This window comes from Panicum virgatum, chromosome 4N (genome assembly GCF_016808335.1).
Source record: "Panicum virgatum strain AP13 chromosome 4N, P.virgatum_v5, whole genome shotgun sequence".
NCBI lineage: Eukaryota > Viridiplantae > Streptophyta > Magnoliopsida > Poales > Poaceae > Panicum > Panicum virgatum.
The window spans coordinates 25,263,925-25,336,013 of record NC_053148.1 but is presented as its reverse complement, the minus strand read 5'-3'; the positions used below and the strand labels follow the sequence as shown (position 1 = coordinate 25,336,013).

Here is a 72,089-nt window from a genome sequence, read left to right as displayed (position 1 = left end):
TGCTTCATAGGCAAATTCAAGTTCTTGATATTTGTGAGCCAACTACCTATGCTCTTGTTTGAGCTTTTTGTGGCTCTCTTCAACTTGCTTAGCAAGTACAAGTGACTCATTGTGCTTTTTGAGCAAGTCATTGTACTTGCCAAGCAAGTCGGAGTGGACAAGCTCTAACTTGGCATGAGTGCTCTCAAGAATCTTGACTTTGCCCTTTTCCCTCTTGATGACGGATGTGTACTCATTAATGAGATTAGTGAATTCATAAGGATCAAGCTCTTCATCACTTTCATCTTCACTATCTACCTCACATACCTTGGTGTTACCTTTTGCCATGAGGCACATAGGAGGCGGAGGTAGTGGTGCTTCTTCATTGGTGAGGGCGATGGTGACGATGTCTTCTTCATCACTTGAATCTTCGCTTGATGAGACATCGGTCACCCATTCTTGTTTTTCCACCAAGAAGCTTCTCTTGGTGTGCCCTTTCTTCTTTGGGAAGAGCTTGGTCTTCTTGTCATGGCTCTTCTTCTTCCCAAGCTTCTTGTTCTTGTTCTTCTTCTCATCTTCTTCATCATCACTTGAATCATGGCGATGTTTGCCTTTGTTGTCCTTCTTTCTTTTGTCCGGCTTGGGGCAATCGGGAGAGATGTGGCCTTTTTCTCCACAATTATAGCAAGTTTTGTTTTTGACATCTCCCCATGGCCGGAACATTCTTCTTTTGGGGTCAAAGTTGAAACCCTTCTTGTTGATCTTGTCATTCAAGCGTATGAACTTTCTCATCATGAGAGCAAGTTCTCCATCATTTTCTTCATCGGATGAGCTCTCATGATGATCCTCTTCTTCATTGCTTGAGCTTGATTCTTGCTTGACCATCTTGAGCTTGCGGTGCTTGTTGGCCTTGGTTTTGAGAGAAATTGACTTGCTTGTTGTTGGCTCTTCGGTCATACCAAGGATACTCATTTCATGAGCGCAAATTTCGCCCACAAGCTCTCCTACTTCCATTGTATCAAGATTCTCCTTTTGAAGCATAGCATTGATAATGTTGTACTTGGGCTTCGGAAGGAGCATGAGAATCTTGCGGTTGATGGAGCCACTGTCAATTTTGGAAACTTCAAGAGCATTAATGTCCTTGACAATGACATTCAAGCGGGAATACATATCATTGCAATTTTCATGAGCAAGCATTTTAAAAGAATCATATTTTGCTCTAAACAAGTGATATTTTTGTTCACGGACTTTTGTGGAGCCTTCATGAATTTCAATTAGCTCTTTCCTTATATCACTTGCTAAGTCCATGCCATTTACTCTAGCAAAGACTTCCTCACTAATAGCTTCGAAAATTGCATTTCTAGCCTTGGCATTCCATTTTAATTGTTCGGTGGTGGGAGTTCCGGTGAACCCGGTCTTAGTGGCCAACCACACTTCGGGGGCAATCGCATCAAGGTATGCGGCCATGCGAACTTTCCAATAAGCAAAGTTCTTGCCCTCGAAGTGAGGCGGCGAACCACCCATCTTGGCCATAGCTCTAGGCGGTGAAGCCTAATGATCCAAATGAGCAACGAGGCTCTGATACCAATTGTAAGGATCGATGGACCAAGAGGGGGGGTGAATTGGGCCTTTTTCAAAATTCTAAGATAGATAAAACAACCTTAACCTATGCAATGCTAGTAAGGCTCAATTCACCAACCGGCTAAACAAAGCAAACTACACAAGCTATCAAAGATATGAAACTAAGCAAGGTAGAGCTAAGCTATGATCTCTAAGGTCAAGCACATGAAAGAATGCATGAAAGTAAGTGCTTGAAATGAAAGAGAGTGCAAGAAACAACCGGTTTTTTTTCCCGTGGTGTCGATGTGTTGGCACACACCCCTAATCCACGTTGTGACACTCACTAAGAGTCTTGTCACCTCCCATGTCACCAAGACTTGGGTGCTCACTAAGAGTCTCCGTTCACCATCCCGGCGTGGTGGAGCTCAAGCCACATACAATCTTCTTCTCCGGGCTCCCACAATCCTTGGCAAGCTCCGCGAGAAACACTTCGATCACCAAGATCGTCTAGGTGCTGCCAAACACCAAGAGTAACAAGCTCCTAAGCCTTCACTTGACCTACACTCAGTTGGCCCTAGCTCAAGCACACTTGCTACACTTGCAAAGGATGAGTTTTTCAAAGTTGAAGCACAAACTAAGCACTAGATCTTCTCTCTTTTGCTCAAAGCTCTTTCTCTTCTTCTCAAGGGTGGCCTCAGGTTTTCAAGGTGTCAAAGGCAACTGAAATGAGCCAGGGGGTACCCTTATATAGAGTGGAGGAGGTCACATAGCCGTTGGAGGTTTTCTGTAGAAAAACCGTGACCACCAGAAGAACCGACGGTATAGAAAATATGGGCATCGGTTCAACCGGTCTCTCTGTGTCAAGGAAGTAGCCGTTGGAGTTCTGACACAGTATCCACGCTTGCGTCATTGCACCGGTGCATGCTCCGTAGGGGCATCGGATCAACCGGTGCTGAAGAGGTTCACTGATCAACTCAAACAAGTGTTCTGGAACAAAGTACATCCAATGCACCGGTGCTTTGATTCTGAAGCGTCGGTTCAACCGGTGCTGAAGAGAAGTTGAAGTCAACCAAAACATGCTCTCTGGAACAAAGAACTTCTGATGCACCGGTGCTTTGATTCCGAAGTGTCGGTTCAACCGGTGCTGAAGAGAGGTTGAAGTCCACCAAAACATGCTCTCTGGAACAAGGAACTTCCATTGCACCGGTGCTTATATTTTGACCATCGGTTCAACCGGTGCTACACTTGATTTCTGCCTTCATCCAGAGAAGATAGACTGACAGGGCATCGGTCCTTCCGTCATGCATCGGATGCTCCGATGCTAGTGCACCGGTTCAACCGGTGCTGCTGATTTTCTTTGTTTTCAGCTGTTTTGACTTGAATTCGAATGTGACTTTGATTGTTTCTTCTTCCAAGAGTTGTGTTGACTTCTATTGACCATCTTTTGCTATTTTTGAGTGAGTGTGCAAGATTTCTAAGGCCAACTCAAGTTTGATCAAGCTACTAACTCATGAACCCCTCTTAATAGTACGATCAAGAACTAGAAACTATAAAACCTAACTAAAACAAGTGTCCTTCAACTCCTTGTGACACTTGAGACTAGAAAGGTCCTTAATCTTTGAAATTTGAGTCCTTGGTACGCATGATTGTTTCGAATGAGGGGTCTCCTTGCATATTTCATATGAGACTAATCCAGTTATTGTGCTTTCCTTTAAAACACACGTTAGTCACATACGGTTGTCATAAATCACCGAAACTTACCATTAGCATCTATCGGCCTAGATGCGCTACAGTAGTCCACAGGTGGTGACAGCCCTGTTGGTCCTTAGTAGCCCTCCACGTTCGGATATAGAGTAGGGTCGTAGGCCGGAGACTCCTGACCATTTCAGGGGTAAGTCGGTGCCCGAAGCGAGTATCTAGCCCGAGAGATCGACCTTAACTCATCTCTAGTACTACCTCAGGAATCCTATCTATCCTCACCACATATCTTGGTGTGTCCTTGGACCGACATAGTAGAAGTTACTGCACACACATTCCCTGTGGATACGTTAATCCTTGAATACTCATGGGTGAAAGATACAATGGTATCCGTGCGCTTGAGGATTTATTCACAGTCGTTAAAATACCCAAGAATCGCGCTTGTGCTGCCGAGCGGTCATGTTCGCCGTCGGCCCTCCGAAAATGAAGAAGACGTTCTCCACCAAGGGGAACTTGCCGTCGCCACCCTTGTCGTCCGCATCCTTCTTCTTGAACTCGTCCCTGTGCGTGACGCGGTTGTAGTACTTGCGAAGCATTTTGCACTGTTCGAGGGTGTGGTTAACTGAGCCCTTGTGATAAGGGAACGACTTCTTGAGCATGTAGTCGAACAGGCTGCCGCCGCCCCAGGGGGTGGCCTCGGGGACCTTTGCGATCGGGGGAAACGGCGAGGGCCTCATCGAAGTCCTCCTCTTGCCCCTGATCGTGCTGGTTCTGCGGGCCTTTCTTCTTTCCATTCTTGCCCCGCTTAAGCTTCTTTGCGGGGGTCTTGGCTTTGCTGCTGCCCTCCGCGGGCGCCTCCTCCTTGCGCTTGCTTGTCTTGCCGTCGAAGATGACCCCAACTGCTTCCTCGCCGGAGGCAAAGTTGGTGGCGACATCAAACAGGCAATTTGCACTTGTGGGAGGGCTTCGTCCAAGCTCGTGCACCAGGCTCCTACACGTCGTGCCTTGGAGAAAGGCATTGATGACCTCAGAGTCGGTGACACTAGGGAGCTCGGTGCATTGATTGGAGAAGCATCGGATGTAGTCGCGCAGGGATTCGTTGGGTTTCTGTTGGCACCATCGGAGATCCCAGGAGTTCTCTAGGCGCACATAAGTGCCCTGGAAGTTGCCCACGAAGATCTTGATCAGGTCGTCCCAGTCGTAGATCTGGTTTGCGGGAAGGTAATCAAGCCATGTCCGCGTAGAGTCTGCGAGGTGCAGGGGAAGGTTGCGGATGATCACGGCGTCATCCGTTGCGCCGCCTAGCTGGCATGCCAGGCAGTAGTCATTGAGCCACAACTCGGGATCGATTTCTCCCGAGTACTTGACGAGGGTGGTGGGCTGATGAAAGCACAGGGGAAAGGGAGCAGTGCGGATCTCCCGGCTGAACACACGGGTGCGAGGAGGCTCCAGTGATACGCCCCTGTCGTGCTCGGGGTCAAACCACCCAACACGTCGAGGGTTGTACTTCTTTTTGTTTATGATGTTGCGGGCGACGCCATCATCGGCGTGCCCACGCATGTCGTGGACGCGCTCCTTCACAGGTGGCTTCTTGATATGGTCATGTATCGAGGGTGCTTTTGCTCCAGCCGCTGGGTCTACTGCGGCTGCCTTGCCCCGTCCTCCTGGTGGAGTGTGCACTGAGGCTTCATGGTCCTGCCGCGCAGTACCACCAACCTTTGCCGAGGCTGCTTTGCACATGTGAGACACAGAGCTCTAAGCTTGCTACACTGCAGCTTGCTCGATGAGCACCTGTGCCTCCTGGCGTAGGTTGCGACCTTCGGGCGTAGATGGTTCGGGCATTGCTCGGAGTAGGTAAGCTGCAGCGGCGAGCTTCTGGCCACTCCTGTTCAGGTCCAATGAGTTGTCAATGTTGTCGTCAGCCAGGATCCACTCCCGGGCGACACACCCTGCCACTCGAGCACTCGCATCGCGCCCGGTGCATTCCTGCTCGAGCGCGGCGCGTAGCTTCTGAGTCTGCCGACGCTCCTCTTCGAGCTTACCCTTAAGCTCTTGAAGTTGCGCCAGCTGCGCCTACCGCACCGCCGAGCTTGCAAAAGCGGCCAGCCTGGGTGCTGAAGGTACCACCACTGGGTTTGCCGGTGGGTTTGTCGCATCGTTGTCATCGTCGTTCGGTGCATCGTCGATCTGCCCATCCGCCAGCTCAACCATGAAGCACTCCTGAGTGGGATTGTAATCCCCCTCGCTGGAGTCGTGGGAGAAGGTGAGGCAGTAGTCCACTGCAGCATGAAACGATAGGAAAGCATCGAGGTTGCGGACTCAGAAGTAGTCCCACTCCGAGGCCGCGTAGTTTTCCATGAAGAAGTATGCCTCGTCCGCAGTGTCGGGGTAGGCGTCGTCGGGTGATGACGCGATGAGGTTGCGGATCGAGATGAGGTGGTGACCCGGCAGTTCCTCATATGGGCTCAGGTTGGTGCTGACCAACGAAGCGTAGGTCGCAGCAGTGGTGCGCATCCCGAAGGGAAAGGGCAACGATGTAGCCGCGCCTTCATTGGTAGCATCGTTGCTGCCTCTGTTGATGGTGAAACGGTGACGTCCTCCGCCACGGCACCAGACTGCGACACGCCAGCCTCGTCCCGCATGGGGGAGCTGACGCGAGCCACCCTGTGCTGCTCCATGCGCGCTTGCCACGAGTGCTAGCCCGAGCGCGTCCTGCGCCGGGGCGGTGGAGTCGGAGTGTCGGGGTTGGCTCTGGGCGGGAGGACGTCCATGTCGTAAACGTTGCCGGTCGCGACAAACTCGAGACTCCCGAACCGGAGCACCGTGCCTACCGGGAGCAAGCGTGGCCCGTCTACCATCTAGGAAACAAGAGGGAACGAAAGACAAAAGTCACGCAGCGCAGCCCCTACCTAGTGCGCCAACTGTCGGTGTCTAGACCCGGCGGCCTAGCACCAACTAGTAATCGATGCTGCGTGTCCCCAATCCTAGATGGTTGATTCAAGAGGTAACATAGTAACACAAGAGTTTATCCTAGTTCTGGCCACGGGGCCGTACGTCCAGCAGGCTTGTGTGAGTGCACTGTATTATCTTGCACTGGAGTGCCTATAGTAGGGTAGTAAAAGCGAGGTGAGAGAGGGAGGGAAGCTCCCAAGTCTCTGCTAGGGGAGAAGATGATTGAGGCAAGTGCCAATATCGCGCTCAGGAGAGCGTGTGTCTGTGTGTGTGTGTGTGTGTGTGCTGCGAGATGAAGAAGATGGACGTGAGTGAGGTGACTTGGGAAGTAGCCCGCCTCCTCCTTTTATAGACACAAGGAGGGGCGGAGTACATGTACGAGAAATCTCCGAAGTCATCGCCTTCTCCCCGAATTGTGGGGTGTAGTGGATTTTCACTATTGAAAGTACACTGTGGGGCACTGGGGAGTATGGTGTTGGGCGTGGCAGTCATCCTGGGCAGCCCGCTGGCCTTGAGGAGATCGTGCCGGTGCCTTTGTGACTTCTGTGGGCGTCGTGGCGATTGCTGTTGAGGGTATCGTCCTCTGTGCCTGAGCTGCCGGGGTGCCAAGGGTCCTACTGGCGGAGGTCTTGCTCTGGTCAAGGTCCGTACCACGTTCGAGGGTTGCGCCCATGCTTGCCGAGGGTTCTGTAGTTGAAGAAGTACAAGGAGTAGGCAGCACCACGGTGAGAGCAGGGCCAGGCACACTCGCACAGGGCGTCGCAGGTTCCCACAGGACCGGAGCAGTGCCGGGAATGGTAGTACAATGGCCGGAGTTGGCGGACGGGACTCCGGTCACACCTTCTATGCGGGCTGGTGGCATACATCAGCTGACTCCGCAACTTGCAGTGGAGTGGTTGGCATTAAATGCCTCTGTCAGTCGGGTGGGTGAGCAGATGGGTTGCTAGTTCCATCTGCTGAGGGGTGGCCTTGAGCAAGGCGGAGTTTCCCCCGAGTCAAGGCCCCGCAGAGGGCTCGGTCGAAGGGGTCTCGAACGAGGTGGAGTTGGCCTACTTTCCGAGGGCAGGTCCACTACCCTTGAGCGGGGCGGAGATGCGGTGCGCCGCTAGAGGCCTTGGCGGGGAGCCCTCGAGCGAGGCGGAGATTGCCCTGCGGGTTTGGGGAGGCCTCGAATGGGCCGTACCGCGGAGCTGGGCCATGGGTCGAGTGTGGATTGGGCCTCTTTGGGACCTGGAGAGGATCTGGGTGCTGTGGAAGAGTTGGAGGAGTTCCATGGTGTAACACCCGGTTTATAAAAGAACATAAACCGAGCAATCATATACGTGCCAGGATCAAGTCACAACAGAATGAACTGTCCTCCCGGTGAAGATACTAACAGGCACCTCTTTAATGTGCTAGTATGAATACCATGATGCTCGACAAAAGACTGAGTAATGAAGGAATGCGTAGCACCAGTATCAAAAAGCACTGTAGCTGGATATGAATTAACCATGAACATACCAATAACCACGTTGGGAGCCTCGGCCGCTGACTCGGCCGTCACGTGGTTCACCCTGCCCTGTGCTGGCGCCCTGGGCTGAGCTGGGCGCCCCTGCTGTCCCGCCTGCGCCTTCCGGGGGCAAGCGTTGGCGTAGTGCCCCGGCTGGCCGCAGTGAAAGCAGGTGCGAGGTGGTCCCTGAGCCTGCTGTCCGGTAGGAGCTGCTGGACGTGGAGCCTGCGGTGCCGGTGGAGCAGCACGAGCCGGAGGTGCCGGTAACCTCTGGCCCTGACCTGCCTGCTGCTGCTGTCGAGGCGGGTACTGCTGCGGTGGCCTATGCTAGTACTGCTGAGGAGGCCGGTACTGAGGCTGGTACTGCTGGGGCTGTTGGAGTCGAGGACGAGTGTTGCTGCCGGAAGCAACGGGGACAACCTTCCTTTTCTTGTCCTCCATCTCCAGGTGCTTACGCTCAGTGTTGAGCGCGCTGTCAACCAGATGGTTGAAGTCGTCGAAGCGGAGGTTGAGCAGCGCGTACTGGAGGTAGTCCTCAAGACCCTCCATGAAGTGCTCCTGCTTCTTGCGGTCATCCGCAACCTCGGCAGGGGCGTAGCGAGCCAGCTGAAGAAAGCGATCACGATACTCCGTGACCGACATAGTCCCCTGAATTCACAAAGACAGATAGATATCGGAAGATTAACTCAAGATTCATAAGGATAGAACAAGGGGGCATTAGCTCAAAAGAAACCGCTGAATGATTATATTTAAGATTACCTGCTTCAGTGCAAGGAACTCCTTCTGTTTCATCTTCATAACGCCCGCGGGGACGTTGTGGCTGCGGAAACGCTCCCTGAACTGGAGCCAAGTGAGAGACTCGCGGTCGTGAACTGGGTGGGACTCCCACCAGTCCAAAGCTGCCCCTCGCAGCTGTCCTGCTGCGTACAAGACGCGCTCATGATCATCGCACTGGGCGATGTCCAGCTGACGCTCCACTGCACGGAGCCAGTCGTCGGCCTGAAGAGGGTCGGACGTGTGAGAGAACGTCGGCGGGTGACCCCTCAGGAACTCAGCACGCCTGTCGCGAGGCTGTGGCGGTGGAGGAGGCGGAGGCTGAGTGTGAGCGTGCTGAAGAGCCTGAACGGTGTTGTTCAGGGTAGCCATCATCTGCATCTGGAGCTGGAAGTACTGCTCCGGAGTCAAGGGCGGAGGCATCGGGATCCCGGTACCCTGGTTGTTCTGACCCTGCTGCTGGCCAGAACCGGAACCGGTGCTCCTGGTGTTCACCATCTGATTTGAACAAAAGATTTGTAACACCCGGTTTATAAAAGAACATAAACCGAGCAATCATATACGTGCCAGGATCAAGTCACACGTATATACAACAGAATGAACAGTATATCATAGCACATATCACGAATAAGACATAATAAATCGAAATACGAATGTTATTTATTACAATAATGACAAAATGTCTGATACAGCGGAAGCGAAGTACAAAAATACGATAAAGCTCTCTGAAGACGAAGCAGGGCGCCACAGGGACGTCGACTGGGAGACGAAGCACCTAGAAGTCCTCGTAGTCCTGGTAGCGCTGGACGAACTCCCTCGTGTCGGCAGGAACTGAGCAGCAGTAGCGTAGCCAAGAGGAAAAAGTAGAGAAGAGGCAAGAGTGAGTACACAACTTGTACTCAACAAGTATAACACAAACTATGAGGCTCTAAGGTTGGCTGACTCAACTGCATTAGCTTTTAAGTGTTGGCAAGATTTTATTAAAACTATTTACTACGAGTTGATGAATTACCATAAACCCAGTTACATAGTAATTAATCAGAATTAATTATACTACTACTGAGAACCAAACCAAGACCAAGCCACCAAGGTAACCCCGAGAAGCACCTCCCTCGTCGGAAGGAGATAACTTCACTAATCAAAAGGAGGATCTGGGCCGCTCATAACCATGAGCACGGCTAGTATACCAGTTTTACACTCTGCAGAGGTTGCACATCTTTACCCACAAGTCGTGAGCTACGCTAGTTGTTCATCACACTTCCTTAGGTGAGATGGCCAGCGACTCACTACGAGGCCTTTAAAAAGAATCTCGTTGGTAAGGCGTAACCGCGAGAGTTAGGTCGGCGACGATGGGGCCCACCTCCGGGGGTACAAGCACAGGAGCGCAATCCAAGCACAGACCAAGCCGGAGGAGCAGGGACCATTGAAGCTTACTACTCTTGCCCCGCAGGTAAGTTACTCCAAACCAAAAAGATCTAATTATTACGCCAAGTCTATCCCATTCTAGCCTTGTGGTAGCGCTGTTGTCCCAGGTTGTCGCTCTATGAACCGGTCCTTATGGAGAGTGGCCAACCAGGCAGTAAGCACCGTGCTGGCCCCCTAAACCATGTTTCTAAAAAAAACATCTTTTAATGAGAAGTGAGCCACTCAAGCCACACAGAGTGCCACTCTCAGAATTAAGTTCAAGTAAACCATTAATCAAATTAATTAAAAAGGACCAGAGTGTGTTATAGCGCAGCAACCTAGCACAACTAACCAAAATGCAACCCAAAGGTATATATAAAGGATATAAAGTGGCTAGGACAGTCCTTATAGGCATACAGTATTAAAATGCAGTATGAAATTGTATTTAAAGGTGATAGGTTGTTCATGTTATACTTGCCTTCCTCGTACTGCTCTGGCTGCTGCTCAAAGTGATCCGAAGACGGCTGCTCCGGGTACTGGTACTGAGGCTCCTCAGATGGATCAACGTCTACTCACGAACACATGGCCAAAACAATGCACAAAAATAAGCATACAAGCAAACTCTAACAAAAAGCTAAAGAACAGTACATCAATACATAAAAACAGCAAGAAAAACTAAGCTAAAACTATTCTACGCGTTACAACGATCGCGTGGATATAAAGAACGCTAAAAACGGAGCTAAAACGCATAATCTAGGCCTAAAACAAGGTTCAGGGGCTTATTTGTAAGAAAACTGATGTTCCAGGGGGTTTTCTGCTAAAACCGAGGACTAAAACGCAATTAACCATTAAATCTAAGGGCTAGCGTGCAAAAAGACCTAACTGGACTGCGGGTACTAATATTAGGAAGGTCAGGGGGTTATTTGAAAATAAAAGGACCTGAACGCTATTATTTTTGAACGCGCCAGGACTGCGGGTTGAATTCTATAAAGCGCAGGGGTTCTTTAGCAAAAAGGTCAGGCCGAACCGTTATGGGTGGCTTGAGGCTGTTGGATCTAGATCTGAGGGCCAGGATTAGACTGGTCCTAGATCTAATCTGGATCGCCCACGCAAGATCGGACGTCTAGGGGTGAGCTGGACCGCGGGCGGCGGCGCTGGGTCGCCGGAGCACGGCCCCGCGGCGGTGAGCTCGCCGGGGAAAGCCAATCCGGTGCTCCCGGGGTCCGCTCGGGGTTTGCTGTGGCCGTGGAGCTCCGCCGTAGCGTGCGTAACGCACTGGAGGCCACAGGGAGGCAGTTCGGGGCTGGGAACGGGCCCCTCGACGGCGAGGGCGGCTCGGCGGCCACGGAGCTCGCCGGCGTGCGATGTGCTGGCCTCGGGAGCGGGCTAAGGGCTAACCAAAATAGCGTAATAGGTTCGGGGGGGATTAACTGGTGCTCACCGAGGCTCAGATTGAGCGGGGAAGCGGCGCAGGGCGGTCGGCGATGAGGATCCGCGGCGGCGCTGGGCGGTGTTCGCAGAGGAGGGCGCTGCAGATCTCCTCCGTGCTCCTGGACTCGACGGATTGACGCGTGGAGTGCCTGCGAGGGATCCACGGCGGTCAGGGAGGCTCTGGGGTCGCCGGCGGCGAGTAATCGCGGCGAAGCCGAGCTCACCTGCGCGGCGGAGCGAGCGGTGGCAGCGGGTTAGAGTGCGGTGGCGGCTGAAGAGCGAGATGGGATGCAGGAGGGGTCGCGGGATGTTAATTTAAGACTCGCGGGGATCATGGGGAGGCGTGCCCCGCGCGGACGCCACGGCGGGGATTGCGGCCGTGTTGCGCGCGCGGACGAAGCGGAGCGCCCAACGGCTCGGCTTGATCTGGTTCGAGGGCGAGGCTTCTAGAAGGTCGGGCGGGCGTGGGGCTAGGCTGGTTGGTGGCCCTGCGGAGATGGGGGGGTCCACGGTACAGAGGAGCGAGGGGCGGTTGAAGCAGAGGAATCTTCGGCGCGGGGAGGAAGGAGAAGCTGACGAGGTGGGGTCGCTTGTCAGCGGCGGGGCGAGCGCGGCCCGAGCGGGGTGACGCGGGGGCGCGCTGACGAGCGGGCCCAGGCGGTGCGGGTGAGAGAGAGGGGAGCGGTTGGGCCGCTCGCGGTGAGCCAGGCCGGGGAGCGGGCTGGGCTGGGGTCTGGCTTGCGGGCCTGCGTGGAGAAGGGCTGAGGCGCGTGGGCTGGACCGCCCGGGAAGGGAGAGGGAAGTGGGCCGGGTTGTTTTGGGTTGGGTTTTCTTTTTTTCTATTTCTATTTCTATTTATAAACCAATCAAAGTTTGAATTCAAAATTTGAATTTGAATTCAAACCACACTCAAATAAAATTATGCACCAGCATGAATGCAACAAAAATTTAAACTTATGATAAATTTTAATTAATTAAGGAACAAAAATTAGATTAAATGCCAACTAATCACAATAAACCTTAGAAAATTTAACTAAAGCCAATTAATTTATTAATAAATTCTGAAATTTAAAATTAGGGTGTTACATACCCTACCCCCTTAAAGAAATCTCGTCCCGAGATTTAGCTGGGCTGGCTAGCAAAGAGATCTGGATATGTCTTCTTCAACTCATCTTCTCGCTCCCATGTAGCCTCAGCTTCACTGTGATGACTCCACTGAACTCTGCACATCTTGATGCGCTTGTTCCGAGTAACCCTCTCTGATGTCTCCAGAATCTTCACCGGATGCTCAGTATAAGTCAGATCCTCCTGGACATCGACTCCATCCAGAGGTGCCTGCTCCTCGGGTACTCGCAAACACCTCTTCAGCTGAGATATATGGAAGACATCATGAACTCCTGAGAGACTGAGAGGTAACTCCAGGCGATAAGCAACTTCGCCTTTCCGCTCTAGCACCTTGAATGGCCCCACATAACGAGGTGCCAACTTCCCTTTGACATTAAATCTGCGGATTCCTCTCATCGGAGACACCTTCAGATACACATAATCACCGACACTGAAAGTCAGGTCTCTCCGTTTGCCATCAGCATAGCTCTTCTGCCTGCTCTGTGCAATCCTCAGATTTTCTCGCACAGCCTGAACCATCTGCTCTGCATCGTCTATGATCTCAGGGCCAAAGAGCTGCTTCTCACCGATCTGATCCCAATAGAGAGGAGTCCTGCACTTTCTGCCATACAATGCCTCAAAGGGAGACTTCTTCAGACTGGCCTGATAGCTGTTGTTATATGAGAACTCAGCAAAAGACAGGCACTTATCCCAACTAGTACCGTACTGAATGGCACAAGCTCTCAGCATATCTTCCAACACTTGGTTGGTTCTCTCTGTCTGCCCATCTGTCTGAGGGTGATAAGCCGTACTGAATCGCAGCTTCGTATCCAACGAGTCATGGAGCTGCTCCCAGAAACGAGAAGTGAACTGAGACCCTCTGTCAGATATGATCTTCTTCGGCACACCATGCAAGCAGACAATCCGAGAGATGTACAACTCTGCAAGTCTAGCACCGGAGTAAGTAGTGTTCACTGGAATGAAGTGAGCAACCTTCGTCAGACGATCCACTACCACCCAAATAGAGTTGTACCCTTTCTGAGTACGAGGCAATCCAACAATGAAGTCCATAGTGATTTCTTCCCATTTCCACTCTGGAATCTTCAAAGGCTGCAATAGACCTGCTGGCCTCTGATGCTCAGCCTTGACACGCTGACAGGTGTCACAAATAGCCACGTACTCTGCCACTGAACGCTTCATCCCATACCACCAGAAACGTTCCTTCAGATCATAATACATCTTCGTGCTGCCCGGATGAATAGAATATGCTGTATCGTGGGCCTCACTCAGAATCAACTTCCGGAGATCCTTCACATCTGGCACACAGATCCGGTTCTTGTACCACAAGGTACCCTGATCATCCTCTCTGAAATGAGGAGCCTTGCCCTTCTTGAGCAACTCACGAATCTCCTGCAGCTTCTCATCATCTTTCTGATGCTGCCTGATCTCTGACTCTAGAGTCGGTACTGCCTCAAATGCTGCACTGGGGGTATGATGCAAGAAGCCCAGACTCAACTGCTCGAACTCCTCGCATAACTCTGGAGGCATCTGGAAAGCCACGGCCATGTTGACATAACTCCTTCTGCTCAGAGCATCTGCTACAACATTGGCCTTGCCCGGATGATAGTGAATCTCCAGATCATAGTCCTTGACCAACTCTAGCCATCTTCTCTGCCGCATGTTCAGCTCATTCTGCGTGAAAATATACTTGAGGCTCTTGTGATCAGTGTAGATATCACACCGCTGCCCATACAAGTAATGCCTCCAAATCTTCAGAGCATGCACAACTGCGGCTAACTCAAGATCATGAGTAGGATAATTCAGCTCATGCCGGCGTAGCTGCCGTGAAGCATAAGCTATCACTCTGCCCTCCTGCATCAGAACACACCCAAGACCATCCTTCGAAGCATCACAATATACCGTGAACCTCTTCGTCTGGTCTGGCAGAGTCAGGACTGGCGCCGTAGTCAACCTTTTCTTCAGCTCATCAAAGGCCATCTGACGCTCATCAGTCCATACAAAAGCCACATTCTTCTCCAGCAAAGAAGTCAAAGGCTTCGCGATCTTGGAGAAATTCTCAATGAACCTCCGATAATATCCAGCTAAGCCCAAGAAAGATCTGACTTCCTTCACTGTCTGCGGTGTCTCCCACTCGAGCACATCCTTCACCTTGCTCGGATCAACAGCAATGCCTCCCTGAGAGATAACATGACCGAGGAATGGAACCTCGTCAATCCAGAACTCGCACTTGCTGAACTTGGCATACAGCTGATGCTCTCTCAATCTCTGCAACACGAGCCTCAAATGTTCCTCATGCTCTTCTTCTGTCTTGGAGAAGATCAGAATATCATCAATGAAAATCACCACGAAGACATCCAGATAATCCATGAAGACCATGTTCATCAGATGCATGAAGAAAGCCGGGGCATTAGTCAAGCCGAAGGACATGACTGTATACTCATATAGCCCGTACTTGCAGGTGAATGCCGTCTTCGGAATATCCCCAGGACGGATCCTCAGCTGAAAATAGCCCGAACGAAGATCAATCTTCGAGAATATACGAGCACCTCGAAGCAAATCGAAGAGATCCTCAATACGGGGCAGTGGATGCTTGTTCTTGATAGTGACTGCATTCAGCTCACGATAATCCACACACATCCTCTTCGAGCCATCCTTCTTATCTACCAGCAACAACGGAAAAGCCCAAGGAGAGAAGCTGCGACGGATATAGCCCTTGGCTAGCAACTCATCAATAGTCTTCTTTACTTCTTCATGCTCTATAGGTGCCATACGGTAGGGCCGCTTTGCAATAGGAGCTGTGCCAGGCAAGAGATCAATACAAAACTCAATGGCGCGTTCAGGCGGCATACCTGGCAAATCATCCGGAAAGACATCCGGGAATTCAGACACCATGCGAATACCGTCCGTGGGTCTAGCCTCCATCTGATGAAGAAATCCAGAAGGCTCTACTGCACTGATAACAACCTCTTGGCCACTGGAAGCTGATAGCAAGACTGTCCTCTGAGCACAATCTATACGAACTCCCCATTTGGCCAGAGTCTCCATCCCCAGAATGACATCAATGCCCTTGGTGTCTAGCACCATCAGATCAGTACAGAACTCTACTCCCCTCAAAGAAACACTGACTCTCGGGCAGTAAGTGTGAGACCTCAACTGTCCTCCCGGAGAAGATACTAACAGGCACCTCTTTAATGTGCTAGTATGAATACCATGATGCTCGACAAAAGACTGAGTAATGAAGGAATGCGTAGCACCAGTATCGAAAAGCACTGTAGCTGGATATGAATTAACCATGAACGTACCAATGACCACGTTGGGAGCCTCGGCCGCTGACTCGGCCGTCACGTGGTTCACCCTGCCCTGTGCTGGCGCCCTGGGCTGAGCTGGGCGCCCCTGCTGTCCCGCCTGCGCCTTCCGGGGGCAAGCGTTGGCGTAGTGCCCCGGCTGGCCGCAGTGAAAGCAGGTGCGAGGAGGTCCCTGAGCCTGCTGTCCGGTAGGAGCTGCCGGACGTGGAGCCTGCGGTGCCGGTGGAGCCGGTGGAACACGAGCCGGAGGTGCCGGTAACCTCGGGCCCTGACCTGCCTGCTGCTGTCGAGGCGGGTACTGCTGGGGTGGCCTCTGCTGGTACTGCTGAGGAGGCCGGTACTGAGGCTGGTACTGCTGGGGCTGCTGGAGTCGAGGACGAGTGTTGCTGCCGGAAGCAACGGGGACAACCTTCCTCTTCTTGTCCTCCATCTCCAGGTGCTTACGCTCAGTGTTGAGCGCACTGTCAACCAGATGGTTGAAGTCGTCGAAGCGGAGGTTGAGCAGCGCGTACTGGAGGTAGTCCTCAAGACCCTCCATGAAGTGCTCCTGCTTCTTGCGGTCATCCGCAACCTCGGCAGGGGCGTAGCGTGCCAGCTGAAGAAAACGATCACGATACTCCGTGACCGACATAGTCCCCTGAATTCTCAAAGACAGATAGATATCTCAAGATTAACTCAAGATTCATAAGGATAGAACAAGGGGCATAAGCTCAAAAGAAAACGCCGAATGATTATACTTAAGATTACCTGCTTCAGTGCAAGGAACTCCTTCTGTTTCATCTTCATAACGCCCGCGGGGACGTTGTGGCTGCGGAAACGCTCCCTGAACTGGAGCCAGGTGAGAGCCTCGCGGTCATGGACCGGGTGGGACTCCCACCAGTCCAAAGCTGCCCCTCGCAGCTGTCCTGCTGCGTACAAGACGCGCTCACGGTCATCGCACTGGGCGATGTCCAGCTGACGCTCCACTGCACGGAGCCAGTCGTCAGCCTGAAGAGGGTCGGACGTGTGAGAGAACGTCGGCGGGTGACCCCTCAGGAACTCAGCACGCCTGTCGCGAGGCTGCGGCGGTGGAGGAGGCGGAGGCTGAGTGTGAGCGTGCTGAAGAGCCTGAACAGTGTTGTTCAGGGTAGCCATCATCTGCATCTGGAGCTGGAAGTACTGCTCCGGAGTCAAAGGCGGCGGCATCGGGATCCCAGTACCCTGGTTGTTCTGACCCTGCTGCTGGCCAGAACCTGAACCGGTGCTCCTGGTGTTCACCATCTGATTTGAACAAAAGATTTCACGAGTAAGGATATTGCAGGAATAAATTCAGATGGATATGATAACTCTTAGCGGAAAAAGACTCAGCCATGATAAAGTAGACAGGATAGAGTTGACGGTTTTACCCCCAACGATCTAAGTCATTTTATTAATTAGTTAACTTTAACACCTGAGTGATTTTCTTTAAACAAATTTAAACTTCTAAGCTATGCAATCATTCAAAAATCCAAATCAAACATGTAGCATAATAACAAGCAGATAATTTTCACGACTTAGCCGAGTTTAACAATAGACTCGACTAACACAACGCGTCGCAGAACGTGCTATCGTGTTATTATAAAAAGGTCACCTAGCTAACTCATGGTGGTCAGATGACTGATTCAGGCCAAAATCTACGAAACTATTCTTCAGAGAAAGAAATCAAGGCAAGAGGGGTAAAAAGTCAAAGAAGTCAAGGGGTATAATAGTAAAATAGTTTCAGCAGTCAAGGATTAGAGAGAAGAAGTCCTAAAACTCGACCAGTTCTATCTAGGCTTCGTCCTACAGTCGATATGGCTCTGATACCACTCTGTAACACCCGGTTTATAAAAGAACATAAACCGAGCAATCATATACGTGCCAGGATCAAGTCACACGTATATACAACAGAATGAACAGTATATCATAGCACATATCACGTAAAAAGATATAATAAAGCGAATACGAATGTTATTTATTACAATAATGACAAAATGTCTGATACAGCGGAAGCGAAGTACAAAATACGATAAAGCTCTCCAAAGCTGAAGCAGGGCGCCACAGGGACGTCGACTGGGAGACGAAGCACCTAGAAGTCCTCGTAGTCCTGGTAGCGCTGAGCGAACTCCCTCGCGTCGGCAGGAACTGAGCAGCAGTAGCGTAGCCAAGAGGAAAAAGTAGAGAAGAGGCAAGGGTGAGTACACAACTTGTACTCAACAAGTATAACACAAACTATGAGGCTCTAGGCTGGCTGACTCAACTGCATTAGCTTTTAAGTGTTGGCAAAATTTTATTAAAACTATTTACTACGAATTGATGAATTACCATTGACCCAGTTACATAGTAATTAATCAGATTTAATTATACTACTACTGAGAACCATACCAAAACCAAGCCACCAAGGTAACCCCGAGAAGCACCTCCCTCGTCGGAAGGAGATAACTTCACTAATCAAAAGGAGGATCTGGGCCGCTCATAACCGTGAGCACGGCTAGTATACCAGTTTTACACTCTGCAGAGGTTGCACATCTTTACCCACAAGTCGTGAGCTACGCTAGTTGTTCATCACACTTCCTTAGGTGAGATGGCCAGCGACTCACTACGAGGCCTTTAAAAAGAATCTCGTTGGTAAGGCGTAACCGCGAGAGTTAGGTCGGCGACGATGGGGCCCACCTCCGGGGGTACAAGCACAGGAGCGCAATCCAAGCACAGACCAAGCCGGAGGAGCAGGGACCATTGAAGCTTACTACTCTTGCCCCGCAGGTAAGTTACTCCAAACCAAAAAGATCTAATTATTACGCCAAGTCTATCCCATTCTAGCCTTGTGGTAGCGCTGTTGTCCCAGGTTGTCGCTCTATGAACCGGTCCTTATGGAGAGTGGCCAACCAGGCAGTAAGCACCGTGCTGGCCCCCTAAACCATGTTTCTAAAAAAAACATCTTTTAATGAGAAGTGAGCCACTCAAGCCACACAGAGTGCCACTCTCAGAATTAAGTTCAAGTAAACCATTAATCAAATTAATTAAAAAGGACCAGAGTGTGTTATAGCGCAGCAACCTAGCACAACTAACCAAAATGCAACCCAAAGGTATATATAAAGGATATAAAGTGGCTAGGACAGTCCTTATAGGCATACAGTATTAAAATGCAGTATGAAATTGTATTTAAAGGTGATAGGTTGTTCATGTTATACTTGCCTTCCTCGTACTGCTCTGGCTGCTGCTCAAAGTGATCCGAAGACGGCTGCTCCGGGTACTGGTACTGAGGCTCCTCAGATGGATCAACGTCTACTCACGAACACATGGCCAAAACAATGCACAAAAATAAGCATACAAGCAAACTCTAACAAAAAGCTAAAGAACAGTACATCAATACATAAAAACAGCAAGAAAAACTAAGCTAAAACTATTCTACGCGTTACAACGATCGCGTGGATATAAAGAACGCTAAAAACGGAGCTAAAACGCATAATCTAGGCCTAAAACAAGGTTCAGGGGCTTATTTGTAAGAAAACTGATGTTCCAGGGGGTTTTCTGCTAAAACCGAGGACTAAAACGCAATTAACCATTAAATCTAAGGGCTAGCGTGCAAAAAGACCTAACTGGACTGCGGGTACTAATATTAGGAAGGTTAGGGGGTTATTTGAAAATAAAAGGACCTGAACGCTATTATTTTTGAACGCGCCAGGACTGCGGGTTGAATTCTATAAAGCGCAGGGGTTCTTTAGCAAAAAGGTCAGGCCGAACCGTTATGGGTGGCTTGAGGCTGTTGGATCTAGATCTGAGGGCCAGGATTAGACTGGTCCTAGATCTAATCTGGATCGCCCACGCAAGATCGGACGTCTAGGGGTGAGCTGGACCGCGGGCGGCGGCGCTGGGTCGCCGGAGCACGGCCCCGCGGCGGTGAGCTCGCCGGGGAAAGCCAATCCGGTGCTCCCGGGGTCCGCTCGGGGTTTGCTGTGGCCGTGGAGCTCCGCCGTAGCGTGCGTAACGCACTGGAGGCCACAGGGAGGCAGTTCGGGGCTGGGAACGGGCCCCTCGACGGCGAGGGCGGCTCGGCGGCCACGGAGCTCGCCGGCGTGCGATGTGCTGGCCTCGGGAGCGGGCTAAGGGCTAACCAAAATAGCGTAATAGGTTCGGGGGGGATTAACTGGTGCTCACCGAGGCTCAGATTGAGCGGGGAAGCGGCGCAGGGCGGTCGGCGATGAGGATCCGCGGCGGCGCTGGGTGGTGTTCGCAGAGGAGGGCGCTGCAGATCTCCTCCGTGCTCCTGGACTCGACGGATTGACGCGTGGAGTGCCTGCGAGGGATCCACGGCGGTCAGGGAGGCTCTGGGGTCGCCGGCGGCGAGTAATCGCGGCGAAGCCGAGCTCACCTGCGCGGCGGAGCGAGCGGTGGCAGCGGGTTAGAGTGCGGTGGCGGCTGAAGAGCGAGATGGGATGCAGGAGGGGTCGCGGGATGTTAATTTAAGACTCGCGGGGATCATGGGGAGGCGTGCCCCGCGCGGACGCCACGGCGGGGATTGCGGCCGTGTTGCGCGCGCGGACGAAGCGGAGCGCCCAACGGCTCGGCTTGATCTGGTTCGAGGGCGAGGCTTCTAGAAGGTCGGGCGGGCGTGGGGCTAGGCTGGTTGGTGGCCCTGCGGAGATGGGGGGGGTCCACGGTACAGAGGAGCGAGGGGCGGTTGAAGCAGAGGAATCTTCGGCGCGGGGAGGAAGGAGAAGCTGACGAGGTGGGGTCGCTTGTCAGCGGCGGGGCGAGCGCGGCCCGAGCGGGGTGACGCGGGGGCGCGCTGACGAGCGGGCCCAGGCGGTGCGGGTGAGAGAGAGGGGAGCGGTTGGGCCGCTCGCGGTGAGCCAGGCCGGGGAGCGGGCTGGGCTGGGGTCTGGCTTGCGGGCCTGCGTGGAGAAGGGCTGAGGCGCGTGGGCTGGACCGCCCGGGAAGGGAGAGGGAAGTGGGCCGGGTTGTTTTGGGTTGGGTTTTCTTTTTTTCTATTTCTATTTCTATTTATAAACCAATCAAAGTTTGAATTCAAAATTTGAATTTGAATTCAAACCACACTCAAATAAAATTATGCACCAGCATGAATGCAACAAAAATTTAAACTTATGATAAATTTTAATTAATTAAGGAACAAAAATTAGATTAAATGCCAACTAATCACAATAAACCTTAGAAAATTTAACTAAAGCCAATTAATTTATTAATAAATTCTGAAATTTAAAATTAGGGTGTTACAAGATTTCACGAGTAAGGATATTACAGGAATAAGCTCAGATGGATATGATAACTCTTTGCGGAAAAAGACTCAGCCATGATAAAGTAGACAGGATAGAGTTGACTGTTTTACCCCCAACGATCTAACTCATTTTATTAATTAGTTAACTTTAACATCTGAGTGATTTTCTTTAAACAAATTTAAACTACTAAGCTATGCAATCAGTCAAAAATCCAAATCAAACATGTAGCATAATAACAAGCAGACAATTTTCACAACTTAGCCGAGTTTAACAATAGACTCGACTAACACAACGCGTCGTAGAACGTGCTATCGTATTATTATGAAAGGGTCACCTAGCTAATACTCATGGTGGTCAGATGACTGATTCAGGCCAAAATCTACGAAACTATTCTTCAGAGAGAGAAATCAAGGCAAGAAGGGTAAAAAGTCAAAGAAGTCAAGGGGTATAATAGTAAAATAGTTTCAGCAGACAAGGATTGGTGAGAAGAAGTCCTAAAACTCGACCAGTTCTATCTAGGCTTCGTCCTACAGTCGATACGGCTCTGATACCACTCTGTAACACCCGGTTTATAAAAGAACATGAACCGAGCAATCATATACGTGCCAGGATCAAGTCACACGTATATACAACAGAATGAACAGTATATCATAGCACATATCACGTAAAAAGATATAATAAAGCGAATACGAATGTTATTTATTACAATAATGACAAAAATGTCTGATACAGCGGAAGCGAAGTACAAAATACGAATAAAGCTCTCCGAAACTGAAGCAGGGCGCCACAGGGACGTCGACTGGGAGACGAAGCACCTAGAAGTCCTCGTAGTCCTGGTAGCGCTGGACGAACTCCCTCGTGTCGGCAGGAACTGAGCAGCAGTAGCGTAGCCAAGAGGAAAAAGTAGAGAAGAGGCAAGAGTGAGTACACAACTTGTACTCAACAAGTATAACACAAACTATGAGGCTCTAGGCTGGCTGAGTCAACTGCATTAGCTTTTAAGTGTTGGCAAAATTTTATTAAAGCTATTTACTACGAGTTGATGAATTACCATTAACCCAGTTACATAGTAATTAATCAAGTTTAAACATGTTACTGCTGAGAACCAAACCGAAACCAAGCCACCAAGGTAACCCCGAGAAGCACCTCCCTCGTCGGAAGGAGATAACTCCACTAATCAAAAGGAGGATCTGGGCCGCTCATAACCGTGAGCACGGCTAGTATACCAGTTTTACACTCTGCAGAGGTTGCACATCTTTACCCACAAGTCGTGAGCTACGCCAGTTGTTCATCACACTTCCTTAGGTGAGATGGCCAGCGACTCACTACGAGGCCTTTAAAAAGAAACTCGTTGGTAAGGCGTAACCGCGAGAGTTAGGTCGGCGACGATGGGGCCCACCTCCGGGGGTACAAGCACAGGAGCGCAATCCAAGCACAGACCAAGCCGGAGGAGCAGGGACCATTGAAGCTTACTACTCTTGCCCCGCAGGTAAGTTACTCCAAACCAAAAAGGTCTAATTATTACGCCAAATCTATCCCATTCTAGCCTTGTGGTAGCGCTGTTGTCCCAGGTTGTCGCTCTATGAACCGGTCCTTATGGAGAGTGGCCAACCAGGCAGTAAGCACCGTGCCGGCCCCCTAAACCATGTTTCTAACAAAAGCCAATTTTAACGAGACGTGAGCCACTCAAGCCACACAGAGGGCCACTCTCAGAATTAAGTTCAAGTAAACCACTAATCAATTTAATTAAAAAGGACCAAGGTGTGTTATAGCGCAGCAACCAAGCACAACTAACCAAAATGCAACCCAAGGGTATATATAAAGGATATAAAGTGGCTAGGAAATCCTTAAAGGCATACAGTATTAAAATGCAGTATGAAAATGTATTTAAAGTGATAGGTTGTTCATGTTATACTTGCCTTCCTCGTACTGCTTTGGCTGCTGCTCAAAGTGCTCGGAAGACGGCTGCTCCGGGTACTGGTACTGGGGCTCCTCAGATGGATCAACGTCTACTCACGAACACATGGCCAAAACAATGCACAAAATAAGCATACAGGCAAACACTAACAAAAAGCTAAGAAACAATACATCAATACATAAAAACAGCGCACTAAACTACTCTAATACTGTTCTACGCGTTACAACGATCGCGTGGACATAAAGAACACTCAAAACGGAGCTAAAACGCATTTTCTAGGCTAAAAACAAGTTCTAGGGGCTTATTTGTAAGAAAACTGAAGTTCCAGGGGGTTTTCTGCTAAAACCGAGGGCCTGGACGTAAATAAACATTAATTCTAGGGGCTGACGCGCAAAAAGGACAGGTCTGGACGGCGGGTCCAAAAACTACAAAGCTCAGGGGCTAAAGTGTTAAAAACTGGACCTGGATATAATTATTTTTCAACGCGCTAGGACTGCGGGTTGATATCTAGTAAACCGAGGGTCTCTTTAACAATTTTACCAAGCCGAATCGGTATCCTCAGATCTGATCCGTTGGATTCAGATCTGGCGGCTCAGATCTAAATGGGGCAAGATCTAATCTGGATCGTTGGCTACGGATCTGACGGCAGAGGTGAAAAGGGGCACAGGAGGCGGCGGTGGGCTGCCGCCGGCGACGAATCCCGCGGCGGCGCTCGCCAGGGACTCGCCGGAGCTTGCTAATCCGGCGTTCTGGGGCTCGTTTCGGCCTACAGTTTGTCCTGGGAGGTAGTACGCCTCATGATTAAACCACTGGTGATGTTTTGGAGGTGGTTTGGGGCTCCGAGCGCGATCCCCGTCGGAGATGGCGGCTCGGCGGCGGCAGGGAACGCCGGGGAGCTCGCGCTGGGCAGTTCTGAGGCTGGGATCGGGTTCTGTGGGTTCGGCATGCGTGCGCAGGGCCAGCGCAGGCCATGGCAGGGCACGGCGGGGCTAGGCAGCACTGCAGCAAGGTCCGCCGCGGCAGAGCGGGGCATGTGCGGCGGCGGGAGCGCCGGCGTGCGAGGTCCAGGCTCCAAAGTGCACCACGGGTTAAACTAGCTAGCGCAAAAGCAAAAGAAGACCAGGCTAGCGCTCACCGAGGGTTTGAATTGGGGAAAGGACCGGCGCAGGGGTGCTGACGGCGAAGTCCGGCGACGGCGCTCCGGGCTGCACGCTGGCGGAGTCGGTGTAGCGGTGCTCCGGTCCTCTGGACTCCACGAATCGACTCGTGGAGTTCCTGCGAGGAAGTCACGGCGGTCAGGTCGGCCTGGGAGGCTCCGACGGTGTAGAATTGTCTCGGCGGAGCCGCTTACCGGCGGTGGGTGCTCTGCTCTGGGCAAGGCGGCGGCGCTAGGGTTTGCGGCGGCGATTGTGAGGCGAGGTGGGGAGTAGGGGGTCCGCGGGGGCGCTACTTATAGGGCGGCGGCCAACTTGGGCGTGCGTGCCCAGGATGGAACCTCGCCGAGATTTGCGGGCGGGGATCTCGGCCGGGTGTTGCGGGAGGAAGGTGACGATGCTGACGGCTGGGCCCGGGCTGGCAGGGGCGGGGCGCGTGTTCTGCGGCTGCTGCGCGAGCGGGCTCGGGGTTGGGTCTCTGGCGCGTGGGCCGCGCAGCGGTCTGCGGGAGAGGGGCGCCGACAAGCGGGCCAGCCTTGTCAGTGGCAAGGCGTTGATGCGGGCGAGCGAAAGCGCTGGCTGCGTCGCTGGCGGGTGGGACCGGTGGATCAGGGCGGACGACGCGCGGCGCGGGCGAGCGAGCTGCTGCGCGAGCGGGGGTGCTGGGCTGGCTGAGGCGCTGGGCTGGAGCGGATTGGGCCGCGCGTGGAGGAGTGGTGCGCTCGCGGGCTGAAGGTGGCGTGCGGGCTGGGCCGAAGTGGGCCCGCGGAAAGGGAGAGGGCTTGGGCTGCTGGGTTGGGCTCGGGCCGGACTGGGGAGAGAGGTGGGCTGCGGGTTGGGTTTTGTTTTGGGTTTTTCCTTTCTATTTCTAAGCTTTTCTCCTACTAAATCAAACAAGGTTTGAATTCAAATACCAATTTGAATTCAACCACACTCAAACAATTAAAGTTATGCACCAGCATGAATGCAACACAAAAATTTAAACCTATGATAAATTTTAATTACTTAAGGAACAAAAAAAATTAGACTAAATGCCAACTAAACACAATAAACCTTAGAAATTTAAATAAAGCCAATTTAATTTATTGATAAATACTGAAATTTAAATTAGGGTGTTACATACCCTACCCCCTTAAAGAAATCTCGTCCCGAGATTTAGCTGGGCTGGCTAGCAAAGAGATCTGGATATGTCTTCTTCAACTCATCTTCTCGCTCCCAAGTAGCCTCAGCTTCACTGTGATGGCTCCACTGAACTCTGCACATCTTGATGCGCTTGTTCCGAGTAACCCTCTCCGACGTCTCCAGAATCTTTACCGGATGCTCAGTATAAGTCAGATCTTCCTGGACATCGACTCCATCCAGGGGTGCCTGCTCCTCGGGTACTCGCAAACACCTCTTCAGCTGAGATATATGGAAGACATCATGAACTCCTGAGAGACTGAGAGGTAACTCCAGGCGATAAGCAACTTCGCCTTTCCGCTCTAGCACCTTGAATGGCCCCACATACCGAGGTGCTAACTTCCCTTTGACATTAAATCTGCGGATTCCTCTCATCGGAGACACCTTCAGATATACATAATCACCGACACTGAAAGTCAGGTCTCTCCGTTTGCCATCAGCATAGCTCTTTTGTCTGCTCTGCGCAATCCTCAGATTTTCTCGCACTGCCTGAACCATCTGCTCTGCATCATCTATGATCTCAGGGCCAAAGAGCTACTTTTCACCAATCTGATCGCAATAGAGAGGAGTCCTGCACTTTCTGCCATACAATGCCTCAAATGGGGACTTCTTTAGACTGGCCTGATAGCTGTTGTTATATGAGAACTCAGCAAATGACAGGACTTATCCCAACTAGTACCATACTGAATAGCACAAGCTCTCAGCATATCCTCCAACACTTGGTTGGTTCTCTCTGTCTGCCCATCTGTCTGAGGGTGATAAGCCGTACTGAAGCGCAGCTTCGTATCCAACGAATCATGGAGCTGCTCCCAGAACCGAGAAGTGAACTGAGACCCTCTGTCAGATATAATCTTCTTCGGCACACCATGCAAGCAGACAATCCGAGAGATGTACAGCTCTGCAAGTCTAGCACCGGAGTAAGTAGTGTTCACTGGAATGAAGTGAGCAACCTTCGTCAATCGATCCACTACTACCCAAATGGAGTTGTACCCTTTCTGAGTACGAGGCAATCCAACAATGAAGTCCATCGTGATTTCCTCCCATTTCCACTCTGGAATCTTCAAAGGCTGTAACAGACCTGCTGGCCTCTGGTGCTCAGCCTTGACACGCTGACAGGTGTCACAAATAGCCACGTACTCTGCCACTGAACGCTTCATCCCATACCACCAGAAACGTTCCTTCAGATCATAATACATCTTCGTGCTGCCCGGATGAATAGAATATGCTGTATCATGGGCCTCACTCAGAATCAACTTCCGAAGATCCTTCACATCTGGCACACAGATCCGGTTCTTGTACCACAAAGTACCCTGATCATCCTCTCTGAAATGAGGAGCCTTGCCCTTCTTGAGCAACTCACGAATCTCCTGCAGCTTCTCATCATCTTTCTGATGCTGCCTGATCTCTGACTCTAGAGTCGGTACTGCCTCAAATGCTGCACTGGAGGTATGATGCAAGAAGCCCAGACTCAACTGCTCGAACTCCTCGCATAACTCTGGAGGCATCTGGAAAGCCACGGCCATGTTGACATAACTTCTTCTGCTCAGAGCATCTGCTACAACATTGGCCTTGCCCGGATGATAGTGAATCTCCAGGTCATAGTCCTTGACTAACTCTAGCCATCTTCTCTACCGCATATTCAGCTCATTCTGCGTGAAAATGTACTTGAGGCTCTTGTGATCAGTGTAGATATCACATCGCTGCCCATACAAGTAATGCCTCCAAATCTTCAGAGCATGCACAACTGCGGCTAACTCAAGATCATGAGTAGGATAGTTCAGCTCATGCCGACGTAACTGCCGTGAAGCATAAGCTATCACTCTGCCCTCCTGCATCAGAACACACCCAAGACCATCCTTCGAAGCATCACAATATACCGTGAACCTCTTCGTCTGGTCTGGCAGAGTCAGGACTGGCGCCGTAGTCAACCTTTTCTTCAGCTCATCAAAGGCCATCTGACGCTCATCAGTCCATATGAATGCCGCATTCTTCTCTAGCAAAGAAGTCAAAGGCTTCGCGATCTTGGAGAAATTCTCGATGAACCTCCGATAATATCCTGCTAAGCCCAAGAAAGACCTGACTTCCTTCACTGTCTGCGGTGTCTCCCACTCGAGCACATCCTTCACCTTGCTCGGATCAACAGCAATGCCTCCCTGAGAGATAACATGTCCGAGGAATGGAACCTCGTCAATCCAGAACTCGCACTTGCTGAACTTGGCATACAACTGATGCTCTCTCAATCTCTGCAATACGAGTCTCAGATGCTCCTCATGCTCTTCTTCTGTCTTGGAGAAGATCAGAATATCATCAATGAAAATCACCACGAAGACATCCAGATAGTCCATGAAAACCATGTTCATCAGATGCATGAAGTAAGCCGGGGCATTAGTCAGGCCGAAGGACATGACTGTATACTCATATAGCCCGTACTTGCAGGTGAATGCCGTCTTCGGAATATCCCCAGGACGGATCCTCAGCTGAAAATAACCCGAACGGAGATCAATCTTCGAGAATATACGAGCACCTCGAAGCAGATCGAAGAGATCCTCAATACGGGGTAGTGGATGCTTGTTCTTGATGGTGACTGCATTCAGCTCACGATAATCCACACACATCCTCTTCGAGCCATCCTTCTTATCTACCAGCAACAACGGAAAAGCCCAAGGAGAGAAGCTGCGACGGATATAGCCCTTGGCTAGCAACTCATCAATAGTCTTCTTAACTTCTTCATGCTCTATAGGTGCCATACGGTAGGGCCGCTTTGCAATAGGAGCTATGCCAGGCAAGAGATCAATACAAAACTCAATGGCGCGTTCAGGCGGCATACCTGGCAGATCATCCGGAAAGACATCCGGGAATTCAGACACCACGCGAATACCGTCCGTGGGTCTAGCCTCCATCTGATGAAGAAATCCAGAAGGCTCTACTGCACTGATAACAACCTCTTGGCCACTGGAAGCTGATAACAAGACTGTCCTCTGAGCACAATCTATCCGAACTCCCCATTTGGCCAGAGTCTCCATTCCCAGAATGACATCAATGCCCTTGGTGTCTAGCACCATCAGATCAGTACAGAACTCTACTCCCCTCAAAGAAACACTGACTCTCGGGCAGTAAGTGTGGACCTCAACTGTCCTCCCGGTGAAGATACTAACAGGCACCTCTTTAATGTGCTAGTATGAATACCATGATGCTCGACAAAAGACTGAGTAATGAAGGAATGCGTAGCACCAGTATCAAAAAGCACTGTAGCTGGATATGAATTAACCATGAACGTACCAATAACCACGTTGGGAGCCTCGGCCGCTGACTCGGCCGTCACGTGGTTCACCCTGCACTGTGCTGGCGCCCTGGGCTGAGCTGGGCGCCCCTGCTGTCCTGCCTGCGCCTTCAGGGGGCAAGCGTTGGCGTAGTGCCCCGGCTGGCCGTAGTGAAAGCAGGTGCGAGGTGGTCCCTGAGCCTGCTGTCCGGTAGGAGCTGCCGGACGTGGAGCCTGCGGTGCCGGTGGAGCAGCACGAGCCGGAGGTGCCGGTAACCTCTGGCCCTGACCTGCCTGCTGCTGCTGTCGAGGCGGGTACTGCTGCGGTGGCCTCTGCTGGTACTGCTGAGGAGGCCGGTACTGAGGCTGGTACTGCTGGGGCTGCTGGAGTCGAGGACGAGTGTTACTGCCAGAAGCAACGGGGACAACCTTCCTTTTCTTGTCCTCCATCTCCAGGTGCTTACGCTCAGTGTTGAGCGCGCTGTCAACCAGATGGTTGAAGTCGTCGAAGCGGAGGTTGAGCAGCGCGTATTGGAGGTAGTCCTCAAGACCCTCCATGAAGTGCTCCTGCTTCTTGCGGTCATCCGCAACCTCGGCAGGGGCGTAGCGAGCTAGCTGAAGAAAGCGATCACGATACTCCGTGACCGACATAGTCCCCTGAATTCACAAAGACAGATAGATATCGGAAGATTAACTCAAGATTCATAAGGATAGAATAAGGGGGCATTAGCTCAAAAGAAACCGCTGAATGATTATATTTAAGATTACCTGCTTCAGTGCAAGGAACTCCTTCTGTTTCATCTTCATAACGCCCGCGGGGACGTTGTGGCTGCGGAAACGCTCCCTGAACTGGAGCCAAGTGAGAGACTCGCGGTCGTGAACTGGGTGGGACTCCCACCAGTCCAAAGCTGCCCCTCGCAGCTGTCCTGCTGCGTACAAGACGCGCTCACGATCATCGCACTGGGCGATGTCCAGCTGACGCTCCACTGCACGGAGCCAGTCGTCGGCCTGAAGAGGGTCGGACGTGTGAGAGAACGTCGGCGGGTGACCCCTCAGGAACTCAGCACGCCTGTCGCGAGGCTGTGGCGGTGGAGGAGGCGGAGGCTGAGTGTGAGCGTGCTGAAGAGCCTGAACGGTGTTGTTCAGGGTAGCCATCATCTGCATCTGGAGCTGGAAGTACTGCTCCGGAGTCAAGGGCGGAGGCATCGGGATCCCGGTACCCTGGTTGTTCTGACCCTGCTGCTGGCCAGAACCGGAACCGGTGCTCCTGGTGTTCACCATCTGATTTGAACAAAAGATTTCACGAGTAAGGATATTGCAGGAATAAGCTCAGATGGATATGATAACTCTTTGCGGAAAAAGACTCAGCCATGATAAAGTAGACAGGATAGAGTTGACTGTTTTACCCCCAACGATCTAACTCATTTTATTAATTAGTTAACTTTAACATCTGAGTGATTTTCTTTAAACAAATTTAAACTACTAAGCTATGCAATCAGTCAAAAATCCAAATCAAACATGTAGCATAATAACAAGCAGACAATTTTCACAACTTAGCCGAGTTTAACAATAGACTCGACTAACACAACGCGTCGCAGAACGTGCTATCGTATTATTATAAAAGGGTCACCTAGCTAATACTCATGGTGGTCAGATGACTGATTCAGGCCAAAATCTACGAAACTATTCTTCAGAGAGAGAAATCAAGGCAAGAAGGGTAAAAAGTCAAAGAAGTCAAGGGGTATAATAGTAAAATAGTTTCAGCAGACAAGGATTGGTGAGAAGAAGTCCTAAAACTCGACCAGTTCTATCTAGGCTTCGTCCTACAGTCGATACGGCTCTGATACCACTCTGTAACACCCGGTTTATAAAAGAACATAAACCGAGCAATCATATACGTGCCAGGATCAAGTCACACGTATATACAACAGAATGAACAGTATATCATAGCACATATCACGTAAAAAGATATAATAAAGCGAATACGAATGTTATTTATTACAATAATGACAAAAATGTCTGATACAGCGGAAGCGAAGTACAAAATACGAATAAAGCTCTCCGAAACTGAAGCAGGGCGCCACAGGGACGTCGACTGGGAGACGAAGCACCTAGAAGTCCTCGTAGTCCTGGTAGCACTGGACGAACTCCCTCGTGTCGGCAGGAACTGAGCAGCAGTAGCGTAGCCAAGAGGAAAAAGTAGAGAAGAGGCAAGAGTGAGTACACAACTTGTACTCAACAAGTATAACACAAACTATGAGGCTCTAGGCTGGCTGACTCAACTGCATTAGCTTTTAAGTGTTGGCAAAATTTTATTAAAGCTATTTACTACGAGTTGATGAATTACCATTAACCCAGTTACATAGTAATTAATCAAGTTTAAACATGTTACTGCTGAGAACCAAACCGAAACCAAGCCACCAAGGTAACCCCGAGAAGCACCTCCCTCGTCGGAAGGAGATAACTCCACTAATCAAAAGGAGGATGTGGGCCGCTCATAACCGTGAGCACGGCTAGTATACCAGTTTTACACTCTGCAGAGGTTGCACATCTTTACCCACAAGTCGTGAGCTACGCCAGTTGTTCATCACACTTCCTTAGGTGAGATGGCCAGCGACTCACTACGAGGCCTTTAAAAAGAAACTCGTTGGTAAGGCGTAACCGCGAGAGTTAGGTCGGCGACGATGGGGCCCACCTCCGGGGGTACAAGCACAGGAGCGCAATCCAAGCATAGACCAAGCCGGAGGAGCAGGGACCATTGAAGCTTACTACTCTTGCCCCGCAGGTAAGTTACTCCAAACCAAAAAGGTCTAATTATTACGCCAAGTCTATCCCATTCTAGCCTTGTGGTAGCGCTGTTGTCCCAGGTTGTCGCTCTATGAACCGGTCCTTATGGAGAGTGGCCAACCAGGCAGTAAGCACCGTGCCGGCCCCCTAAACCATGTTTCTAACAAAAGCCAATTTTAACGAGACGTGAGCCACTCAAGCCACACAGAGGGCCACTCTCAGAATTAAGTTCAAGTAAACCATTAATCAATTTAATTAAAAAGGACCAAGGTGTGTTATAGCGCAGCAACCTAGCACAACTAACCAAAATGCAACCCAAGGGTATATATAAAGGATATAAAGTGGCTAGGAAATCCTTAAAGGCATACAGTATTAAAATGCAGTATGAAAATGTATTTAAAGTGATAGGTTGTTCATGTTATACTTGCCTTCCTCGTACTGCTCTGGCTGCTGCTCAAAGTGCTCGGAAGACGGCTGCTCCGGGTACTGGTACTGGGGCTCCTCAGATGGATCAACGTCTACTCACGAACACATGGCCAAAACAATGCACAAAATAAGCATACAGGCAAACACTAACAAAAAGCTAAGAAACAGTACATCAATACATAAAAACAGCGCACTAAACTACTCTAATACTGTTCTACGCGTTACAACGATCGTGTGGACATAAAGAACACTCAAAACGGAGCTAAAACGCATTTTCTAGGCTAAAAACAAGTTCTAGGGGCTTATTTGTAAGAAAACTGAAGTTCCAGGGGGTTTTCTGCTAAAACCGAGGGCCTGGACGTAAATAAACATTAATTCTAGGGGCTGACGCGCAAAAAGGATAGGTCTGGACGGCGGGTCCAAAAACTACAAAGCTCAGGGGCTAAAGTGTTAAAAACTCGACCTGGATATAATTATTTTTCAACGCGCTAGGACTGCGGGTTGATATCTAGTAAACCGAGGGTCTCTTTAACAATTTTACCAAGCCGAACAGGTATCCTCAGATCTGATCCATTGGATTCAGATCTGGCGGCTCAGATCTAAATGGGGCAAGATCTAATCTGGATCGTTGGCTACGGATCTGACGGCTGAGGTGAAAAGGGGCACAGGAGGCGGCGGTGGGCTGCCGCCGGCGACGAATCCCGCGGCGGCGCTCGCCAGGGACTCGCCGGAGCTTGCTAATCCGGCGTTCTGGGGCTCGTTTCGGCCTACGGTTTGTCCTGGGAGGTAGTACGCCTCATGATTAAACCACTGGTGATGTTTTGGAGGTGGTTTGGGGCTCCGAGCGCGATCCCCGTCGGAGATGGCGGCTCGGCGGCGGCAGGGAACGCCAGGGAGCTCGCGCTGGGCAGTTCTGAGGCTGGGATCGGGTTCTGTGGGTTCGGCATGCGTGCGCAGGGCCAGCGCAGGCCATGGCAGGGCACGGCGGGGCTAGGCAGCACTGCAGCAAGGTCCGCCGCGGCGGAGCGGGGCATGTGCGGCGGCGGGAGCGCCGGCGTGCGAGGTCCAGGCTCCAAAGTGCACCACGGGTTAAACTAGCTAGCGCAAAAGCAAAAGAAGACCAGGCTAGCGCTCACCGAGGGTTTGAATTGGGGAAAGGACCGGCGCAGGGGTGCTGACGGCGAAGTCCGGCGACGGCGCTCCGGGCTGCACGCTGGCGGAGTCGGTGTAGCGGTGCTCCGGTCCTCTGGACTCCACGAATCGACTCGTGGAGTTCCTGCGAGGAAGTCATGGCGGTCAGGTCGGCCTGGGAGGCTCCGACGGTGTAGAATTGTCTCGGCGGAGCCGCTTACCGGCGGTGGGTGCTCTGCTCTGGGCAAGGCGGCGGCGCTAGGGTTTGCGGCGGCGATTGTGAGGCGAGGTGGGGAGTAGGGGGTCCGCGGGGGCGCTACTTATAGGGCGGCGGCCAACTTGGGCGTGCGTGCCCGGGATGGAACCTCGCCGAGATTTGCGGGCGGGGATCTCGGCCGGGTGTTGCGGGAGGAAGGTGACGATGCTGACGGCTGGGCCCGGGCTGGCAGGGGCGGGGCGCGTGTTCTGCGGCTGCTGCGCGAGCGGGCTCGGGGTTGGGTCTCTGGCGCGTGGGCCGCGCAGCGGTCTGCGGGAGAGGGGCGCCGACAAGCGGGCCAGCCTTGTCAGTGGCAAGGCGTTGATGCGGGCGAGCGGAAGCGCTGGCTGCGTCGCTGGCGGGTGGGACCGGTGGATCAGGGCGGACGACCCGCGGCGCGGGCGAGCGAGCTGCTGCGCGAGCGGGGGTGCTGGGCTGGCTGAGGCGCTGGGCTGGAGCGGATTGGGCCGCGCGTGGAGGAGTGGTGCGCTCGCGGGCTGAAGGTGGCGTGCGGGCTGGGCCGAAGTGGGCCCGCGGAAAGGGAGAGGGCTTGGGCTGCTGGGTTGGGCTCGGGCCGGACTGGGGAGAGAGGTGGGCTGCGGGTTGGGTTTTGTTTTGGGTTTTTCCTTTCTATTTCTAAGCTTTTCTCCTACTAAATCAAACAAGGTTTGAATTCAAATACCAATTTGAATTCAACCACACTCAAACAATTAAAGTTATGCACCAGCATGAATGCAACACAAAAATTTAAACCTATGATAAATTTTAATTACTTAAGGAACAAAAAAATTAGACTAAATGCCAACTAAACACAATAAACCTTAGAAATTTAAATAAAGCCAATTTAATTTATTGATAAATACTGAAATTTAAATTAGGGTGTTACACATGGTATCCGGATGCAGAGTGACAATGGAGTTGTCATCATTGGTGGCTTCTTCCTCTCTAGGTTCGCCGTCGAGTAGTCCTTTTTCCCCTTCGGATCGGAGGAAGACGGTTCGCCTTGGTTCACCATGAGTGTGGAGTATGACGAGGCAGTTGGTAGTGTGGGTGCATTTGCTTAATTGTGTTTTGTGCTTTTGAGGGCGTTTTTGTCCCTAGGTTAGGGTGCCCCTGATTGTGGTACCTGACAATATGCTACAAAAGCCAATTTTGAGTGGTAGAATCGGAAAGTGGGCTTATGCACTTGTTGAATATGATTTGGCCTATGAATCTTTGAGAGCTGTTAGAGGCCAAATTGTACCAGATTTCATTGTTGAACATCAGATTAATGAAGAACATGCTTTGGAAGTTGGCTATGTTACATGCACACAATGGAAGTTGTTCTTTGATGGATCGGCTTGTGATGATGGTCAAGGGATTGGTGTCGTTTGTTGACAGTCGTTAAGTGTGAAATATGACCGTCAACTATACTCATAAAAGAAGGAAAACCATACCTCTTACTCGCATATTTGTATCACTAACCTAGCTCCACAGTTGTTTTCAAGGATCTATGATTTCAGGAGCACAAGTTCGGAGTAAGAAGAAAACATGACGAATACGTAGACAAAGTCGCAGAAGATCGCGTCCTGTGTAACACATGCAAAGGAGGCCCACAAACTAGACCAAACTGAGCAACGTAGCCCAGGCACCGACCATCTAACATCAGGACCCACCAGGCAGTGTACTAGAGAAAGGCGGTGGCTAGAACCGCCAAAGTGGGGCCGGCCGAACCCATGGTTCGGCCGAACCTGGACAGACGCTAGTCTAGGTGCACTTTGGTGGGAAGATCACTCTGATCCTCCTGAAGGAGGTTATCAACATTTCCATGTTTATCTTGGCGGGAACCAACCTCAAGGAGCTATAAAAGGGGCCTCCCACCACTCTCACCACACACACCATTTGAAGGCCTCTCTCTCTCACTCTCTTGTGACTTGTACTCCTTAGGGTAGTGGAGCTAGGCTAGTACCTCATCTCTTTAGCGAATCCAGTCGTCCTCGGGGTCGGCGAGCAATCCTCGGCCTCTGGTATGGATTGGTATTCTGAATTTCATTATGCTATTCATATTGAGTTCGTTCTTGGTTATCTTGCCATGTTCGTAGCTTGCTTGGCCTTGATCTAAGCTTTATCAAGTTATACTAGTTGCTTGCTTAGACCAGATGATCTGGGTAAGGATATTGGTTCATTGTGCTTTCGGATATGACGGTGCTCGACGGTGTCACTGGGGTAGACTGCAGGTGGTTACAGCCCTGTCGGTACGCCGGGAAGCTGCTTCTCGGTTAGCGTACTCCCCGACGTTCGGGTATCGTGTAGGAGTTCATGCAAAGATAAAACGGGACTGGATATTCTCCAGTGCGGGTCATTCTCCCTGATGTCCCTAATTTCCCGGCACCTGCAACTCTAAGCATGTGGCTAACATAACTTATCTGCTAACATGAATAGTATACTAGGATCTGTGCCAATGCTCCCACTAACCTTAGGTGTGCTTGTTTATTCTTTATTCATGAGAGTTGGCTGTTCTATGTGTGTCAAATTACCCCTGATTATCCTTTATTTATCACTTACCCTAGCATAGTTAGTAGTCTGCACCTTATTTCATAATGTCATGGTTATGGAACTAGTAAACATCTTTACACAACCTAGCCATCCCATGGGAAAATATAAATAACGATACCCTGAATACTTCCGGGTGAAATGCTACAACGGTATACCGTGCGCTTGCAGATCTTTCTGTAAACGTTAAGACATACCAACACAGCATTTCCGTGTGGCAGAACCAGTCTGAATTACACAAGATCAAGTGCACTATGCATCTTAATCGGAGTAATTCTTGGTCTGTCGGGTAATATCCCGATATAACCACTGAATATCCGATCGAAACACATGTATATATCCCGCACGAAGGCGAGTTGGAGATACAGTGATTCCACAATATTTTACATCACATAGATAAGAGGTGAAATTTACAACAGAGTTTGAAGCCAGTACAATAAAGTTCTAGCTTTTTTTACAACTTTATTTAAAAGAGAAGGAGTAAAAGTAAGCTATGCTTACTTTAGAAGTTCTACAACAGAAAAGAAACACAACTATATACAAACGTTGAAGGGTAGATGCCATGATAAGCTCAATCATGACATCATTCCTCTGAGTCATTGCTAGTTAAAGTGGGTTCCCATTCCATAGACCAGCCAGAAGGTAGAACACTAGGCCAAGTCCGACTAGTGTTCGGTTCTTCCAAAGTCATTCCTAAAAAACAAAGTCACCAAAAGCCTGAGTATACTAATACTCAGCAAGACTGATCCGATACAGTAGCCCTTTAACTAGACATGCTAGCTCAGAAAGGCTCTGGGTTTACTTTTCCTGAAAAAACCACAAGGAGTAGGTCCTTAATTTCAATTTTAGCTTTCAAATTCTAGTTGAATTAACCATTCTAGGTATGCACCTATCTAATTCCACGATGTTTGAGATCACCATGGTAGAAGAATTAACATCATCCAACCATATTGAGATCATCATTGTTCCACTTATTACTCTATGCAGCAAAGGGGTTAAGCAGTCTCAAACATCGTGAGAAGCGGACGATTCTGAATCGAATTCCAACATAGCACACACACTTGGAGTACCGTCGAGTCACTCCCAAGCAACCTTTGGCTTTTCATTCCGGTTCATGGATCAGGGCCACTCTCCCCGACTACAGAGAATCGCACTTCTCTGCACCTGTGATTGTTGCAACATTACTTGACTCGTAATAATATATATCATCCTATCTCTAAAAGAGAGTGGGGGGTATGTCCATTTGCTGGGCCGATCAGTTACTAGGCTTGCCGCGTACCATATTTACGGCCTGTGGCTAGTACTTTCAAACGCTTAACCACCGCTACTACACACTGCGGCCTTAATAAATTATCAACACAGACGGATCACAATGAAGCTGTTGACCAAATCCATCCATGGTCCTTATAGTGATTGCAAGAAGTAAACAATCAACTCTTATAAATCTTGTGAGTGACAGGCAATCACTTGACTTTTACTGGTCCTATTAGCATAGCATCTAAACGGACTCAGTTCTAGTATTCTAACAATAGGTACCTAGAATTATGCATCTATATTTTCATTCAACTCCAATAACTTAAATGCACAAGAAGACAGTACTCAATTATATAATTTTAAAAAAAATGGGAGTATGTATCGGGGCTTGCCTGTATTGATGTCTATAAAGTCAATAGACTTTGGATCTTCCGAATCCGAGTTCGAAGCTTCAGTTAGTTCAACAATATTAGCCTGGGCTTCAGAAAAATCCCCGTCTGATTCCTGAGTAAGCTCGTACGTTACGTCGGCTAACGGGGTGATTTCTATATGTAATGCAATAGTTGGAAAAAGTAAGGTACTATACTTGAGTATAGTTTTCCTTCACGAAAAAGATTATGGATTCAATCTAACAAACATTTCAATTCATCCATGTTAGGTACTTCAACTACTCAAAACAACATGGAGAAAGGTTTTTGAAATAATTTATAGAAAGGATTTATTTAATAACACCCGAAGAAGGAATCCTTGGAAAAGCATAATTTAAAGTCCAAAAATGAGTTTTAAAAGATCATAAAAATCTGACTGTAGTTCAAAAAGCTCATGGCTCAAAGCTCACAAAAAAATTTCCAAACATGGTAAATGGTTAAAAAGAGCTATTTCTTACTCCTATTTTTAAAACTTGCCTCACAAAGTTTCATAACAAACTCATTGTACTGTCACATAGAGCTAAACACAAGGTGAATAACAAAACTAATTTTGCATTTTTTTTATTTTTGTACAATTTACTATGAATTTTCAAAGCTCACAAAGAAAAGAACTTGAATTCTTACAAAAAGACCCTTGGAAACAATTTAACTACTGCAAAAAGGCCCTTGGCCGGCCCAAAACAGGGGAAGGGGATGGGCAGGCGGCGCCGGCGGGATCCCAGCGGCTCCTATCGCCGGCGACGAGGGCTCGGGTGGGGAAAAGAGAGAGAAGCTCAAACCGCACCTGTAGGTGCCTGGGATTGAGGTCGGTGTGGCCAGGAGGTGGGTTGCCGGCGAGGAGGTGCGGGCGGCGGCAGGTGAGCTCGTCGGCGAGGGTGCTCAGGTGGAGGAATGGCGGGGTTGAGGGGCTAGCGAGCTTGACTGGAGCACGGTGAAGCTTGTTAGGGGGTGGTGGGGGTCGGGGTAGTGCTATAGTGGTGGATCGGGGTTCGCCGGAGTTGGAAAAGGGCGGCGGCGGTGGATGATGGTGAAGGAAAGGGGTAGCTGGCCAATTTATAGGCCGAGGAAGGGGAAGATGAGTACGCTAGGGTGGGGATGAACTCATCGGAGGCTGGGGGTGAGTTCCAGCGTTAGTGTTGGCTCTCCAGGGGGCGGCTGGCGAGAGGGCGGGCTACGGCGGTGTGGCATGCATGCGAGGAGCTAGCAGGGCAGCTAGGGTGGCGGCGGAGAGGGGTACTTCGACGCGTGGGGCGGCACGGGACCACAGGCGGGTGAGAAACCGGCGGCGGTGGCCCAAACCACGGCGAGCGGTGGCGGGGCAACGCCCCTGTTTCTCGACAGAGGAGAGGGGAAGAAGAAAACTGTGGATGGACTTGTTTGTAATTATAGAAAAGTTAAGAGGGCTTTTCATAAACTCAAATTTCCCATTGATCCAGGGCTCAAATGAAAAAGTGCCCAACAACTTTCATGTTATGCAAATTCTCACTAGACCAAAGGATTTGGAGATATTTTCAAAAATGCAAAAGAACTTTATTTCATTAAGGAAAAATACTTTTAATAACAAATATTCCTATACTTTTGGGCTGAAATGCAATATTGCTACCAAATTAAGTATTAATAGCCTATTGGTAAGAAGGCCCTTAACAAAGCTAAAATTACTCCCTATGTCAAATCTTTTTGCACAAAGGGATTTATAACTTTTTTAAAGAAGAATACCAAAATACCCCTACTTAACACTGCAAATTTTTTGCAGTCAAACAACAATTAACACAAAGTACACAAGCTAAACTTTATTTTAAAAGCTAGACACCTGAAGTGTCACAGCCTACCCCCCTTAAAAGAATCTCGTCCCGAGATTCCAGATTAGGAATGGGCTGGAAAACTAGGTACCTGGATTCGTTCTAAGGAAGTCGGGAAAATTTCGTCGGAGATAATGCTCAGTTTCCCTAGTAGCTTCTTCCTTGGTATGATGTTCCCACTAGATCTTGTACATTTTAACTTTTTCCCTTCTGGTCCTTCTTTCCTTACTATCAAGAATTTTCCTTGGGTACTCCATGTATGATAGATCTGGCTCTACTCCCAGGTCTTGTTGCTCGATAATTTCCTCAGAGATTTGTTGGTGTTTACCGCCAATCCTGCTCAGGGATACCCTTAGTAGTAGGGTTTGTAGGTAGGGATCGACGGCTCTGGAACTCGATGGTGCAAGGAACACAAAGATTTAGATAGGTTCGGGCCGCAAGTTGCATAATACCCTACGTCCTGTGTGGTGGTTTGTATTGCCTTAGGTGTAGATGTGTTTCGAGGGGGTCCCTGCCCGCCCTTATATATCCGGGGGGACAGAGTTACACGAAAAAGTCCTAGCTGAGTACATTTGGAGTCCTTCTACAACACGATCGGGTATTTTCCTTGTACTGCAGCTAGTTCTACGCCTATTCGGGTAGTTACAAAAGAGGTAAGGTACATTCATGAGCTATCCCTTACTCTAGAACATTCGATGTCTGTAAGTAGTCTCGCTGCCCCGGGTTTGACAAGCCCCCGAGCTCTTAATAGCCGAGTCCTGCAGGCGTCGTGTACTTGGCTGGGCGTCTTCGAGTTCTTCGAGTAGTCTGAACATCCTTCTGGTTGCTTCTGACTCTTCCTTCAGATACGTCGAGTAGTCCTTCAAGTACTTCCGTTTGCTTCGAGGCTGTGAGGTGCTCAAGCACCGAAATCTTGATCATATATGGTGCGCGAAGTACTCGCGCTCCATATGGAGTAGCCCCCGAGCCTTAGGTTGAATCGTAGAATCAGGCTGAGGGTCACTTCAGTCTTTTTCTTCTTCTTTATTTTTCAAAAAATTTGAAAAATAAATCTCTGATACATATATTCCGCAGCCCCTGAGTCTTGAATTTAAATCCCTCCATTTAGATTTAAGAATCAATATAAACTCATGGTAAAATTGAAAACTTCCCTGAGAAGGAAAGAATCTGTTGGCATCCCAAATATTCACAAAATTGCCCCTGAAGACCGTATAAAGCCGGTTGAAAACTTCCAAGGGTTTTACCCCTTGAACTCCTGGCCGCCGTCAAACTCAGATTTCACATTTGCCTCTTCTCAGTCAAAATCTAAAAGCCCCTCTCGTAGCCCCCGAGCCAAAACTCGTGACTTTGAGATGACTTTGAGGAGGGAACTGTCGCCAATATGTCCACAGGTTGGCGTAAAAGCAAGATGTCTGAATCAATGGTCCGGGAGTTGGAGAATATGGGTCTCCTCCAAGAGCAGAGCGTAAGCCAATGGCGCGCTGGTGAAGGAGAAGATTACCCCATGGAAGGTACCCTTGAGACCATTATGTTTCGCGATTTTGTAGAACGTGGTCTCACTCTTCCCGTGTTAGAATTTTTCTATAGACTTGTTCAGTTTTGGGGAATTCAGTTACATCATCTCACTCACCAATCCATCTTGCATCTTTCAATTTTTACTCATTTATGTGAGGCATTCCTTGGAATTCTCCCCCATTTCCACCTTTTCCAACATTTCTTCTTCCTTGTTCCAATCCCTAATACCACCAATCCCGCCATCGTTGGGGGATGTGAATTGGTACTCCGCCCAGAGAACCGAGGCGAGTACTTGGTTTATGATCCGGCGGGTCAAGGAGCCGAATGGAAGAAATTCTGGTTCCATGTTGGGAACTTTGAATCCCCACTTCCAGAAAGGATTGCTGGTGCCCCCCAAGTCCAGGAGAGCTGGTCGAGTAGAGGACCTAGTGGCAAGCAAGTTGAAGCCATTCTTCGTGCGATTGCCATTATTAAGAAAAAGGGAGTCACTGGAGATCATGTGGTCTTCTCATTTATTAGTCGCCGGACGCAGCCTCTCCAGCTGCGAAAGCATCCTGCCTTTAGATATGAAGGTATGCAGGATCCCACTCAGAACCAATGGCTCAGTCTGAAGTAATAAAGAGATGCAGCAAAGTACTCGATAACTTCGACAAGTCTTTGACGCTTTCAACACTCTTCTCGGCACAAAATCCTCCCAAGAATGCCTGGGTACGTGCTTTGGATACCATGTCGAGTACTTGTAGTTAACTATTTTTGATCTTCTGACTAAGTATTGGCTTCTTTCTGCAGAAGAATTATAAATCCTGGTATTGTATGCCTCCGACTTTTGCAAATGCTGATTCTGATGACAGCAAGAAATGGAAGGTGGCTCCCGGATCAATGTTGCAGAGGAAAGTTCCCTGTCTTGATGTCGGCGAGTAAGTATATAATATTTTGTTGATTGTATCCCGTTTGCCTCAGCTTTTGTAACACCCTAATTTAAATTCCAGCATTTATTAATAAATTTAATTGGCTTTATTTAATTTTCTAAGGTTTATTGTGTTAGACTTGCATTTAATCTAAAATTTTGTTCCTCAAGTAATTAAAATTTATCATAGGGTTAAAATGTTTGAGCATTCATGCTGGAGCATTTATTTTATTTGCTTGTGTGCATAAAGTTGTTGAATTCAAACTTTGTTTGAATTCAAATAGTTTTGTTTTGCTTGGAAATAGAATAGAAATAGAAAGGAGAACCCAGCCCAAAACACCAGCAACCGGCCCAGCCCTTCACTCCGCTGGCCCAGCGCCCTCCCCGCACGGCCCAGCTGGCTCTTCCGCCCAGCCCAGCACCTCTCTACCGCTCGGCCCGCGACGCTCGCCAGGCCCAGCACAGCGGCCCGTTCCCTCCGCACGCGCGACACCCGCTCACGCGCGAGCGCAGGCCCACCCGCCAGCGTCGCTCCGCGCCGCGATCCCGCAGCCCGCGTCGCCCTCTATCTCACTGCGCCCTGGGCCCGCCTGTCGGATCCTCCTGCTACCTCGCGCAACGGCCGGCTCAGTCACCGCCGTGATCCCCACGCCGCGTCAGCACCCTGGGCACGCACGCCTAGGCCTCAGCCGCCCAATAAATGGGATCCCCGGCCTCCCCTGCACCTCATCCCCATCGCAGCCGCCGCCCCAAACCCTAGCACACCGCTCCACCACGCCATCGCCGCGCAGAGCCCCTGCGCCGCCCTGCCAGCGCTGCTCCGCCGCTCCACAGCCAGCCCGAGCCACCGCGGAAGCTTCGCCTGTGCCCCAGGAGCTTCCCCAGGCCCACAACCGCGACCCCGACCCGTGAAACCTTTGGTTTTGCGCCGGACGCCGCCGGAGGTGAGCCGGTCCGCCGCCGCAATCCCACGCCCCTGGTTCCGCTCCGTGCCCGCTGACCCCCATGGCTCCCTCGCAGGGACCTCGCACACCGATCCGCAGGGCTAGGAAGGCCGAAGACGCGCCCCTGCGACCCGTCCGCGACCACCACGCCGAGCTTCGCCGCCAGACTCACCGCCGTCGAACCTTGTGCGCCGTTCCAGCCGAATCAAGCCTCGGTGAGGATCTCTTCAGCCCGCTCTCCCTTTTAGACCTGCTATTGTAGCCTGTAGCGCACCCCAGCAACCCCTGCGCGCGCGTGCCGGCGATGCGCCGCCGCGCGGTCCGCCCCTCGTCGTGGCGAGCCCCGCCCAAGCCCGGCCGAGCCCCGCTCTTGCCTCTAGTGCCTTGCGCATGTCACGTAGGTGCCTCCCGACCCAACTCCGGCTCGAATCCGCCCCTGGAACGCCGGATTCGCTTACTCCGGCGACCGCTCCGCCGCGGGAGCCCCGTCGCCGGCGAGTCCGCCGCCGCCCGCGCACCCAATTTCCCCTGGCCGTCAGATCCATAGCTGACGGCCCTGATTAGATCCGGATCCTATCAAACCTGACCCCTCCGATCGAGATCTAACGGCCTGGATCCAAGGATACCGGTTCGCCTAGCGTTTTTGTTAAAGAACCCCCCAGTTTTCCTAGAATTTGAACCTGCAGTCCAGACCTGTCCTTTTTGCGAGTTAGACCCTGGAATTAATGTTTATTTACGTTTTAGTCCTCGGTTTTAGCAGAAAAGTCCCTGGAACCCTGTTTTTATTACAAATAAGCCCCTGAACCTTGTTTTTAGCCTAGAAAATGCGTTTTAGCTCCGTTTTAAACGTTCTTTATATCCACGCGATCGTTGTAACGCGTAGAATAGTTTTAGACTAGTTTAGTGTGCTGTTCTTATGTATTGATGTACTATTTCTTAGTTTTTGTTAGTGTTTGCTTGTATGCTTATTATTGTGCATTGTTTTGGCCATGTGTTCGTGAGTAGACGTTGATCCATCTGAGGAGCCCCAGTACCAGTAGCAGGAGCAGCCGTCTTCCGACCAGTTTGAGCAGCAGCAGGAGCAGTACGAGGAAGGCAAGTGTAACATGAACACCACCTATCACCTTTAATTACAATTTCATACTGCATTTTAATACTGTATGCCTATAAGGATTTCCTAGCCACTTTATATCCTTTATATATATCCTTTGGGTTGCATTTTTGGTTAGTTGTGCTAGGTTGCTGCGCTATAACACATATTCGGTCCTTTTTAATTAATTTGATTAATGGTATATGCAACTTAATTCTGAGAGTCGCCCTCTGTGTGGATGAGTGGCTCACGTCTCGTTAAAAGATGGTTTTTGTAGAAACATAGTTTAGGGGGCCAGCACGGTGCTTAGTGCTTGGTTGGCTACTCTCCATAAGGACCGGTTCATAGAGCGACAACCTGGGACAACAGCGCTACCACAAGGCTAGAATGGGATAGACTTGGCTTACTAATTTGGTCTTTTTGGTTTGGAGTAACTTACCTGCGGGGCAAGAGTAGTAAGCTTCAATGGTCCCTGCTCCTCCGGCTTGGTCTGTGCTTGGATTGCGCTCCTGTGCTTGTACCCTCGGAGGTGGGCCCCATCGTCGCTGACCTAACTCTCGCGGTTACGCCTTACCAATGAGATTCTTTGTAACGGCCTCGTAGTGAGTCGCTAGTCATCTCACCTAAGGAAGTGTGATGAACCTCTGGCGTAGCTCACGACTTGTGGGTAAAGATGTGCAACCTCTACAGAGTGTAAAACTGGTATACTAGCCGTGCTCACGGTTATGAGCGGCCCAGATCCTCCTTTTGATTAGTGGGGTTGTCTCCTTCTGACGAGGGAGGTGCCTCTCGGGGTTACCTTGGTGGCTTGGTTTTAGTTTGGTTCTCAGTAGTAACATGTTTAATCTTGATTAATTACTATGTAACTGGGTTAATGGTAATTCATCAAACTGTAGTAAATAGCTTCAATAAAATTTTGCCAAGATTAAAAGCTAATGCAGTTGAGCCAGCCAACCTTAGAGCCTCATAGTTTGTGTTATACTTGTTGAGTACAAGTTGTGTACTCACTCTTGCCTCTTCTCTACTTTTTCCCCTTGGCTACGCTACTGCTGCTCAGTTCCTGCCGACACGAGGGAGTTCGTCCAGCGCTACCAGGACTACGAGGACTTCTAGATGTTCGTCTCCCAGTCGACGTCCCTATGGCGCCCTGTTCAGCTTCGGAGAGCTTTTATCGTATTTGTACTTCGCTTCCGTTGTATCAGACATTTTGTCAATAATGTAATAAATAACATTCGTATTCGCTTTATTATATCCTTTTACGTGATATGTGCTGTGATATACTGTTCATTCTGTTGTATATACGTGTGACTTGATCCTGGCACGTATATGATTGCTCGGTTTATGTTCTTTTATAAACCGGGTGTTACAGAGTGGTATCAGAGCCGTATCGACTGTAGGACGAAGCCTAGATAGAACTGGTCGAGATTTAGGACTTCTTCTCTCCAATCCTTGTCTGCTAAAACTATTTTACTATTATACCCCTTGAATTCTATGACTTTTACCCTTCTTGCCTTGATTTCTCTCTCTGAAGAATAGTTTTCGTAGATTTTGGCCTGAATCAGTCATCTGACCACCATGAGTATAGCTAGGTGACCTTTTTATAATAATACGATAGCACGTTTTATGACGTGTTGTGGTTAGTCGAGTCGGATGTTAAACTCGGCTAAAGTTGTGAAATTGTATGCTTGTTATTATGCTACATGCTTGATGTGGATTTTTGGTTGATTGCATAGTTTAGAAGTTAAATTTGTTTAATGAAAATAAGTCTTAAGTTAAATTTAATTAAATAATAAAATGAGTTAGATCGTTGGGGGTAAAAACCATCCACTCTATCCTCTCTATCTTATCATGCCTTGGGTTTCTCCTGTCTTGCTGAGAAGAAGGGTAGTGCGAAGAGGATATGATATCCTGTGATTCACTGGCAAGGACGTCACCGACGAGGACGTCGGTTTCTGTAAGGGGGTAGGGATGTGACACCCCGGCCTACAAATAGTACAAGAGAAGTTGAGAATCTCTCCGATGAAATAGGAGAGTTATGCTCTAGTTCCTTGTTCCCGGATTTATGTAACACCTATCTGGAGTTATCAGCAGTAATGCCTGTGCAGTGTTGCCTAAATAGGATAGAACCTTAAATAATGGAGTTCTTCTCTCTTCCTTGACCTTACCAATCTGTATTTCCTTTTATCCCAGCTCAGATGTCGGCAGAACAAGAAGCCTTTGGAGACAGTGCAATGGGTGATGGTTAGAAAACTTGTCCGTGTTGCCACTTCTATGGCGTTCCTTGACGTCAAGTTCGTGCAACTGAAGATGAAGCCACAACTAGGAGGAACCAGAGGTTGTTCTCTAGTACAAAGAGGAAGAGGTCTCATCAAGCGCAGCTAGCAGAGGATTCCCTTTTCCTTGACGGCCCATCGGTCGACGAGCTACATACCATCCAGAAGAGAAAGGATCCTAAGTGCTCTGGAGATACACAGGTCGAGAATCAAGCTCTCCATGATTATGTTGATGGGTTGACTATCACTATGAATGTGATCCAGCCACACGGCCACAAGGAGTCCAAAGAGCAAGCAGCAGAAATAATGCAAGATGTGAAGATAAGTTCACCAAGAGGTCAACCAAGTAGCGCCATTCACCATCACCGCATGTGCTACAAATGTGGGCAAAAAGGTCATTATGCCAAAAGTTGTCCAGCACCTCAGGCTCCACGGCAGGCAGGACAGCAGGGGCGCCCAGCCCAACCCAGGGCGCCACGACAGGGGAAGGTGAACCATGTGACGGCCAAGTCAGCTGCTGAGGCTCCTAATGTGGTTATTGGTACATTCATGGTCAACTCTTATCCAGCTACGGTGCTTTTCGATACCGGTGCTACTCATTCTTTCATTTCCAAGTCATTTGCCGAGCAGCATCGTATACCAGTTTCGTGTATGAGGACAGCTATGGTAGTTACCTCACCTGGGGGCCAGATACACATGCTCTATATGCTCCAGAGTTAGTATTGTCATAAGGGGGGCGGAATTCCGCACTGGTTTGATCGTCATTGATTCCTCAGAGATAGATGTGATTTTGGGCATGGAGACCCTTACCAGATGGGGAGTCCGTATTGATTGTGCTCAGCGGACCGTTCACTTGTCAGCATCTGATGGCCAAGAGGTGACAGTCAGTGATACAGAGTCTTCTGGTGTTCTTCATCAGATGGAGGCTAGACCCACGGATGATATTCGCGTAGTGTCTGAATGCCCGGATGTGTTTCCGGAGGACTTGCCAGAAGAAGGAAGAAGAGTTGATGAAGCGCCAGATTAAGAACCTTGAGGAAGAAAGATCAAAGCTTCAAGAAGAAAATTCCAGGCTTTTGAAGCAATTGCAGACTGCCCAAGCCTGTAAGCACTCGATCTTTTGTCCTGATTTTGCTTTGTCATATCAATATCTAAGATATCTTCCCATCAGGTTCTCCGGAAGACCATACTCGACTAATAGCAGCAGCTCAAGCTCTTGTGGATGTGGTTGATACTGAAGAAGAGTCGTCAAGTAGCAAGTCCTTAGTGGAGCGTTTGGAAGAAGCTCCCCAAAATTTTTTTGACGTTATGATGGCTACTTCGAAGAATTATCTAACTCACATGATAGGAGTTGTCTTGTCATACTTGCCTCAGTTTAATTTAGCTCCGATAGCTAAAGGAATAGCTCCCAGTTGTTCTGATGAGAAATTCCGAGAGTATTGTAAGAAATCAGAAGTGATTGCGGAGGAAATTCTGAAGAATATGGCAGAGTAGACTGCTTGTAACAACTCTTATAATCTTCAGTAAGTTCTTGTCGTTGTTCATAGCTTGTATCCTGTTGGTGTGTCTTCAGAAACATAATCTGATACCGTAGGATAAGTATGAACTAGTCGATCAATCGAGTAGAATACCCGCATGGAGTAATCCTTAAAGTTAATCAATTAGGATGAGTCCCGTCGGACTATCCAAATAGAAAAAACTTGTAAATATACCCATAAACTACTCGATTAGGCGAGTAGTGTGTCCTTACCAAGGACTGGAGTAATCTGTAAGACAAAACTATTAGGTACGAACCCCGTCGGGTTGCCCAAGACGTAAATGTCATAGGGATATCTAAGGCTTACTCAAGCAAGGTGAGTAAGGTGTCCTTTAACCAAGGACTGGAATAATCCTTAAGGCAAAACTGTTAGGTACGAACCCCGTCAGGTTGTCCAAGACATAAATGCTAGAAAGATATCCAAAACTTACTCGAGCGAGGCAAGTAATATGTCTAACTTGTAGACTGGAGTAACTACTAAGATTGACCTGTTAGGGCGAACCCCATCGGGTTGACCAAGATGGACAAAATGTAGTAGTATCCATAACGTACTCGAGCGAGCGAGTAGTTTTGCATTGACAGCAATGCTGGAGTTCCTCATAGTTGACCTGTTAGGATGAACTCCGTCGAGTTATCCAAGATGGACAACTAGTAAAGGTATCCATTCACCTTCTCGAGCTAGGCGAGTAGGTTGTGCCCTTTAAGGGAAAGGATGCGGCTTGTGTAGTTGTTCTGATGAAAAACTGTGTAAGCTTATCTTGGACTGGTTATGCTGTCAAATTGCCTTTAATGTAGTCGATATGTCAATAAGGATCCTCACTTTATTAAAGAAATCAACAGACACCACTAGTCTGCTTGGATCAAGGGTAAAACTCGCGCAAGTGCTCAATGTTCCAGGAATTCGGTACCTCATTACCATCTACATCAGTGATTCTGTATGAACCTGGTCTTGTAACCTTAGTTACGATGAAGGGACCTTCCTATCTGGAATTTAACATGTGTAGTCCTGTCTCATCCTGAATTCGGCGAAGTACTAGATCTCCAATGTTGAAGGATCTTTACTGGACGTTGCGATCATGATAGCGTCTGACTCCTTGAAGATATCTAGCCGATTGAGTTAAGGCATTGACTCTGGCCTCTTCGACTGAATCTAACTCCAGTTGTCGAGCTTCATCTACTTCTCCTTCTTGATAGGCTTCTACTCTTGGGGATCTCCACATGATATCAGCGGGTAGTATAGTCTCTGACCCATAGGTAAGGAAGAAAGGAGATTGTCCTGTTGCTTTGCTAGGCTTGGTTCGCAGCCCCCAGACTACATGAGGTAGTTCTTGAATCCACTTGCCGCCTTTCTTGGTGTTGGCATCGTAGAGTCTTTTCTTCAAGCCGTCGAGTACTAAACCATTGATGCGCTCAACTTGTCCATTTGCCCGAGGATGAGCTACTGAAGCATATTTGACCTCAATGCAGGAGTTATTACAGAAATCCCAAAAATATTGTGACGTGAAGTTGGAGCCAAGATCTGTAATAATGGTGTGGGGAAAACCAAACCGATGGATAATATCGGAGATGAAGTCCACTGCTCTATCTGATGAAATCTTGACAATGGGCTTGTACTCGATCCACTTGGTGAACTTGTCGACTGCTACCAGCACATGATTGAATCCTCTTGGAGCGACGGTTAATGGTCCGATCATGTCCAAACTCCAACAGGCGAACGGCCATGATGGAGGGATTGTTATCAAGTTGTGTGCTGGGATGTGAGTCTTCTTGCCAAAGAATTGGCAGCCAGGACACCGTCTGACCAGGTCTTCTGCGTCCGAGACAGCTGTTGGCCAGAAGAATCCTGACCTATACGCCTTGCTGACTAGTGTCCTTGATGCAGCGTGGTTGCCGCAAACTCCTTCATGTATTTCTCGGAGGATGTCTTTACATTCTTTAAGGGTAACGCACTTCATGAGTATGCCTGAAGTAGAGCGCTTGTATAGGTTGTCGCCAACGAGGACGAAACCCTTGCTGCACCTGGTGATGTGGGCAGCTTCAGCGCTTTTAGGATCAACATGTGGTGGAAGCTTGAATTCCTTGATGAAATCAATAAACTGAGTTCGTCAATCTTCATCAATCATCAGCACTTCTCTAACTGTGGCCGGGGCCTCCGTGTCAGTGGCTTGTTGGCTTTGTTCCTTGACTGATGGGTGGTGAAGTTCATGGACAAAAACTCCTGGTGGAACAGCAGCTCGAGTGGACCCAAGTTTGGAGAGGACATCAGCTCCCACGCTGTTGTTGTGATCGACGTGGTGGATTTCCAATCCTGAGAACTTGTTTTCGAGCTTTCTGATTTCTGCAACGTATGCGTCCATTATATCCTTGTTGATGTCCCATTCTTTATTGACTTGTTGAACAACGAGTAGAGAATCGCTGTAGACAAGTAGTCGCTTGATGCCGAGAGATACTGCTAGTCGGAGGCCATGTAGCAATGCCTCGTATTCAGCTTCATTGTTAGAGACCTTGAACAAGATTTGGAACACATACTTCAATTGTTCTCCCTTGGGGGAGATGAACAATACTCCTGCGCCGCCTCCATCGATCTTGAGTGAGCCATCGAAGTACATCTCCGAATGCTCTGGAATGCTCTGGGTACTGGAATTTGATTTTCCCACCATTCAGCCAAGAAGTCGACTAGTGCCTGTGTCTTGATTTCTGTTCTTAGCTTGAAGTCGATTTCCAAAGCTCCCAGTTCAACTGCCCACTTTGAGATTTGTCTAGTGGCATCCCGATTGTGGAGTATATCCCCCAGTGGGAAGTTAGTTATGACTGAGGTCTTGTATTCGTCGAAGTAATGCCGGAGCTTCCTGGAGGTGATTAGAATTCCATATAGAAGTTTTTGAATTAATGGATATCTAACCTTTGATTCAGAGATTACTTCGCTGATGAAGTAGACTGGTCTCTGAACACCGTAAGCGTGGCCTTCCTCTGGGCGTTCGACTACTATCGCCGTACTGACTACATGGGTAGTCGCAGCGATGTAGAGGAGTAATTCCTCACCGGGTAGTGGAGCTGTTAGAATCGGCGGTGACTGGAGATGATGCTTGAGATTCTCGAGTGCTTCCGCGGCTTCTGTAGTCCACTCGAATTTATCTTGTCGCTTTAGGAGTTTGAAGAAGGGTAATCCCCGTTCGCCAAGCCTGGACAAGAATCGATTCAAGGCTGCCATGCAGCCTGTAAGCTTCTGGACGTCCTTGATGGTAGCTGGAGCGTCAATGGCCATAAGGGTCTTGATCTTCTCTGGATTAGCCTCAATTCCTCGGTTACTGATGATAAATCCGAGTAGTTTTCCAGAGGGTACACCAAAGACGCACTTGGTTGGGTTGAGCTTCCAACGGAATTTTCGGAGGCTGTTGAAGGTCTCTTCTAGGTCAGTAATGAATTGATCCTGGGTCTTCGTTTTGACAACGACATCGTCAACATTGGCTTCAACGTTGCGATGTAGATGATCGGAGAAGGACATGGTCTCGTAGGCGTATGCCCCGTAAGGGGTGATGAAGGCCATCTTGATTTGATCTTCTTCTTTTAGGGCGATCTGATGATACCCTGAGTAGCAGTCGAGGAAGGATAACAGGACACATCCAGCTGTCGAGTCGATTACTTGATTAATACGTGGTAGCCCGAAGGGATCCTTCGGGCAATGCTTGTTTAGATGAGTGTAGTCGATGCACATCCTCCACTCGTTGTTGTTCTTCTTCTGGACGAGCGCATGGTTGGCCAACCAATCAGGATGGTAGACTTCCTTGATAAACCCTGTTGCGAGTAGCTTTGCCAGCTCTTTCTTGATGGCTTCTCGCTTGTCCGATGAGAACCGCCGTAACCGTTGCTTTTTTGGTGTGGCTTTAGGGTCGACCTTCAAGGCATGCTCGATCAACTCCTTGGGCACCCCTGGCATATCTGCTGGTCTCCACACGAATACGTCTCGGTTGGCCCTAAGGAAGTTGACGAGCTCGAGTTCCTATTTGTCACCCAGTCCTCCTCCGATGATGGCTGTTTTGGAGTTGTCTCCCTCTTGTAGCTGGATAGTCATGGTGCCCACACCATTGGTTGGTTTAACCGATGATTGGCTTGGCTTCTTGGAAGGCATCGACTCCTTGAGTGAGAGTTCTTTAGCGGCAGTGAGTATTTCGCTGACAGAGCTAGGAACCCGGATAGTAGAAGCATGATCTATTGCTTCCTTGTCGCACTCGAAGGACTTGAGGAGGTCTCCCCGTAGTGAAAGGACTCCTGTGTTGCCTGGCATCTTGAGGAGCAGGTAGACATAGTGCGGCACTGCCATGAACTTGGCTATTGCAGGTCTTCCCAAGATAGCATGATAAGGGGACTCGAAGCCGGCTACTTCGAATTTGATGTACTCTGTCCGAAAGTTCTGTTCTGTACCAAATGTGACTGGGAGGGTAACCGAGCCAATTGGAGTAGAGGAATTTCCGGGGACGATGCCGTAGAATGGAGCCTTGCTTGGAGTAAGCAGGCTCATATAATTGAGGCCCATCTTAACCAGTGTGCTTGCAAAGATCAGGTTGAGCCCACTTCCACCGTCGATGAGTACTTGAGTAAGCTTGGAGCCCTGAACGACTGGATCGAGTACTAGCGGGAACTTTCCAGGTTCAGAGAAGCTGGTCCACTGATCCTCCCTGGAGAAGGTAATGGGGACCTCGCTATATTTGAGTGGCCTCTGAATTGCTGGTTCGACTGAGAGGATCTCTCTGAGTAGGAGCTTCTGAGCTCGCTTGGAGAAGCTAGAATCTCCTCCAAATATGACGTTGACGACGTTTTTCTACTGTTGAAAACCATCACCGTCTTTCTTGTCGTCTTCAAAATCTTTGTCTTGTTCTTTCTTTGGAGCAGTTGCAGATGCCGATTGGAAGGATTTGCGCAGGATCGTGCACTCCCACATCGAGTGGTTGCTCTTGGGGTGGACTGGACATCTTTTGTTGTGAAGTATCTTGTCGAACTGGTCCTGCGGTTTGTCACCCTTCTTACCACGCGGTGGTCGATCCATAGTGCCGACAGTGTCGTCAGGCTTACACTTACGCGTAGGATCCCGCTGATTGCTGGGCCCTCCATGGTCGTTGTGGTGCTTCCCGTTGTTGTCATTGTTGCGGCAGGGAAAGCGACTGCATTCTTGCTCCTCTTCATCTGCCCAGCGCTACATCATGTTACGTAGATCTACCACCGTTTTGGGCCGATTACGCCCAAAGTCGCGGTATAGTGACTGGACGGTGATGCCGCTCTGGAAATAGTCGATGACGTCGTCGTCGGTGACATTGGGGATGGTGGCTCTTGTGTCGAAGAAGTGCTTGACATAGGATCTGATCGACTAGCCTTGCTCCTGCTTGATCATGGATAGGGCGTGACGAGTAGCTACTCGATGTAGCGACCCTTGGGAGTTGTCGACGAACGCCTTCTTGAGGTCCTCCCACGAGTGGATTGACTCGCGCGCCAAGCTTTCGAGCCACGTGAGGGGTGTGGGCTCCAGGGCCATCGGGAGGTAGAGGACCTTGGTGTTGGTCTCTCCCCCTACAACACTAATAGTGGTCGAGTATAAACATAACCATTGAGCAGGGTCTTGCTTACCATCGTACTTTTGGATGTTCGTAGGCTTGAAATCCTTCGGGTACTCGATGTTGTCAAAAGCCTTGCTTAGGTCTTGCAAGCGGTCAGAGTTGTTCGCAGGTTGTGCTCTGCGTCTTGTATTGATGATGTCCCGTGCGTCCACAATGGAATCGGCTACCTCTTCCCTGTTGTTCCCACGGTTGTTGTTGTTGCGGTTTGGCTGAGGGCCAGGAGCTTGATTTGCTTGTGGTTGGCCACCTCTGGGCGATTACTACTCGCAGCTTCCTGATCCTCTTGGTTTCTTCGGTTCTGCTATTGACGCTGGTGGCCTCCGGGGGTACGGCTTGCTTGAGGTATTGCTGTTGCGGTAGCCCTTGATCGCGTACCGTGAAGCGCGGACAGGGGGTTCTGTCTCTCGAGTTGTTCAATAGCATTTTTGGTGAGATTTATGACTTGTTCCAACTCGGGATTCTGGGGCATCGTCATGAGTCGCAGGGTCAATTCTGTCATTGCGGCGATTGGTGTTCTGAAGATGGGATCCGCAGCATTGTTGAATTCGTTGTTGAGGTTGCGTGGCGGGAGATGAGCACGTTCGGCTGCACGAGTCCTGCGCACTCCTTTGTGTTGATTCCTTTCCCTGCGAGCTGTACGAGTGACTTCATCTTCATCAGCTGGAGCGTCTTGGGTCAGGTTATCTGTTGCGATCTGATCCAAGGCTTCGTTTGGATCATGGTGGCTTGGAGCACCTCCGGGCTGGATGATTACCGGAACCAAATGCTCGTGAGAGAAGCTTTCTAGGTCTGATTCGTAATCAGCTAGCATAGTTCCACCAGAGCCAGTTTCCTTTTCGGTTTCGAGGGGACTGTCGTGTTGAAATGGGAGATCATCAATGCTGGCCACTTCTCGCAGGTTGTCGAGTAGTTCTGTGAGGATATGACCTTTGCAAGATTTGAGTTGCATCTTAGCCAGCGCATTGGTGATGAAATCAAGGCTGTCTTGAGGTGACTCGACTGGATCTGGGTAAACATCAAAAATGGGTGCCTCCCGGCTAGCGGTGGCTGATTGGTTTTCGACGTGAAGTAGGCGATCCAAGCTATTTTCATAGGAGGATCTAATCATCTGTTTGTAAACAGATGATGAATTGTGCAAACCAAAGATGGGTTGCGCGATAAGAGTCCCAATCCGAGTGGATTTCGATTTGAGGTCAATCTGAGTCCAAGTAAAACTCGAGCTATTTTCGAGTTTCGGCTCGATCTCCTTGGCAAGGTAGGGAAGCAACATAATGCCGCGATCATGAGATCTGGCAAGCTTGTTGGAGTCTTTTGACGAGGAGTTCTTCGGCGCGGGAGAGTTGGTTAAGTGGCTATCAAAGCCGCCTGAACCATTGGCGACGCAGACCCATGAACTGAAGATGAAGGTGGCGCCTCTGGGAGGCGTCATGGTGCTGAAAGCGAAAGCGGCCATCGAACTCGCCAATGAACTGGCCGAGTCCCCTACCTGGCGCGCCAGCTGTCGGTGTTTACCACCAAGCCTGCTCAGGGATACCCTTAGCAGTAGGGTTTGTAGGTAGGGATCGACAGCTCTGGAACTCGATGGTGCAAGGAACACAAAGATTTAGACAGGTTCGGGCCACGAGTTGCGTAATACCCTACGTCCTGTGTGGTGGTTTGTATTGCCTTAGGTGTAGTTGTGTTTCGAAGGGGTCCCTGCCCGCCCTTATATATCCGGGGGACAGAGTTACATGGAAAAGTCCTAGCTGAGTACAGTTGGAGTCCTTCTACAACACGATCGGGTAGTTTCCTTGTACTGTAGCTAGTTCTACGCATATTCGGGTAGTTACAAAAGAGGTAAGGTACATTCATGAGCTATCCCTTACTCTAGAACATTCTATGTCTGTAAGCAGTCCCGCTGCCCTGGGTCTGACAGGAATTTTACACACTTCCTGAGTTGAGAGACATGGAAGACATCGTGGACGGCTGCTAACCGAGAAGGAAGTCGAATTTGGTAAGCTACTGGTTCGCATATCTCAAGGATCTCAAAGGGTCCAATATAGCAAGGTGCCAATTTTCCCTTTAATCCAAATCTCTGAACACCTTTTGTTGGAGATACTCGTAGATATATGTGATCCCCAACTTAAATTGCAATGGCTTTCTCCTCTTATCTGCATAGCTCTTTTGTCTAGATTGAGCTACCTTAAGATTTGCCTAAATAACCTTCACCTTGTTCTCTGCCTCAGTTACTAAATTAGGTCAAAAAATTTTGCGTTCTCCGGTCTGTGACCAACTCAAAGGTGTTCGACACCTACGACCATATAATGCTTCAAATGGTGCCATCTTCAAACTAGACTGATAACAATTATTGTAGGAGAATTCTGCTAGAGCCAGAAATTTATCCTAGTTCTTGTCATATTGGATGACACATGCTCTGAGCATATCCTCAAGTATTTGATTTACCCTTTCGGTTTGTCCATCAGTTTGAGGATGATAAGCAGAGCTACGAATCAACTTGGTTCCAAAAGAGGCTTGTAGCTGCTCCTAGAAACGTGCAACAAATTGTGACCCGCGATCAGATATAATCGTTTTGGGTAACACCATGGAGACGAATGATTTGATCAAGATAGATTTCTGCACACTTTTTAGCAGTGTAAGAAGTTTGTACTGGTAGAAAATGGGCAGTCTTGGTCAATCTATCAATGATCACCCATATTGAGTCATGCTTCTGGATGTGTTGGGTAGGCCAACAATGAAGTCCATACTAATGTCCTCCCATTTCCAAGATGGAATTGGTAGGGGTTGAAGTGTGCCTATTACCTTTAGATGACTGGCTTTAATCCTCTGACAAATATCACACTCGGAAACATATTTAGCTATCTCCCTCTTCATTCTGGTTCACCAATAATTCTGTCTAAGGTCTTGGTACATCTTGGTGCTACCAGGATGAATAGAGAACTTGGAGAGGTGTGTTTCACCAAGAACTTTTCTTCGGAGATGATGATCTTTGGGAACAACAATACGATTGCCGAACCATAAAACTCCCTTATGGTCCGTACGAAAACACTTGTACTTTACTTCTCCTTGGGCCAACTTTTGCTTTATAATTTTGACACCTTCATCATATGATTGTGCTGAGATAATGCTATCTTGAAGCGTGGACTCCATTGCTATATGGTTCAAACTCCCTTGTGGAATCATTTCTAAGTTCAATTTCCTCATTTCATTGCATAGTCTCGCTAAATAATTATGCCTCCACACAATGGCAATGTGACTTACGCCTAAGTGCGTCCGCAACCACATTTGCTTTACCAGGGTGGTAATGTACTTCAATATCATAGTCTTTGATGAGCTCTAACCATCGTCTTTGCCTCATGTTCAGATCAGCTTGTGTAAAGATATACTTCAGACTCTTATGATCAGTATAAATGTTGCAATGCGCTCCCATAAGGTGATGCCTCCAAATCTTGAGTGCATGGATAACTGTTGCTAACTCAAGATCATGAGTAGGATAGTTCTTCTCATGAGTCCGAAGTGCTCGTGATGCATAAGCAATTATCCGGGTATCTTGCATAAGCATGCATCCAAGTCCGGTGCCAGAAGCATCACAATAAACATCAAATGGCTTAGTATTATCCGGTTGAGCTAACACTGGAGCAGTGGTTAAGTGTGCTCGGAGAGCGTGGAATGCTTCTTCACACTTGTCATCCCAAATAAATTTAGCTCCTTTCTTTAATAACTCCGTCATAGGTTTAGCTATTCTGGAGAAGTCCGAGATGAAACGGCGATAATATCCGGCTAAGCCAAGAAAACTTTTGATCTGATGGAATGAAGTAGGAGGCTTCCAATCCATTACTTCCTGAACCATACTTGGGTCAACGGATATGCCTTCACTGGAGATTGTATGTCCCAGAAATTTCACACTATCCAACCAAAATTCACATTTCTAGAATTTATCATATAAACGATAATCCCGTAATCTTTGAAGAACAATTCGCAAATGGTTGCATGCTCTTCTTTATTCTTGGAATAGATCAGAATGTCGTCAATAAAGACAATGATAAACTTGTCTAGTTCTGACATGAACACCGAATTCATAAGATACATGAAATAAGCCGGTGCATTGGTAAGACCAAAAGACATAACCAGATACTCATAAAGTCCATATCTGGTAGAGAATTTCACATGGCTTAATTTTGATCTGATGGTAACCGGAACGGAGATCAATCTTAGAGAAAACCTTAGCTCCGGCTAATTGATCAAATAGGATATCAATGCGTGGCAGAGGATACTTATTCTTAATTGTCACCGCATTGAGGGGCCAATAATCCACACATAGCCTTAAGCTGTTATCCTTTTTCTTCACTAATAAGGCTGGGCAACCCCAAGGTGAAGCGCTTGGTCGGATAAAACCCTTATCCAGAAGGACTTGCAGCTGGATCTTCAAATCTGCTAATTTCTTTGGCGGCATTCGGTAGGGTCGTTTAGAGATAGGAGTTGTGCCTGGTTGTAGCTCAATCACAAACTAAATATCTCTATTAGGAGGTAATCTGAGCAAGTCATCTGGAAAGACATCCGCATACTCGCATACTACCGAAATGTCCTCAAGTTTAATACCTTCCATGGCAAAGGAACAAGGAGTGATGTACTCCGGTGATGGAAGATAAAGGGTAGTGGCTCCTTGGATTGTTGAGTCAATCTCAACTACTCGGGAAGAGATATCTAACAGGACTCTATGTTGGGTCATCCAGTCCATACCCAAGATAACATCCATACCTTCTAGACTTAAGGAAATAAAATTAGTTTATATCAACTTGCTACCCAGCTGAATTAGCACATGCCTAAGAATCTGATTGGAAACTATTTTACCACCAGGTGTGGTAATCATGTATTGTGCCGTAGCCTGACTAGATTCCAATCCTACTCTTGCCCCACATTTATCACTAATAAAACTATGGGTTGCACCAAAATCAAACAATATAACTGTAGGCTTATGATTGATAGAAAATGTACCTGTCATTATTGGTGCGCCCTCTGGAAGTTCTGCAAGAGTAGTAAAGTTAATTTTTCCTTGCCGCACTTGCATAACTTGCTTCTTGCCCTTGCCTTGGTTGTTCTGCTTCAAGTTCTAACCTTGGGCATGCTTCTGGTTTCGGGGACAAGCCCTAGCGAAGTGCTCAAGACTTCCGCAAGTGAAGCATCGGTTATTACCATTCGCACGGTTGGTTTGTTGATTATTTGGCCTTGGCCTAGACTGTTGCTGTTGAGGTATAGGAGGCATGACTGCTCCTTGCTGCTGGGGTGGCTTGATAACCCATCTGCCTGATGGAGTGTTTCTTTGTGGGGCCCTGGTAATTGTATTCCGCACCAAACAATACCTCGGTGGCTGCGCACCAGAGGGTCCAGTTGGTGCCTTCCTCTTCTTCTCAGCACGATGCGCTGTAATGCAATCGTCTTGAGTAATGGCCATATTTACCAGCTCACTAAGCTGTTGGGGTGAACAAGGTTAAGACATTCCTTGAGCTTGGTATTAAGACCACGACGGAAGCACTCTTGCTTCTTGGCATCCGTGTCTACATGATGACCGGCGTACTGGCACAGATGATTGAAAACCTATGCATACTGAAGCACAGTACGATTTCCCTGAGTAAGCACCAAGAACTCATTTAATTTCCGCTCCAAGAGTCCCTCGGGAATATGATGCACCCTGAAGGTGGTCCTGAATTCTTCCCAGGTGACGACATGGTCGGCGGGCAGCATGGCACGATAATTATCCCACCAGATGCAGGCGGTGCCACATAGTTGCTGAGTTGCAAAGAGGGTCTTGTTTGCTTCGGAGCATGGTACTGGTAATAAAGCGAACTTCGACTCTATTGTCTGAAGCCATGCGTCTGCATCTAGGGGCTCGTCAATCGGGTGGAATAGCAGGGGCTGGGTACCAAAGAAATGTTGATACCCAGATGCCGGAGGAACATGATCATCACGTCCTCGTTGCTGAGGGCGTGGCTGGTTTTGCTGGCCTTGTACTAATTGACATAGTAGCTCAGTTTACAAGGCCATAACTTCCGCCAGATTAGGAGGTGGCGGTTGCTGAGACCCACTAGTTTGGCCATGGGTAAAGCCTTCCGGGGTAACACACGTTGAGCCTACCATCTGTTTCATGGAAGATATCCATTAGATCATAGTTTATCTTTACTTCCATTAGCAAATGATATAATGCAAAACAAAGACAGTTGTAATAGAATGATATTGATTATAACAACATATACATCTCACATTATATTCAACCAGTTCAGCTCAAACTTATACAAACATGGCCATTTATTCCAAACTTTAAATTATTGTCAAAGCGGTGTACATGTTACAGACATCACAACCTGCTCCAAACAGTTATATCACAGCTAGTGATGCTTCCTTCCAAGCTATCTCACACTACTCTCTTTTTACACAGTTCTACTTCTAGAAAGTCAAACCCAAAAGTTTCGACGATCTAAAAATTGTCGAGGTTGCCAACGGAAGACTCACTACTGAAGGAAGGGTCATTGCTCTGAGCTTCGGGTTCTAGATCTTCATGCTCAGAGTCAAGATCAAAAACTCTTTCAATCTCTTCTGGATCCTCTTCTTCATTTCCCTCAGGCTGATTCGGGACGTCAGGTGGCATCGGGTGTTCTTGGAGGTACTCAATATAGGCATAAGCATCCTCAAGCTCCGAAGTGAGGTCCTGAGCCTATTCTTGAAGGAACTCTATCACCGTGTTGCATTGATTAATAACATCATCGCTCTCGACAATTTGGTCCTCTCGATGGCCTATCGTCTCCTCTGAGCTATCACCTCGTCCTGATCAGTAACTGCTGCCTGAAGCTCTTCTGCCTGAGTGATTTGCCTATCCTACTTGCTATGAGTAACTTGTGCCTCACTAGCCAAGTGGATAGTACTGCGGCGCTATAACTCCTGGTGTCGAAGCTGGACGTTCATGAATCTGACCATCATACGCATCGAATCTCCTGCTGAGTCTCCAAGCAAGTGTGCACAATGCTCCACCCTAAAAGACAACTCAGGATCATAGTAGTCCATGGCGGGAAAAAGGCTGATAGGGTACTCTGCCACTTCGTTAGGATGCTGCTTGCAGAAAGTAGTAATAGCCTCTAAAGCGGCAGCTTCGATAGTGTCAGCGAAGCGGTACCCATATGCCTCAACCTCTATGGTCTGCCAGTGAGCTCGGAAAGGGTGCTGTGGTATGGTCATCCTCACAGTACAATGGGTAACTCCCTCTGCTATGTAAGTGTAGCAGTCATACTGTGGCGGCTCCGTGTAGCAAAAGAGCTGGAGAGATTACCACAAAAGGCCAGCAAAACCCTGCCAGTGGAGTCCGTTGGTGTGGATGTGGCCCGCACCATCCGAATGAGTGCCCGGAACATCAGCCATCTGAAACAAAATTCAAATGGTAAGATGTCGCCAAAAAGGGATACAAAAACTATAGAATATGACCCATTGAAACATAAAGTTTCAAAAGAATCAAAAATGATCAAACCATAAGCAAAACTAGTTGATCATTTGAACTCTCCTTGAATAAGAGATCAAGGATGCAAAACTCGATCTACGCACATGTGGTTTACCTCTCCTAAGGTCAACTAAATCTAGGTTTTAAAACAAGGCACTCACCAAGTTTTTACCAACCAATCAAAATAAACACTCTAGAAATCCTCAAAAGATATTCAAGTTTTAAAATAATGCATTCACGAACTATCGTCCTCTCAACCAAAAATAACTGCCAAATATCTTTGGCCTTACGTGGTTAGTTTCGGTGGCACAGATACATCTCTCTCTAATCGACGAATCCTATCCGTTCTTAACCTATCGAATTATGGTTAGTGCACCTACAGGAAACACATATATAGCCACCTTGTAGTACCCAGAAGATCATCACCCTAGGGCTTTACGATCTATGCATAATCGTTAAAAAGTCCAACCCAGTTTTGTAAAAACTTTGTCGAGCACATCTTTTACTCGAAATCTTTCTAAGATTTTGTTGTACCATCCGGTGTATACTTGCCTGCTCTGATACTAGCTGTGGTAGAAGCAGTCTGAATTACACCAGATCAAGTGCACTATGCATCTTAATCGGAGTAATTCTTGGTCTGTCGGGTAATATCGTGATATAACCACTGAATATCCGATCGAAACACAAGTATATATCCCGCACGAAGGCGAGTTGAGGATACAACAATTCTACAATATTTTACATCACATAGATAAGAGGTGAAATTTACAACAGAGTTTTGAAGCTAGTACAATAAAGTTCTAGCTTTTTTACAACTTTATTTAAAAGAGAAGGAGTAAAAGTAAGATATGCTTACTTTAGAAGTTCTACAACAGAAAAGAAACACAACTATATACAAACGTCGAAGGGTAGATGCCATGATAAGCCCAATCATGACATCATTCCTCTGAGTCATTGCTGGTCAAAGTGGGTTCCCATTCCATAGACTAGCCAGAAGGTAGAACACTAGGCCAAGTCAGACTAGTGTTCGGTTCTTCCAAAGTCATTCCTAAAAAACAAAGTCACCAAAAGCCTAAGTATACTAATACTCAGCAAGACTAATCCGATACAGTAGCCCTTTAACTAGACATGCTAGCTTAGAAAGGCTCTGGGTTTACTTTTGCTGAAAAAACCACAAGGAGTAGGTCCTTAATTTCAATTTTAGCTTTCAAATTCTAGTTGAATTAACCATTCTAGGTATGCACCTATCTAAGCAAACATGGTAGAAGAATTAACCTCATCCAACCATATTGAGATCATCATTGTTCCACTTATTACTCTATGTAGCAAAGGGATTAAGCAGTCTCAAACATCATGAGAAGCGGACGATTCTGAATCGAATTCCAACCTTGCAAGGATAAACCTAGCACACACACTTGAAGTACCGTCGAGTCACTCCCAAGCAACCTTTGGCTTTTCATTCCGGTTCATGGATCAGGGCTACTCTCCCCGACTACAGAGAACCACACTTCTCTGCACCCGTGATTGTTGCAACATAACTTGACTCTTAATAATATATATCATCCTATCTCTAAAAGAGAGTGAGGGGGGGGGTATGTCCATTTGCCAGGCCGATCAGCTACTAGGCTTGCCGCGTACCATATTTACGGCATGTGGCTAGTACTTTCAAACGCTTAACCACCGCTACTACACACTGCGGCCTTAACAAATTATCAACACAGACGGATTACAATGAAGCTATTGACCAAATCCGTCCATGGTCCTTATAGTGATTGCAAGAAGTAAACAATCAACACTTATAAATCTCGTGAGTGACAGGCAATCACTCGACTTTTACCGGTCCTATTAGCATAGCACCTAAATGGACTCAGTTCTAGTATTCAAACAATAGGTACCTAGAATTATGCATCTAAGTTTTCATTCAACTCCAATAACTTAAATGCACAAGAAGACAGTACTGAATTATATAATTTAAAAAACAATGGGAGTATGTATCGGGGCTTGCCTGTATTAATGTCTATAAAGTCAGTAGACTTTGTATCTTCTGAATCCGAGTTCGGAGCTTCAGTTAGTTCAACAATATTAGCCTGGGCTTCAAAAAAATCCCCGTCTGGTTCCTGAGTAAGCTCGTACGTTTCATCGGCTAACGGGGTGATTTCTATATGTAATGCAATAGTTGGAAAAAGTAAGGTACTATACTTGAGTATAGTTTTCCTTCACCAAAAAGATTATGGATTCACTCAATTAAACATTTCAATTCATCCATGTTAGGTACTTCAACTACTCAAAACAACATGGAGAAAGGTTTTTGAAATAATTTATAGAAAGGATTTATTTAATAACACCTGAAGAAGGAATCCTTGGAAAAGCATAATTTAAAGTCCAAAAATGAGTTTTAAAAGATCATAAAAAGCTGATTGTAGTTCAAAAAGCTCATGGCTCAAAGCTCATAAAAAAATTTCCAAACATGGTAAATGGTTAAAAAGAGCTATTTCTTACTCCTATTTTTAAAACTTGCCACATAAAGTTTCATAACAAACTCATAGTATTTTCACATAAGGAGAATAACAAAACTAATTTTGCATTTTTCTGATTTTTGTACAATTTACTATGAATTTTCAAAGCTCACAAAGAAAAGAACTTGAGTTCTTACAAAACACCCTTGGAAACAATTTAACTACTGCAAAAAGGCGCTTGGCCAGCCCAAAACAGGGGACGGGGATGGGCAGGTGGTGCCGGCGGGATCCCGGCGGCTCCTGTCACCGGCGGCGAGGGCTCGGGTCGGGAAAAGAGAGAGAAGCTCAAACCGCACCTGTAGGTGCCTAGGATTGAGGTCGGTGTGGCTGGGAGTTGGGTTGCCGGCGAGGAGGTGCGGGCGGTGGTAGGTGAGCTCATCGGCAAGGGTGCTCGGGTGGAGGAACGGCGGGGTTGAGGGGCTAGCGAGCTTCACTGGAGCACGGTGAAGCTTGTTAGGGGGTGGTGGGGGTCGGGGTAGTGCTGTAGTGGTGGATCTGGGTTCGCCGGAGTTGGAAAAGGGCGGCGGCGATGGATGATGGTAAAGGAAAGGGGTAGCCGGCCAATTTATAGGCCGAGGAAGGGGAAGATGAGTACGCCAGGGTGGGGATGAACTCATCGGAGGCTGGGGGCAAGTTCCAGCGTCGGTGTTGGCTCTCCAGGGGGCGGCCGGCGAGATGGCGGGCTGCGGCGGCGTGGCATGCATGCGAGGAGCTAGCAGCACGGCTAGGGTGGCGGCGGGGAGGGGTACTTCGACGCGTGGGGCGGCGCGGGACCACAGGCGGGTGAGAAACCGGCGGCAGCGGCCCAAACCACGGCGAGCGGCGGCGGGGCAATGCCCCTGTTTCTCGGCAGAGGAGAGGGGAAGAAGAAAACTATGGATGGAATTGTTTGTAATTATAGAAAAGTTAAGGGGGCTTTCTGTAAACTCAAATTTCCCATTGATCCAGGGCTCAAATGAAAAGTGTCCAACATGAAAGTTGTTCAATTTTTCAAGATCTACAACTTTTAAGTTATGCAAATTCTCACTAGACCAAAGGATTTGGAGATATTTTCAAAAATGCAAAAGAACTTTATTTCATTAAGGAAAAATACTTTTAATAACAAATATTCCTATACTTTTGGGCTGAAATGCAATATTGCTACCAAATTAAGTATTAATAGCCTATTTGCAAGAAGGCCCTTAACAAAGCTAAAATTACTCCCTAAGTCAAATCTTTTTGCACAAAGGCATTTATAACTTTTTTAAAAAAACAAAATACCCCTACTTAACGCTGCAAATTTTTAGCAGAAAAACAAGAATAAACACAAAGTACACACGCTAAACTTTATTCTAAAAGCTAGACACCTGAAGTGTCACATTCTGTGGTGGCGTTGCTAGGAACTAACCCCTCCTAGTGGCATCGCTAAGGAATGCCAACATCGTTCTAATTTCTCCGAGTGACACTATTTTTGAGTTCTCAAATCGATTGGAAGAAGAACGCATGAATAACCAAGTTGAGTATGAAGCACTTCTATTTGGCTTGGAATTCTTGGAATCAATGGGTTTCAAACATGTAGAAGCTTATGGTGATTCACTTCTGGTGGTGCAACAAGTATCCAAGGTATGCAAATATTACAATCAATCGTTAAATGCATATCTCTTGCATTGATGAATTTGTGATTCGACATATTCCAAGAGAAAGCAAGAAAAAGGCAAATGCTCTGGCTCAGCAAGCATCTGGATACAATGTTACCAAAAAACATTTTAACATGAGAAAGCCGATGCGAGCAACAGCCGAGATACTAGTTCTGGGCGAACCGGTTAGGCCGGATACTCCGACCGGTCTGACCGCCCAGACCGGTCTGACCAGTCCAGAGACCGGTTTGACCGGTCAGACTACTAAAAATAGCAAGTCGGTCAATCTTTCCAATTCCAAAGGGAAGGCTGAGGTTACTGATTGGAGGGTGCCTATTGTGACATATTTAAAGGGCCCTGTTCATGGTGCAAAGAGGAATATTCGACGTTTGGCATTTAAATATGTTTTGATCGATGATGAGCTTTATCGTCGGACCGCCAAAGATGTGCTTCCCAAATGTTTAGATTCTAATCGGGCCCGTGTTGCTATGGGAGAAGTTCATGAAGGCATCTGTGGTACACATCAATCGGCTCCTAAAATGAAGTGGTTACTTAGGAGAGCCGGTTTTTATTGGCCAACTATGATGGCGGATTGTTTCAGATATTATAAAGGGTTTGAAGAATGTCAGCGGTTTGGTAATATTTAGTTGGTGCCTGTTGCATTGTTGCATCCTATCATCAAGCCATGGTCATTTAGATGATGGGGGTTGGATTTCATTGGTCAGATTAATCCCCCTTCTTCAAAGGGACATCACTTCATATTGGTTGCTACGAATTACTTCACTAAGTGGACCGAATCAGTTCCTTTGAAGAACATGACCCATCGGGAGGTAATTGAGTTTATTTCAAAGATTGCTCATAGATTCGTATTCCTCAAACTTTAACAACGGATCAAGGTTCATCATTTATTTCAAAGGAGGTATGTGATTTTGCCGAATCATGTAAGATCAAGATACTCAATTCATCTCCATACTATGCTCATGCCAATGGTCAGGCCGAGTCTAGTAATAAGATCTTGATAAAGCTTATCAAGAAGATAGAGGAGAATCCCAGAAGGTGGCATGAGGTATTATCTGAGGCATTGTGGGCTCATCATATATCTAGACATGGTGCTACTAAAGTTACTCCTTTTGAGCTTGTGTATGGTCAAGAGGCCGTTTTGCCTATTGAGATGAATCTGGACGCTTATAGATTGGCTAAACAAAATGACCTTACCGCTGTTGATTACTATGACTTGATGATGGACAATATTGATGAAGCGACAAGCGGTTGCAAGCTTTGAAGGAAATTGAGAAAGACAAGCTTCGGGTGGCTAGAGATTACAACAAGAAGGTAAGAGCAAAATCTTTTCAGGTTGGTGAGCTAGTTTGGAAGACAATATTACCTTTTGGGACGAAGAGCAACAAGTTCGGCAAGTGGTCGCTGTAACACCCAAAATTCAAATTTGTTTTGAATTCAAAATGAATTAACTCAAATGAAATTTGTGTTAAAAAAACTTCCTCTCTCCCTCTTTCCCAACCAACCCAGCCCAACATCCCCTCTCCTTCTCTTCTTTCCCTGCGCGGCCCAAAACCTTTGCTCGGCCCATCAAAGCCGGCCCAACCCATCCCACCTGCGGCCCATCCCTCTTTCTCTGTCTCGCTTCCAGTTGGGGCCCACCCGTCAGGGTCACCCCTAACCTCCAGCCGGTTTCTCTCCTCCACACTATGTCGAACACCGCCGGCCGTCTCCCTTCCTGCGGCCGCACGCCTCCCCTTCCTCTCCTCTACAATCGTCACCTTCAATGCCCAGGAACCGCTGTCGCACTCCCTTGCCTCGTCCCCTTCCCGCAGCTAACGGCCGCCCACCACCATTAGGGCTTTCATGGCCGGCCGCCACTCAAGCGTCGCGTCCCCTCTACTCACGGCCGCCCCGCTCCCTTCCCCGGTGTACAAAAGCCGCATCGAGCCCTTCTGCATCCCCCTTTGCTCGCTGTCGTGCCCGCTCCTCGCTCCCCGCTCGCGCAGCGCCGCCGAGCAAGCATTGCTCAGCCGTCCATCCGCCGCTGTGCCGCCTCTTCTCGACGTCCAAGCACCGCCGGAGCTCCGCGCTAAGGTTTGGGTCATCGCAGACCCTTTTCCTCTCTTTTTCTCGCCCCCTCGTGGCCTGAATTTCTCGCTGGAGTGAGCTCCGCCGAGTCGAGCTGTGCCTCGCCACGGCACACCACATTCCCGGCCCTGCACCGCCTCGTCGACCTTGCCTTCATGCTCTCCGATACCCGCTCGACCTCCTCGGCCCTCCTGTGCGCCAAACCGAACACCGGAGCACCAAATCTAGTGAACTCCAGCGTTGCGCCGCCACCCGCCGCCGTAGTCCTCGCCACCGGCTCCGCCCCGAGCCGCCTTCGCCGCGCAGCCGAGCCGGCGCGTCACCTGAGCCGCCAACCGAGCCAACCGAGTCGTCATCACCGAGCCGAGCTGCCCCAACCCCTTCCGCGCCGTCGGATCATGATCCAACGGGCCAGATCTGTTTTGGTCAAGTCAATACCGGTCAACAGTGGAACTTTTGCTAAAGTGCACCTGCGTTTTGTGGGAATCAACCCGCCGTCCTAATCTATTCAAAAATAATTCCATAAAGGTATTGTTTCTTTTGTTTCAGCCCCTAAATTCTTGTAATGTTGTACCCGCCATCCCTGGGCTCAAGTTTTTCATTCTAACCCCTCTATTTATATGTATAATTATGATCTAGCCCCTAGTTTCTTGCAAATAACTCCCTGGAACCTTGTTTTGGCCATATCTTCTTCGTTTTAACCTCGATTTTAGTGATTCTCGCACTCACGCGATCCTTGCAACATGCTCTACATATTTTTCAGCTTATTTAGTTCTGTTTACACTATTTTTGTACTGTTTCATATTTTGTGCTTGTTTGCTTGTGTGATCGTGTAGATGACGTGCCATTCGAGGGTGAACAAGAGCAAGTGAACGAGGAGGAACAACAGCAATTTGGCAAGGAAGGCAAGTGGCCTTCCTACTCTGCATATTCTATTTTGTCCCAGCAATATCATGTTAATTCACTTTACTTTATTATTGTATTGCATAAACTTGATAGGATAGCCACTAAGGACATTACCTAGTCTTTTACCCAAGCCTTGGAACACCTGTTATAATTTTTTTTGTTGGGTAGAATTTCTTAGATGCTTTATCTTGGGATGGTTATTGTTATAATCTTTGAAATATTAAACATGACTTTATTTATGTTGTTATACTTGTTTTAATTACAAGATCATGTTGTTTAATTGGAACATGGAGAACCACCCAAGAAAACCGTACAACCACAATACCACATGGCTCTGGTCTTGGCTGACTAATTGAAAAACTCTAGCTTGTGACAGTCTTACCGAAAGGGCAAGAGGGGAAGCATCGATGGGGTATAGCCCGGTCCTCTTGGGGTAGTAGCCTTTGCTAAGGTGCTGACCATTAGGGAGATTTATGCTCTGCTTTGACTTGAAACCTTAGCGGGTTGTCACTTGTTAGGGAATCTTTGTAAAAGCCTCATAGTGGATCCCTCGCCACTCACCAAAGGAAGTGTTTATGGGCCTTGCAAACCCGGGCGACACAAGGGGACACGAATTGTGGGGAAAGTGTACAACCTCTGCAGAGTGTAAAACTAATATATCAGCGGTGCTCACGGTCATGAGCGGCTTGAACCCTCACATGATAATTGAACTTGAAGAATAATTAAATCGTGTTTTTGGTTATGTAATTTGGATCCTTTATGATCTTTATGCTTAAGTGGGTTGATCTAAACTTATACCTAGTAATTAGGTGCCTAATAATAAAACTTGACCAACTAAAATGCAAACTGCTATAAACCTTAGCCTTTCCTTGATGGCCTTGCATCTTCACCCCACTTGCTGAGTACCAACAATAAGTGTATTCACCCTTGCCTAATTGCTGTTCAAAAGAGAACAATGAAGTGGACTACTTCAGTGACTTTGAGGAGTTCTAGGAGCGTTCACCAGTCAAAGTTCCTGTGGGAGTTAATGAAGCATGACTGAAGATTTCGAATAGGTTATCGGTGAAACATTTAAGACTTTTGTGTCTATCTATCGGAGTGTGTAATAAAGTACTTATTTTCTTTTATTTACGCTGTTGAACATTGTCTTTGATATATTCACTGATGACGTCCTCCATATGTGTGAAACTTGATCCTGGCGCACATATGTGATACACCTGGTGTTCTTTTTGAAAACGGGTGTGATAGAAGTGGTATTAGAGCTATGTTGACTGTAGAACGCAAACCTAGATAGAAACGGACGAATTTAGGACTCATTTTCTAGCAAGCCTTTCAGCTAAAAAAATTCTTAATTTAATTCAAAAAACTAATTTATTTTCTTTGTTCTTTATCAGTATTTTCGATTTGATTCAAACTTATTCTGAGTTTTGTTTTTAATCTGTCAGATGGCCAGGACTCGATAGACTGCTCACAAGTGCACCGGAGGTCCCGCACCTGCTTATGTTGCTCACTTTGTTCCAGCTCCAATCCAGCTCCAATTCCAGCACCTGTTCCTGCTCCAGCTCCACCTCAGCCCATGGAGGACGCTGAGGAAGATCCAGAGATGCTATATTACTATGTTGAATATGAGGATGGTCAACTTGTGCCTGTTGACTCGCCAGCTCCACCAGCACCAGCAGCAGATGCACCACCTCCACCGCCAGATGCTCCTATTCCAGATGCTCCAGCACCTGCCGCTGCTGGAGGAGACCCAGACGACTCCGGGGATGACAGTGAGGACAGCGAGCATGATGATGGTTATGATACTGATGATGAGTAGGATGATGAGGACTCCGAGGGAGATGTGCAGAGCAACAATGGCCAGAGCGACATCGTCAACAACAACAGCAACTCTTCAGGCAACTAGGGCAACGGTCCTCGTGTTACTACTGGTGTTCACTCCTCTTTGACAGAGCCTGGTTACTTCTGTATGTTGCTGCAGTCCGTGCTGATGGAGTTGGGCAATGATGTGAAGCCCCTGTACCTCACGCACTGCCACAACGATCCTGCTGTCGGCAACTACTACCTCTCCCAGGTGCACGTCAGGGGAGGGCGAACGATGGAAATTGAACCCGTGCATGGTGGATTCACAATCCACTGCCTTTTACCAGGGCATGAAGACTCTTTCGGCGCATGACTCCACTATGCCCCACTCCACCTACGCCGACTCTGTTAGCAGCACCGCCAGGAGAGCACTTTGGTCCGTCTGCCACACCCACTGCCAGGAGATGCACACCACCGAGTTCCGCCACGTCCCTCGCCGTACCAGTGGCACTGAGGATTCAGTGGTTGTACTAGGAGATGACGGACAGGACCGCCTCAACATACTCGCCCGAGTCACTGTAGCACTCAACACCGACCTCGAGGGTGTCACCACGGACTATGTGAAGACTCATGAGAAGATGCGGAAGGCCCAAGATCGGATTGCAGAGCTTGAGGCCCAGCTTGCAGGGTAGGCACCACCACCACGTGCACATAATGTTGAGCCTCCGATCACCGCTCTGTCGCCGCCCCGCAAGAGACTTCGCTACGGCGCACCAGGCTCCACCACCAGTCTTTTAGACTAGGCTTCTAGGCTATTAAACTTGGTTTGGTTTGGTCACCCTTCTACATGTCTTGTTTCGCTAGTACCGTTCCTGTGAGGACGACGATGGTGTAACAATGCTTGCTTTGTGGACAAGTGCTTGTTTCATTTTATTTAAACTTGGTTTGGTTTAATAAAATGTTTTAAACCTATTTTAGGTTCATATCTTGGTTCTCTTCTTCTTTCTCTATCTTATCAGTTCAGCACTCTTATCCAAAATTCATTTCTCCAACTATCAGATGGTAAACACCAGGTCAGAAGGAGGGCAAGACATTTCTAGCACAAGGCGTGCACACATAGTTAATCGACAAAATCCACTGCCACCTCCACCTCCAAATCCAACAATTTAACAATTCTTGGCAGATCAGATGCAGCTTCTGCAGAACCTCACTACCACAATAGCAAATATGCAAGCGCAATAGAATCAGCAACAACCTCATGCAGCCGAGCAACCAAGAGATAAGCATAGGGAATTCATGAGTCACCATCCCGCAACATACTCCCACTCTATGGATCCACTTGATGCAAATGATTGGCTGAAAATCAATACTAAGAAGCTGGATATCACTCAAGGCAATGACCATGAGAAGGTATTGTATGCCTCATGTCATCTGAAAGGATCTGCAACAGACTGGTGGGATGCTTACAGTGCTGCTCATGCTGATGCCAACACCATCACTTGGGATAAATTCAGGAATAGTTTCCGCGAGCATCATGTCCCAGCTGGTGTGATAAAGCTCAAACATAAGGAATTCTTGGCTCTGAAGCAAGGCAATATGTCAGTCAGCGAGTACAGGGACAAGTTTACTCAGTTGTCTCGTTATGCGCCCAGTGATGTTGATACTGATGCAAAGAGACATGATCACTTCCTGGATGGCTTGATAGGGCCACTTAACTACCAGCTCCAGAGTCATATATTCCCCAACTTTCAGACACAGCTCGACAAGGCTATAGGCTTGGAGAGCAAGTGCAAGGAACTTGGTTAAATGTAGCGGAAGTTCTAGTCTTAGGGGCAGTCTAGCAGCAATACTCGCCCCCGCTACAACTCTTCCCAGGGTTTTCCATCTCATTCTGGAGGACAAGGTGGAAATTATCAGTAGAACCAGCAGTGCCAGCGCTCACAGCAACAACCACAACTTTCCAACCAGCAGATGCAGCGCACTCCCAATCAGCAACAGAATCGTTCGGGCAACACATCAGGAGCACCAGTCAGGAACAACAACCCAGTTCAACCCAATGGCTGCTTCAAGTGTGGTGAAGTGGGAAATTATGCCAACAATTGCCCCAAGCGCAATGTTCAGACCCCCCAGAACTAGAGGAATAGTGGACAGAGGTAGATTCAACAGCAATCACAATAGCAGCAGCCCAGAAACAACAACCAGACTCCGTAGGGTAACAAAGGTCAGCAGAACTACGTTCGTAGAAGAGTGAATCATGTGGCTGCAGAAACAGCTCAAGAGGCTCAGGATGTTGTGTTCGGTATGTTCCTAGTACACTCATTTCCTGCATCAGTTTTATTTGATTCTGGAGCATTGCATTCCTTTATTTCCGCTCAGTTTGTTGCGGAATACAGAATTCCTGTGCATACAATGTCAAAACACATGCTAGTTAGTTCACCTAGGGGCAATATCAAAGCCACGTATCAATTTATTGGAATTAGTTTGATTATGGACAGAGAAATCTGTCCCAACTTTATAGTGCTAGATTCTAGTGGGATTGATGTCATTCTGGGAATGGGATGGCTAAGCAAAGTTGACGCAGTTATTCAGTGTGCCAAGAGGTCAGTGCTTCTCACAAGTCCAGAAGGAGAATGGTTTGAGTTCATTGCAACACATCTAACCGCAGCAGACTGTGCAGTAAATCAGATGAAGGGAATGCCTTTGGAAGATATCAAGGTTGTTTGTGAATATC

The 72,089-nt window shown here is 48.5% G+C and overlaps 1 protein-coding gene across 1 annotated transcript; it reads left to right on the top strand.

Annotated features, from left to right (window-relative positions):
* Window positions 1-32,472: 32,472 nt before the first annotated feature.
* Window positions 32,473-69,374, top strand: LOC120669249 (actin cytoskeleton-regulatory complex protein pan-1-like). Its single transcript, XM_039949029.1, has 3 exons — window positions 32,473-32,737; window positions 67,486-67,554; window positions 69,001-69,374. Exons 1-3 carry the CDS (start codon window positions 32,473-32,475, stop codon window positions 69,372-69,374), a joined length of 708 nt encoding a protein of 235 aa, XP_039804963.1.
* Window positions 69,375-72,089: the final 2,715 nt, after the last annotated feature.

Coding starts and splice junctions, on each gene's coding strand:
- LOC120669249 (XM_039949029.1), top strand. CDS start 32,473: ATGATTAAACCACTGGTGATGTTTTGGAGGTGGTTTGGGGCTCCGAGC. Junction 32,738..67,485: donor CGGGAGCGCCGGCGTGCGAG/GTCCAGGCTCCA, acceptor GTGATCGTGTAG/ATGACGTGCCATTCGAGGGT. Junction 67,555..69,000: donor ACAGCAATTTGGCAAGGAAG/GCAAGTGGCCTT, acceptor TTAATCTGTCAG/ATGGCCAGGACTCGATAGAC.